At 31.9% G+C, this 72,089-nt stretch overlaps 4 protein-coding genes across 4 annotated transcripts; 1 reads left to right on the top strand and 3 right to left on the bottom strand.

Moving 5' to 3' along the window:
• Positions 1-20,147: 20,147 nt before the first annotated feature.
• Positions 20,148-20,468, bottom strand: LOTGIDRAFT_120508 (hypothetical protein; the record flags this gene model as incomplete). The annotated part of the gene is made up of 1 exon (XM_009058456.1): positions 20,148-20,468. A coding segment is annotated over one exon (321 nt), but the record flags the coding sequence as incomplete, so codon positions are not given.
• A 7,522-nt stretch (positions 20,469-27,990) lies between these two features.
• Positions 27,991-36,160, top strand: LOTGIDRAFT_93934 (hypothetical protein; the record flags this gene model as incomplete). Its single annotated transcript, XM_009058455.1, has 3 exons — positions 27,991-28,066; positions 31,314-31,497; positions 36,046-36,160. Coding segments are annotated over 3 exons (375 nt in total), but the record flags the coding sequence as incomplete, so codon positions are not given.
• An 816-nt stretch (positions 36,161-36,976) lies between these two features.
• Positions 36,977-39,299, bottom strand: LOTGIDRAFT_216644 (hypothetical protein; the record flags this gene model as incomplete). Its single annotated transcript, XM_009058454.1, has 3 exons — positions 36,977-38,133; positions 38,283-38,381; positions 38,688-39,299. 3 exons carry the CDS (start codon positions 39,297-39,299, stop codon positions 38,056-38,058), a joined length of 789 nt encoding a protein of 262 aa, XP_009056702.1. The 3' UTR covers positions 36,977-38,055.
• A 5,176-nt stretch (positions 39,300-44,475) lies between these two features.
• On the bottom strand, positions 44,476-51,709 carry LOTGIDRAFT_120413 (hypothetical protein; the record flags this gene model as incomplete). The annotated part of the gene is made up of 5 exons (XM_009058453.1): positions 44,476-44,864; positions 45,128-45,243; positions 46,516-46,672; positions 48,352-48,556; positions 51,533-51,709. The coding sequence occupies 5 exons, from the start codon at positions 51,707-51,709 to the stop codon at positions 44,476-44,478; spliced, it is 1,044 nt and encodes a 347-aa protein (XP_009056701.1).
• Between the last annotated feature and the right edge of the window lie 20,380 nt (positions 51,710-72,089).

Raw genomic sequence — 72,089 nt, 5'->3', positions numbered from 1 at the left:
AAAGTTACATGTTTTTGACAACAATTTAGCCGATTTAACAGGATGTTTATTTACTGATAATTTTAATTTCCATCGAGCCAGTCCCTTCTCCTATTAAAGACACCACATATAACACAAAATATTGTGGTAATTTCTCTTTTTCTCTTTGCACTCAGAAGAGTAAATTGTATTATATATTTTCAATTTAATCTTCATTACATTAATTGATAATATATATTACATTACATGTCATGTTCTCTACTTATGACCTTAGTCTGTGCATCAGTGCAGAATATTTGCTGTTACGCCAAATAGAAAATATTAAAAGAAATTTAATAAATTGTGTTTTGTAGTCTGATGACGACCATCCCGTCTCTGAAGCTGAATCTGAATTAAGTGGACATGCTGATGCCGGCGAATTAATAATTAAACCAGATAAACTTGATCCTGCTGATCGCCAACTTTACGAGAAATTAAAACAACAAGAACGAGAAGAAAGAGAAGAGATTGAGTTAGAATTACAGGCCCACGAGGAGGCTCTAGCCAGACATCAAGAGGAACTGAGAGTCAGAGAAAAAGAATTAAGACTCGCTCAGGAACGAATGCAACAAAGAAACAGTATCCAAAATGACTGCAATATGAAACATGTTAATGACTTTAGATCGAATTCACGTTCACATGATCACCCACATCCACTTCTTGGTCATTTATCTAACAGAGACTTAAATCCTGATATACATCCTTTAAGAATTGATCTTCAGAATAATCATAGTTCATATCCAGGTCAACCATCACCACCAGATAGATATTCACGTTCATCACATCTTCATCCTCTAAGTCTTCTGCCTTCACCAGATTCGGCGGGAAGCGATGGAAGAAATCATCATTGGACATTTGAGGAACAATTTAAACAGGTGAGAATTTTTTTTTTTTTATAAAATCATCAAAAATCACTACACAAAATATTGGAGTTATTATCAAAAACAATAAAACTCATAACACAGTTTATGATTAAATGAAAAATTACTACTATTACCCCAGTAATTGCCGTAAATATTCATTGCATGCCAAAATACTTATATAGTAATTGTTTCAAATATTCATTTAATGCCTTATACCAATAAATAGTAATTATTTCACATATCCATTACATGCCAAAATACATATATTTGTATTTAGTAATTGTTTCAAATATACATTGATTATATTCAGTCTTCTCATGATCATTGAATTTATACACATTTAGTAATTGCTTCAAATATACATTCAGTAGATATACATAAATGATACACAGCATTATTGTTATATGATGTACATGCAGTCACTGTTTCAAGTGTGCCTTGATTTTTATAAAGAAATTGTTGCTAGAATGGTTTAAGGCAAAAATACAGTAATCGTTGCGTACTATATAATTAGCTAACATTGCTTATAATATTGTCATTAAGTTTGTTCAACTGTTTCATTCATGCTTCCAAACTAATAAAAGATGCAAATGCAACAAAACGTTGAAAAGACCACCACCCCAGTCCCAGCTACCAATTATATATTTAAAGTCTCTATACTTTATAAGCTTTTAGATTTGACTCGTAATCCCCTTTCAAAATCAATCTAAATGATTCAAATAGGACATGTTGAAGGATCAAATAACGTGAAATGATGTATGAGGGAGGATGAGGTCTAATTCCCCCAGACTTAACCTCGCCCGACATTATACAGTATTTAATGTGTGGCCTAGAGTCAGTTTTATTTCATGGCTTAATACATATTACTCATGGTACATTTAATTTTTTAATTGATGCACGTGCAATTAAATCTATGACTTAATTAAAGAAGAACCATAAAATTATCAAGTATCGGATTGTACACGTCATTTACCGACCCCCTTCCGCCCAGCTACAGACGTTTCCATGTATTTTGCATGGTGCATTGACTGGTCGCTGTCAGTAATTAATTTAACTGTCTAATTAAAACTGGGTAGTTGTATATAACAAGTGAGATATGTAAGATATATCAGAATTAATGTATTCTACATGGTGGATTCATTTATATCTAATTTACAACATTAATAGTAAATATAATTCAATACATCTGGAATGAATATCAAGGAATTAGAAATAATCAGGGGTATTCTCAGACATTTCGAGACATTTTTATGGTCAAATCAAATTATGTCAGGTCTAGAGGAGATGGGTTTTATTAGCCATGTTTTGCCAGGTTAATGTATGGACGATCTAAACGTTCCACATGAGCATTTTCCTGAAAGTGGATATTTGGGATATATCCAATTAATGGTACCACCCACCAGTTCAGTTGAAAATCATAAGCGGAATACCTTTTTGATTAAAAATTCTTCATCCCAGCAAGTTGATATTGTATGAGTTTATAGAAGGAGTAATTAGTGACTGTAGCAGACCTCTCTAATTATTCTTCTATGAAATGATTCACCTTCCCTGACCTCTTGTTGTATCAAAATAGTTAATGATCGTCTTTTACTAATAATCTTATAATAATTAATGATGAGGGCGTAGTTTCTAGGGTATAGGGTTCCAAGAGGGGAATTTAATAACCTTTTTCTTGGCTTAAAGGACTTTATAGCAAAGTCTTCGTGGGTCTTTCGAATAAATTTGATATTTTGAAGGCTTCTGTTTGGATTTAAAGTTACATCCTTTTATATACAGACAGATTTAAACAATGAATCATATAAAAACCCTGCTGTTTTTTTATGTTCATTAATTACCATGTGAGGATGTCTGTGAAAAATTTACATTCTACAAAGGAAGTTGTAACGTACTACTTGGTTACGATTTTTACCGCCAGCAACGCCAATGCCATTGAAGTATGATTTCAGGCATATACTCTCCACCTAACCAGCCCAATACTAGAATCAAAACGGTGCCATATCCGCCTGACAATGTCTGAACAGATGTTAATGATAATTACAAGTTAGCTATAAACACCGACCTAATTAACGATGCGAATTAATGAAACTCACAATTTCTGTCCCAAAATAACTTCTTCATTTCTCACACATTCTTTTGGCAGTTTCTCCATTATTCATGTAGGTGTCGAATTATTTCACCTTCAGTCTGATTATTAATTCCTCCAACTGATTTATTATCAACATATTTTATTAGTAAATATTTCTCATTGTTTTCCTTCTATTTTTCTTAACTTTATTTATTACTTGGAGGTATTTCCAGTGATCAATGTTATCTAAAAAAATGAATTTTTGTGTTCTATATTGTGTAGGCCTCTATACGTTGATAACCGGATAAATATATGAATTATTATTCGGATGTTTAGAATTTATCAGAAAATGCATTTTTCAAAGTATTTATAAAACCTTTGTCTTACGTACTATTTTATCTAAACAGCAAATCAGCGTTTTTATTACAAAGAAGTATTTAAAAATATTATAAAAGAAGAAATCAATTCCTGATTCCATGCTACCACACTATCTTGTTACTTCTACAAGACATTCGATTTCAATAAAGTCATTATAACACTTCATAAAATCTATTAGCGTTTAGCTTGAAATGGATGGTTTGTGTAATTGGCTATCTATTCAGATCAAATTTCTATTAGATTAGATCAGGTCCCAAAGGATCAGCTTATTATTGCTTCCATATTTCATCCGCTCGGAAATCTCATTGTAAATTCATAGAAATTGAAAGTTTGATAAGAAGTAGTTAGGTGAGTGATAAAGAAGGTCTCCAGAATTATGATAGGTTAATTTATATAAATAAAGTAGATAAACTGGTAAAAGTAAAAATTTCATTCAAATATGATGGTTAAATAGTTTTGTTGAAGTTATATTGTTTGCAAGAGGCAAGATTTATTTAGTATTGCTTTATAAGTACAACTAAACTGTTATTTTGAACTAAAAATAAGTCAAACAGTTAAGTATTTTTTATCCTAAAACTCCCTCGATATGTAAACCTGTAACAATGTGGATATATTTTAGTGTATTGATCAGACATATGTGACATCCTCTACGTCTTGAGAGAACATTTGTTAAAAAATTGGTTATGAATAAGATAGTATTGTATCATCGTCACTGTGTTACTGTCACTATGAAACTATATATGAATAAAGAAAAGATATTGACTAAAGTTTGACTGGAGTACGGCATAGTAGAAGTTGGTGAACTTGTGATGTTATATTGTTTATACAGGATTAACTTTTACCACCATCACTACCTTATATCTTATACATTATACTTTGTCTTTATTACACCTTCTCTTGTATATTGACACTCTTACTCTTTATTCAAATCTCAAAAGTTCTGTATTCAAATCTCAAAGGTTCTTTAATCAATCTCAAAAGTTCTTTATTTAAATCTCAAAAGATCTCTATTTAAATCTCAAAAGTTCTTTTTTCAAATCTCAAAAGTTCGTTTTTCAAATCACAAAAGTTCGTTTTTCAAGTCACAAAAGTTCGTTTTTCAAGTCACAAAAGTTTTTAATTTAAATCTCAACAATTTTTCATTCAAATCTTAAAAGTTCTTTATTCAAATCTCAAAATATTGCCTTCATCGCAGAAGGATATTAACTTCTATGCAGCTGCACAAGTCTATCTGAAAACTATAAACTTGTTACAATAAAAAGTGAAATTTGAACAAAGACAAAAACTTAAATATGAATAGATCTACGAATATCTTAAGATAATCTAGGAATATTTTTATCACTATTTCTTACAATTTTGAAAAAAAAAATTGTATCAGGTTTGCTTAGGTCTATATTATCAATGAACTTATACTAATATGAATTTTTATTATTAAAGAAAAATGTTTCATTGCAATTAAAATATTTGTGTTTTTGTGAAATAAATTTATGGTTATTTTTAAATGAAAAAAATAAAACATTGTAACCACATCCGTTAGTGGTCTATTTTTCTTCTATTTTATTAAAGTTGATTTGAACAATTTGTTAAAGTGAAATAAAACTGACTTATCATTGGAATTCGATTCTTATCAGTTATCTAACAAGCTATTTTTTACTCGTAAAATTCCAATTGTCACAGCGACTGCCAGCTGTGAGTACACTCATTCAATTAACTACTGGAAATATTTCAGCTAAAATTCAACAAGTTTTGTGTAAGACATTAAGATATTGCATTCTTTTCAGATCAAATTCCTTCACACTTTTACTGATGTAGTCAATTTGTTAGTTTGAGAGATTGCCTTGTCTCGCTATCACCTGCAGCCGTGGATTAAAACCTTAAAACAGATGGGCAGAGATTTATGAAAGAATTATAATGATATCTGATTTTATTCTAAATTTATCATACAATTTGTGATATCTGGGAAATTATTTTAGATAAGTTATCATAATATCGTGCAAAACACTTGATTGGGCATTTTAATTCTTAAATAAAAGTTCTAAAAATCCAATCGCTCTCATTCGAAAAGGATAAATAGTATTATATCAGAGCGACATGGTTATAAAAGCGGTAATAGAATTGGAAACAGTAAAAAAAATGATTAATTAATGTTAATTTCGATCAAAGAATTCCCGAATTCACGTGTATTAATACTAGAATGACTAAAGGTTGAAAGTTCAAAGAGAAATTTTGATTATAAACATCTGTAAATATCAAAACTTCATCTCAATCTCATTAGGATTTTTTCTCCAAATTATTTTCCCCTCTTCATAAAAAATTAAGGCTATTAAAGTCTTAATTGAGATCAAAATGAAGTCAAATCATAAATCTAAAAAATGTTGATGAAATATGTTTTTAATTTAATCTGAAGAGCTGCGAAGGGGGTTAAAAGATGGTGTCTATAAGTTGGAAAGAGAGTTGAAAAAAAGAAATCGTTTAAAGTAAACGGAATATATAAGGAAAGGAAGCGCTTGATGTAACTTTGAATCCCTTCAGTCATCAAAATCAAATTTATGGGTTATCAATGTCTAAATTCCCCCAAAAATATACTCAAAATCACCAACACCAAATTATATCATAAAACAATAACTTTCAAGATTGTAATATGTCTTGGCTAATCAGATTGGTGAAGCAAATCTTCAAATCCACAAATTTTAAAAATGCATGTTAGATATTCATTGCTCTCTTATCTTCAAGAATCACCTCAGCCAACAATAAACTTAATTCTGAATATTCAGTCAAAACAAAGATCCCCTGAGAATAACCCAAGACATTAGAGCAATTTAACTTTCTCGAACTATCATTTAAAGTCATTAAAGCAAAAGTTTTTGCTAAAATTATAAAGTATCTTATGCAAGGCAAGGAATTAAAAATTCTTTTTGATACGAGAATAGTTTAAACTTGACTGATCATTTGAAGAATATTAATGAATATACCAGTAATGTAAAATGGTGTATCAATTATACTTGTTTATAATTCATTGAATATTAAATTTTTCTTTTTGATATCAACTTATTGCTCTTAATATTTTTCGTCATGGTTAATGGCTCGAGTCAAATTTGCTTAATTGTTAAGAATAAGAATAAATGAAGTTAAAAAGTTAAGAACAATGAAAGGTTTCTTAGTGATATTCATTATTAATATTATTTATACTTAATGAAATAGGAATGTGGTCGTCAATCAAATCAAAATGTTATATCTCTTTGGTCTTTTGATATAATGAAACTTGTTTCTTTGACGCACATGTAAATTGATGTGCTACATGTGTTTCTCTGACACATTAACACTGCTGTGCTAGACGTGTTTTTCTGACGCACATGAACACTGCTGTGCTACATGTGTTTCTCTGACGCACACGTAAATTGCTGTGCTACATGTATTTCTCTGAAGCACATGAACACTGCTGTGCTACATGTGTTTCTCTGGCGCACATGAAAATTGCTGTGATACACGTGTTTCTCATACGCACATAAAATCGCTGTGCTACATGCGTTTATCTGACGAAATATGCTATGATTTATTTGTTTCACAGACGCACATGAAAATTGCTGTGCTACACATCTGGAGCACATGAAAATTGCTGTGCTACACATGTTTCTCAGACGCACATGGATATTGCTGTGCTGCATGGTATTCGAAACAAATAACATATATTTCTGTGTGACGTAACCAGTGCTTTTATAAGAAAATCTGTATTGAAACTCATTTTGATTGCAAGAATCATCTATCATGATTTGTTTTCTGATATTTGTTGAAATCAGTTTTAATCAGAATTTAACGATGATCGAATCTGAGTAATTCAAGAAGTCACATTAGCTAATATGATAACAGCACGTTTCACTAAACACATTACTGTTCTAATCAGTGTTTCTATTGTAGTTATCAGTACTTTAATATTCATGACTATTGGAACTTATTCTCAACAAGACATTCTGCATTTAAGTCATTAGGCAGTTTAAGAAAGGCATTTTAATGATTTTCTTTCATGCTCGTTTCTGTTCTAATATTAAAACCTTATAAATATTATTATTGGCAATGAGTAGAATAAACCTTAATAAGTACAAGATATTAATATTAATTGCCTATCAAAGAAAGAGAACTTTCATCGTTTTTACAACAAAAACCCACAAATTCTTCTAGATCATATTCCGTAATTCATTAATCAAAAATGGCGTCATAAAACTGGAAAGTGGTGAAATAGAAGATATTTCTAAATAATTTAACACATTTTCTAATTTATAATAATAATAATAGTTGTAAAATAGACGAGAAAAGAAAAAAAAAACCTTCTATTATTTGTACGCTACATCAATCTTATTAAGAATTTCCACCAATATAAATATTTTTCTGGCAGCCTTGTTTCCTCTCTCTGTTTTATTTTGACATATTTGTGTGAATCTAGGCTGATATATAATTCGAAATAATTCTCAAATACAAGTCAAGGAAGAACTTTGTTGGCTTTATTTCATTTCTGTGTTAGACCAATGTAATTTCCACAGGTCATTTTTTGAACACAATCACAGAAACAAAAAGCTTAATCTCTGTTCAAGTGAACATGCTGGCTTCGACAAGTTACAGTCCGCATATTCTCATGCTTAAGTGTTAACAATTTTAAAGAACTTCATTTGTTAAAGCAAAGATTAAAAGTTTCCACAAACTTTGATGAAATTTTTTTGAAAAAACCTATATTTGACAAACTTTAATTTAACCACAAACAACACCAGTCAACTGTAGACATAAGCTTTGCAATACCTTGACTAGTAGCATGATTTGATTATTGATGAAGAAAGGTTAGTATTGAATATCACCAAGTCTTATTATCACTATGATACTGTTATATACCAGAAACTATACATACCATATTTATTTATATACCTCCTGCTTCTTCTACTATAGACATGATATTTATTTATAATAGAAAAAGAAATTCCTGTTAATTTCTCATTAGGCTGATTAATAGAAGTACAATTCTACAAGTTCGTATCAATAAGGCCACTAAATGATTTGCCATATTATACTTGATCTCAAAATATCGTCATGAATCTTTTGTGTTGAAGGCATGAATATCATATAGCCTTTTCCCCTTCAAGTTTCTACTTCTAGTAATATGCCTTAATCCTTGATTTCAAACTATTGTAAAAAAAAAAAAAACAAAAAAACTCCGATATATATGATTGTGTATTTCAATTGTCTTTCAGAGATTTGAGATAATCGAAATATATTTGTTTAAAATTTGTCCAGGAAATTGCCAAACCCCAAAAAGTTTTTATTACACTACTACACTACATTTACTCTTGATTTTGTCATGCTTTCAACGAGATTTTGATTTACGGAATTGTCTTGCTTGTACGGATTGTTTATTTCATCAGCAATCTCCAAATTTAAAAAAATGACATCTTTTGATTGGTCAGTATTAATAAGACGATTGACGTAAATAAAGCAGGAAAGTAAGGAATTAAAAGATAGAAACACGACAATTTGCATGTTTAATAATTTGTAGATAATAATAATGATATAAGTATAGTATATATTATATATATTTCTAGAGTAAAACGTGTAGAAAAGTATTTTATCATAGGTAAACATTATTGTTACTTAATTTGTAAATTTTACCTCTAACACGTCTATATTACCTCATAATTCTTTAACTAGGGCGAGGTAAAACATCTTTCAAGGAAATTAACACAAAAATTAACATTTCTTTGACTTTTTATACCTTAAAAATTAGTAGGTAGTTTTTTGATTGTTAAAACACAAATTATTGAGGTTTCTGGTACTAAAAAAAAAAATTTTAACACGATGAATTTTGGCATATAGCCTAATCAGAGCCACAGTGAGGCATATAATTTATCTATATTCTTTGGTCATTGTTGTATTTTGGTGCGGTTGTCTGCTCCCTCTACTAATTTACTTTTTGGACGATTTCAGTTCAAATGCATATATTTCTTTGTATTCTTTGGTCATTGTTGAATTTGGTTGCGGTTTTCTGCTCAATTCTGTTCTAACGACATTTTCAGATGATTTCAGTTCAAAAGTAAATATATTTGTGGTTGACTGGTATCAAGTCAATATTGTAAAAGTTCTAATTGGTGAGGTGTTGACACCAAGAAAGGCAAGACGGATTGAAAATCAACAAATTTCAATGTTAGTGAAACGAATAGAAAATGTTATCTAATAACCACCAATTAAACTAAAATAGTTGACATAGAACCGTGATAGAATACACCATACGTTGACTAAACGTGTCTATTTATTTTAAAACTCAATCATTATTTATCGTTTCCACAATGTCAAGATTGAAACTGGCCAATAAATAGAGATAAAGTGAAGAAAAAGTCGCGTTGTTCTTAAAATTCTCGATTTGTCGTCCCTCATCTCTTGTGAGACACGTCCGAGTCGCGGGGTAAACACGCGGCCACTTTTCGGTGATGCCTCGTGCCAGTTTGACACTAGTCCAAAACACCGACTTTCCGTCGTATTTTGATTTGATCGTGTCCGATCACTTGTTTGTCTCTACAATCATTTGTTGATTTCTCACATTTTAAACGTAGATAGAAAAGGTGTGAGATTGTGATCAATTTGCCTCTAAATCCAAATGAATTTAATTCGTACGACAAAATAGCCGCGTACAGGAGGTAAAGTTCACGTTGAATTGTTTGCTTGAAATGAAAATAAAACGGTTCCTACGAGATAAAAGTTGACTCAATATTTGGTTTATACTGAATTATTTACGCTCATCAAACGTAAAATCAACAACCAAATAAAGCTAACATGTCCAGTTATTTTGATGTACCGTGAAAAGAGGAAGTGACTTTTGAGGGGTGTTTTGATGGATCTATGTTGATCACCTAAAATATTTGTCATTATCGTTCCCATTACGAAATTATCAAAATTTAGATTCGAATCAGAAACTCTTATTTGCTCTACTATACATCTGAAAAATCAACAAAGCTGGTTAAATGATTGCTTTAAGACTCATCGAGTCATGCATGGTAGGCGCACCTCTGCCTCAGTTAGGCATATTTAGAAGTATGGTAGCTCCTATGACTTGACATTACACAGTGTTTTAGTATATAAATTAATTAAGTTTACTTCTGTAGTTTTGTCAAAGCTCACTTAAACATTTTAATCAGAAATGGTGGACCATCTCTAAGTTCTTGAGCATCATTTGTTTTCATCGAGGCTCTTTGAGTACAACACTACCCATCACCTTACTCTAAATTACCTACTTTAAAATCTAGACATAAAATGTAAAACAATATAATTTGATTCATAACAAATTCTAGTTTTCTTTTAGTATTTTTCTTTGTTCTTTGATGAAACCATTTATAATATTTTGATGGATAACTGTAGCGCCTATTTTGGCAAATAAACCAGTTTCAGATTACACATCCTTAATATCAAACCGGTTTTAGGTTACTGGCATGTATAGAAGCTTAGACTAGATTTCTATATACACGTCTAAACATTGATAAACCGGAATGTTTTATTGGAATAACAAATTCATAATGTATACCATTTTAATGCTTTTAACATTCCATGAGAATATATTAAAGGGTTTCAGCTTCACGATTGATTATTGTTTTACAAATGACCATACAGATTGCCATAAAGGTATCATCGACGTGTCAGATGAAACAACTGTTACTTTTCAAAATTTCATGACAATAATTTTGTTCACGGGCAGCGACGAAAGACATTGCGAATGGTCAAAATGTATAAAAGACATTCATCTGTTCTATAACATACAATAATTACAAACGTTCTTCCAAACCCCCTTACACATAACCGCCTCCACAATAACCATAAAGCACTTCAGAGGAATTATGTGAGCAAATTATACCAAAGTCATCAAAGGATGTACAGTGCTATTAGAAGCAAAAACATCATTTCATCATTCAACAATAGCATCATGATATCAGACTTTTATTCCTATCAGGAATGTGGCATTAGCCATTTGAAATAAGATTCCTGTTATTTCTGTTGGTGCCATTAACAGACATTTTGGGCCCATTAATATCCTTGATATAAAAACAAATAAATAATTCAGACTATGTATTAAACATAAAATTCCACATTACTGCGAATTGATTTGTCTTATATTACACATAAAATAGTGCACCAGTATCAATTTGTAGGTACTAGTTAATCCTGGTATTATCATTAACGTGTCTGGAGGGTCGAGGTCAAAGGTCGATCCATTAATTTCGTGTCAGATTGAAGCTGAATTCAATTGAACATGAATGGACGAAGTGTGGAACATGACAATAAAATTGAGACCTATTTTAATGACGTATGTAATGATCGCTTCAGTATTAATGACGTGGAACGACGGGTATCAATGTTCTTATATCTCTTTATATCTAACTCGATCTCCTATCGGCAACGTTTGTTGACTCTAACAACTATTCGTTATCTGAATCCTTCAACACATCATCAGAATATGATTTTCTTGCAAAATCCACCAACCGGCTATAACATTTTGTATCTCGATACCACGATTATTTGGGATTCTGCTATGCTGAACATCTGAGTTCAGGGACATCGTACCATGAAATGACCATATCAGCTTTTGATCAAGCAACTCTTAGAACACAATAGAAGTTCAGGCTGTATAAAGACAGCTGAAAACAGTTTGGCTGAGTGCAATTAAACAATAAAAAATAGTAGAGTAAACCGAACCATGAAATCTATTTTCAATTAGACACAATATTGCTACTGTACATTTCTGATCTGGCTTTTACATTTTCAATTTCTTAATCATGGAGAAGATCGCATTAAATGTCTCCTAATTGCAGCATCTGGTTTTAATAGCAATGAAGGGTGGAATGAACATAGTTGATTGATGTACGATAAGGGAAACGAACACAACTTTCGATAACTGATCTTTCTTTTCTACATATGTATTTATCATTGCCACTAATGAAAAGATTCCTTAAATTTCACTCCGAGTATTACTTATAATTAAATAGGATTTCATCTTTTCGTGTTACTTTACTTGATCAAATTCACTCTTTGTTCACAATCTGATTTTCAAATACTACAAAATATCGTCCATCTTGTATTCTTGTAGCTCTGTTGTTGTCCAATGTTTTTTTTAAGCAGACTTGATACGAAACGAATTTATTCAATGTAAATTATTCAGGTAATTTGTCCGGTCTAACTTTACCTTCTTCCTGTAACCTATAATCAAATGCAAAATTGCCAAATGAAGGTACAGGTCCACGTCACATGACGTATTTTCCTCCGAATGACGATTTTTTGTACAGATATTTGATGGTATAGTCGTTTGATTCATGTCTTTCTATTTATTGGTGCATTTTACGCTTTGATAATTTCACATTTAATTGATGAAGGCTGCAAGTCACAGAGGAGTTTTCTTTCATCAAAGCAGTTAATATTTTTCTGGGACAACACTACTGTTTTCTAAGGACAACTCTGTTACAAATTTTATGCTACAAAAAACATCAAATGTAATTGTAATTACAGTATGACAGGCAAATTTTTTTTCTAGAATATATTTTGTGAATTTATTTACGTCATCTAGTGATGATGTTCTTGATAAAAGATTTGCTCGTATATTTTCTAATATCTTTCCAATATGTGAACCTTAATGTATTTCTTCGTCTGAATTATGCCATATAAAATTGTATTCATTACAAAGCGACATTCGCAGTAAAGATAGTACATATAGCAGATTAAAGATACCGGAAGTTGAATATAGAATATACCTTTGACCATATAGAATATTAAAGATATAAATTAAACCTGTGACCAGATAGAAGATTAAAGATACTGAATGTGGAGAATGGGTAGATATTTATAATAATCCAAATTGCTAGATTTTCTAACTATTGTCTGATTAGGTTTGATCATTGGAATACTAATTTAAAGTCATCTATCGTACTTTTGTAAAAGTCTTCAAGTTTACATGTGACGCAATTCAGTCTTATCTATATGTATCTGAATGAATATTATGTATTAAGTTCAATACTATCTATTCTCCATTGTCATGGCATGTACCTCAACATACAACCTCTTTAAATTTGAATAAAGCTTCACTTGATGTTGATAGAAATAGACTTTTTCTGATTCATTTTTTAGTGATTCAGTGCCAGAAAATTAATGTAGCTTAAAGCAAGTGAGAGAAAGGGGATTTATCATAATGATATATTAATGTAAAATTTATTATTTGATATAGACTGTGAAATTTCTAGTCAAATGTAGAATTAATGAGAAATAAACAGCATACGCTGTTGATTTATTGTTCTAAGCTAAAATAAAACAAACAATTTTATACTTGAAATACCAGAGGTAGAATCATTATGTATATATATCAGTAATATTCGAGCTAAAACAAGGCTACCTATAATATTACATAATTAATGATTTCTATCATAATGTCTATGATATTTTGGCTAGAAACGACAATAATGACGAAATGGAAATCAAGTTATACTAAATTATTATGATTATTATTTTCTTTCTTCATTCTTTTGTTGTTGAAAATATATCTTATTAAATCATGAATAAGATCATCATTTTCCCAAAACTTATCAAAACAAAACAATTACAATATGCATACAAAATCCCATGAAAGAGAACAGCACAGCATTCAAAGCAACGGTATCACTACCAAACCAAAAAAGGCACCCAAACCTAAACTGGCAAGGATATCTCGACACGAGTTTCGGGTATACGAGGGTTACGAGGGTTATGTTTGGAGTATACTGATTCAATGTTTATATGAGCAATTGACCCACCAACAGCACAGCAAGGGGAGTAACAATCCAGCTTTGTAGAAGACACAAGATTATTTCACAGAAAAGTTAGTTTTAAAAGTAAGATAATAAGATAATTGAAATGGACAGTAGAGGTAACATGAATTGATAGAGAATGACAGAAAGATTGGATATTAAAAATAAGTCAGAATTGTAGGTGATAATAACATTGAAACTATTTTAACACTTTTAATAATTCCCTTCTATTCTACATTTTATATATTTCTTATTTCACCAACTATTGCGTGCAGTTCTATTATTTCTTTCTATCTTAAACTCTTATTTTTTAATTCCCATTGTCTTAAATTGAATTGAAAGGAAAGCTGTTAGATTGAAGTCGATTATAACTGGGTCTATGTAGAATTGTTTTCAATTGTCTTCAATAATTAACTTTGAATGGGTAATAAACGTTAGTTTTCCAACAGTTAGCCAATCTAAGTCTCCAGCTAATTCAGTTTAATGTGATGAGGTGTAAATAAGACTAGGCAATTGAAAACTAATCTAAAGATCAAATCTAACTCTCAGGACCATTATAGAACCTGAATTATTACCAACTGTTAAGCTTAAGGGATCCAGTTCTGAAGCTTATGCTATATAAAATATGCATCAGTTGTCTCCTTGTTATCGTGTTTGCGGAAAAGAATCATTAAGGAACAATATATAACTCTATAGAATAGTTAACCACGAAATTAATAATCAAATTAAATAATTAGTCCAATATTATTCTCATAGATTTAAATTACACAGAGTTAAAAAATGAAATAAATTCTGTTTATTTTGAAACTAAAGTGTGATTAATTTGCGAAGGTGACAAGCGTCATTAATAAGTAAGCTAAAGAAGATAGATTTGGTAAATGAATACATTGGAAGTTTTTTTCAACAAAGTTAAAATGAAATACAAGTCATTGCATTGTGTCAAATTAGAGACAGAAATAGGCAAGGGGCAATTTGTGCTTTATTGATAATCCGAAGACCTCGAGTGGACATCTCACATTTCGAGCAGGGCATTCTATCTGAAAATTTCTGTTCCCAGTCAGTCTTCGAGAATAGTGGCATAATATCATTAACTTTCAGGAAGAGTGTACCCCTGATGCTTTTTTTCACAGATGGTTGAAAACTCTTGAACTCCTTATGCATTTAAAATGTGTATGGTATAACTCGTTACTGATCAATAAAGCTTCTTTAAACTTTGAAGGCTGACTATCTCGGATTATTGCTGCTACAGTTGTTAATGTTCATTATCTAAACCTATGATTAGGTTGTACATCATTACGCCATATTGTGTGCAATTAGAACAATGCATTCCATTCTTGATATTTTTAATTATGGAAAGTGAAAAACTCGAATTACTTTTAATTATATATTTCAAATTATGCATTCACTAGCAATATTCAACTAATCTCCGCCATCGAGAGTTGTGACTTTTCAAATGTCAGAAAATACATTAATCGTTTTAAATACGAAACTATGCCTAGGTGTGTCTTTGGATACGAAACAATGTCTAAAATTAAAGGTTATTCTGAAATCGAAAAGGATCTGTTGGTTTTGTTTGATTTTATTTTGACAAGATCATCCTGATAGCAAAGCTAATCTTTAATATTGGAGGTAGAGAAGTGGGTGTTAAAAATCACGTTATCTTAATACAGATATAGTCATTACTTTTCTTGCTTACATAATTTAAAGTCACAAACTACAAGAGACACTGGGATGATTATCAGATCATTTAAGGATAACAAGAATCGTGTTAGAGGTTGGCAAAGGTTGACAAGAGTCATTTGTGAAAAGTTTGAAGAGTGATATAGGTAAAGGATACCTAGAATCGTGTTTTGATTTAAAGGATACCAAGAGTCATTTTGTGGTAAACGAAAGCAAATTTCGTATTGGAAAAAAAAGGGGGGGGGCAGGGCCAAGAGTAGTAGCCTTAAAGGAGACCAATTTAAAAATGCTTGTTTAAAATCTTTGTTTATAATCTTTCACCTCTTTCTGTTTGTCCAGTTTGGACAATATGTGAAGGATTCATTTGCATATCTTAAAAGTTTATACTTATTTCTATTCAGCAATGTCTTGACTAACTTCTAAATGAAATAGGTTTTATAAAAGTGCTTGATATATTTTTTCTCAAATGACGTACCTGAACAAATGGGTGAGATGAGACTAACAGGCATAAAAAAATAATATAATAAAAATTAAATAATTTAATCGTAAGATGTACTGTATCTGTTTGCGATGGGTTAAATGATGAATAATCGTTAATCTATATAAAATATGATAACAACATAGGGTAGACAGGAAAGGATCACAGTTAGCACTTCGTAAATTCATGTTTTCAAATTCACACAAATGTAACAGATTTAATGCATTATAAAAATTAATAAAACTTTATCATTGTTTTGTCCATTCAACACATGATCAAGAACGGTTCCTTATTATCCTGTATACATATATATATATGTAACGAACGTGCAACAAAAGATCTGAAGCACAAAAGATTCTTACCACGTGCAAAATTGTCAACTACTGAGTATATATTGATGATATTTCCTCGTCCATTTGACAGATTTGCTCGTAATATCGAGCTATATATTAATGAAATGAAGATTGATACTGGCTTATAGAACAATTATTGATCCAACTCTACACATAATACAATTTTCACGCCTTCTATTGGCTTTTTGCTGTGGAAGGTGTTATCTGATTTTTAGCCAATAGCGGACCAGATCTTTGAATTGACATTTTCTGGAATTTGGCTGAGCATAATTGTATTTTGAAGATTATTTAAAGAATATATTTTTGATGATTAATTGATGAAATTACTTTTGATAAATTTATTGTTGTTTTTGATGAATTTACTTTGGATGAATTTACTTTGTTTGAATTTGGATGAATTTACTTTGTTTGAATTTGGATGAATTTACTTTGTTTGAATTTGGATGAATTTACTTTGTTTGAATTTTGATGAAATTACTTTGAAAAATTTATACCTATTCGAAAGTATATCCAAATTATGTCTGACACACAAACATTGTGACGATATCTGAGACTACATATCTTCCCTTCTTTTTTTACAAATCTAAGTGTGAAAATTGTAAAAAGTGACACCTCTACATATAGCCTATTTTTCTGGGTTAATAATGAGTGATTTTTATTGAAAGAATCAATATTGACAATCACTGAAGTTATTCTTTAATTAAACTAAATAATGAAACATGTAGTTATTCCATTTTCACAAACTTTTCAATCATCTTTATATTTCTCTTCTCTCTGTTTTCTTATTTTCTCATTATTTATATGTTTGTTTCCAATTCACACTTTTGGTCGTTTTGTTGACTTTTATTCTTTTCTTTGTTGAAATTGTTTTCTAGTATTTACTTGTTGATTTTTCTCAACTTCATTCATTCTTGGTCGTTTAGTAATCGACCTTAGCCTACATTTTATTGTCAAGGTAGTTTCATAACAATAACGAAAAGCCTCTTGAATATTGTTTCACTGTATTCAAAATTGAAATGTACTATGTTCATTTCAATCAAAACATTGGGTATGTTCAGTATCTCGCTTAAAACCATATCAGATGATAAGAATTGTATGAGGATAACAAAAACGATGTGGTCAAATCTTTTTAGGCGCAAAAATTTTAAATTCGTGGAATGTTTTTAAAATTCTTGTTTAGGGGTTTAGAGAAGAGATCTTGAAACTTCAAAGTTGTTTGTTTAATGTTGGTCACTTGAAGGATTCGAGGAATTTTCATCAGTAAATTTAAACCCTGATTCCGTCCTGATAAATCAAGAATAATTTTAAAACCCCCTTTGACCTGAAAGAGTTAAGGAATTTAAAAACAGGGTCAGTTGATAACGACAATGATAAATCACTTCTTAAATTGCTTATCAAAATATCAAAGAAAATATTTAGAAGTATGATTTATTTTTTGCAAAAACAACATTTTAAAATCTGTTTTACATGAGAGATAACGTGCAACAATATATCATAACAAATGTTTTTTCTCTAAATATCATTCATAAGGAAGCTTTTTCTGATTTTTATGAGCCCATTCAAGTTTAGATCCAGAGTTGAGCACTTCAAATACAATCAGAATGTACGCTCATAACCTTGTAATTGGGTATGTTCCTTCGGATTCTCTTAGCTAGAATACATGTCAATAAATAAAGGAATCAAATAAGACCTGGGACTATGCATGTTAAGTTTCCAAGCAGAAGAGAAGGTTTACCTGGAAAAAGTTCCCTCATCCCGAAACCCTTCCTTGTTTGCTAGGATTTTAAAAATTGCTGAAAGACTTCCACATTCTCACATTAAAACTGGCATTTAATTGTCTATAAATTATGTGTCGTTTTCGTGAATAGAAAATCATAATAAATTTAATATAAAAGAAAGTTTTTAAATAAAGATTGTAGATATTTGTTTTTATATTATATATCTATATCATAATCTACATGGGAACTGACATTTAGTTTGATATGGTCTCTTTTATCAAATAACTCAACTTTTAAAACACTACATGATCGCGTCTTTATCCTTGTTCTTTTTCACTCACCCATCAAATTAATGTTAAAATATCTATTGAAATGTAATAAAGGATTTTGATACTAGGCAATGATGTTTAGACAGGAAGAGAACATCTATTAAAGATGTAATATGAGCTCAATAAAAATAGAAAGCCACAAGTTTCAAATGACTTCTTCTGTAAAAATCAGATCTTGCTGATGAATTCAACAGACGGGATTTCGACCATTTCAATTCACATGGTATATTAATATGATTGTTCTCAGACCTCGTTTCCCCCAGTTCATGTTTGTTGAAATATTTTCACTATTTAATTTCCTATTTTATCGTTTTGTGTTTCACTGAACCTCAAACTTATTAACTTGTTTTTGTTTTAATAAATATTTTATTTTCTTTATTTCTTCAGACAATTTTCACAACAGTATCTTAACACTGTGAATGACTTGGTTTGTTTTAAAGTCTTGGTTGGAACAAGGCATCAAACATGCCACGTTTCCATATCTGAGATTTGATTATGTTTGAGAAGGTTACCAAACTACAGTTAAGAAATTACTAACAATTAAAAAGAAATGATTCAACCGGACTGTAGATTCCAGGACAAAAAATACTTTGAAATGGTGCATAAGCATCTAAAACATGTTTCATTGGACGGGAAATCATGATGAACAAGTCCTGGATCTTCATGACCTTTAAGGCTATCTGTTGCTACAGGATATCGTTAAATCGTGACATCAGAAAAAAGGTGAATGCCAATACAATTTACCAATCTAACTTATTTTAAATAGCTACGATGTTGCTGACAACGATTGTTTTGGTGTGAATTTTCATATTACATTAACCAACGATTGCAAGTTTTTTTTTATAACGAAGAACGTGTCTTGTCTCATCTTACCACAACAAAACTAATGTCAGATAATTTAAAAACATTGAAAAACTTGCAAAAATCTCAAAAATAAATAATTGAGGTTAAATTTGAAATAAATTGAAGCGTTATTCAGTTTATTTTATTAGTGTTTTTTATTTGTTAGTTTACACTAAATTGAAATGTCTTATTTCGATTGAAAACAAACCCTACAGACGAGATATGTTGAATTTAAAAGCATTTTAGAAAGAAGATACTTTGAAACATGTTATATAAGAAAAAAGTTACATACAAGGTTTTATTTTAAACATATTTTACATTATATATTGCCACCAATATCGTGTATGTTTTCTTTTATAATGAAGCCATATTTCCAAAATTGAAGGTTTTGTAAAATTCTGTTTTTAGTCTGAAAATATTTGTTCATTAAAGAGTGTTCTTATTAATGCAAATAATTCAGTCTTACAATTGAACATTTTCTATTAGAGCTGACAAAGTCGAATGTGACATGTGTAATATTGTATTTTATGAACGCGACAATAAAGTTGTATTTTATGAACGCGACAATGAAGTTGTATTTATTAACCCAACAATAAAGTTGTATTTTATGAACACGACAATGAAGTATTTTATGAACACGACATGAAGTATTTTATGAACACGACAATGAAGTTGTATTTTATGAACAAGACAATAAAGTTGTATTTTATGAACACGACAATAAAGTTGTATTTTATGAACGCGACAATAAAGTTGTATTTTATGAACACGACAATGAAGTTGTATCTTATGAACACGACAATGAAGTTGTATTTTATGAACACGACAATGAAGTTGTATCTTATGAACACGACAATGAAGTTGTATTTTATGAACGCGACAATGGAGTTGTATTTTATGAACACGACAATAAAGTTGTATTTTATGAACACGACATGAAGTTGTATTTTATGAACATGACAATAAAGTTGTATTTTATGAACACGACAATGAAGTTGTATTTTATTAACACGACAATGAAGTTGTATTTTATGAACAAGACAATGAAGTTGTATTTTATGAACACGACAATAAAGTTGTATTTTATGAATACGACAATGAAGTTGTATTTTATGAACTATCAACTGAGCCTTCACTGCTTTACTGGATTAAAAAGATATGCTTTTCAAGCAACTGCTACACTATTTAAACCGAGGTATTAAGACGAGTAATTAGAGCTACAGTAAATTGCTATCTAGGAGAATATACCTTGATGAGAGTAGATACTAATTAATGTAAAAGAAATTGAAGGGAGTGGGGTCAATAAGAGGTTAAGTAGTAATAATTAGAGGTAGAAGGTAAGATGCTAACATATGTACTCTAGGTATAACATTACAATAATATACTGATAAATACATATACAACTATCACTTCTAATACTCATTTCAATATCAAAATATCGTTACCGTATCACCACTGGCATTCCACGATTTCTGGTCAAATTACTACAGGTCAATGTTCAATCTGACCACAGAAAACAGCCATTGTGCTTGATGATTTCGTTAAAGACAATTTCAGTTCAATTACTCAAGTAGATGGGGATGCTCAGAAATTTAACTCCTTGAACACGTTATTCTGCTACATAAAACTTATCATCCCCCATGGAAAGCTATATTACATGTTCAATCTAATAATTTATTATTCTTAAACGTTCTTAATAATGATATCGAAGTCTCGCTTATTTCTGAATATTCGTTATAATTCTTTGATTGTATTTTAAACTCAGAAAGTGTCACTAACAGTATTTTTTGGTACAATTCATTGTGTATATATAAAAATTTGTCTCTTTGTATTTGGCTATCTTATTTTACCCCATTTGTCAACACTATGCAGAATAGTAAAGCACAAATTCTAAAAGCAATTTTATATAACAGAACGTGTTACACATTCAAGAAAAAAATTATTTACTGGTTGATTTATATACACAAATAAAAAGAAATGTTTAAAGATTTGTTAATCAGAGATGTAAAATGAAAGGTTTAGTAATTTTAGTTGATCATTAAACACGTGTCATTCTACACCATCAGTTGGCGTTGATGATAGAAACTTTCTTGACTTGAAACTTTCATCTCAGACAGCGTCAGACTTTCAACATTTACTAACACATTTTACACATAGTTCGTGTCTTCAGATAAAACTTCTTTACTAATCATATCAACTCATTATCGAGATGATCCAAGTTTTAAATGGTTTTTTAAAATTATATTTCCATATCGACACCTTCGATTGTACATGTATCTAAATCCATTCGGGCAATATAACTAGAGATCTTGGCAAATACATCACTCAGTGGGTTTCAGTAGGATTCAGAAATGATAAACAATAAAAACTGTTCAGACGAAGGTTTGTTAATTTAGACTATTGTTATCAATTCTATTTTAGATATACCATCCCAAGTACCTGGCGCTCGTTGCAATCTAGCTTAAGTATTTTTAGCAAACGTTTGATGTGCTTTATTCATGTATCTGATAAAGACTGTCATCTCTTTCTGTTTGCAAAAAGGAACCGCAGTGTTGTTGGTAATGTAGAAAGGTATTCGATCAAGATGGCAATCTTGTACAAGTGAGAGATTGTCAGAGTCTGTGTGTGGTACATTAAATATCATCATAGATATGTTCAACAAAATATTTTTCCATAACGTCTTGATTGACACGAATTTAATCTAACGAACAGTCATTATTTATTGAAGCACTAGATATATTTCTCCATCTAGAGGCTAAACTCCATTTCATGTCAATTGAAAAAGCAAATTTAAGAGACATTATCTCTAATACATTTCATGTTAAACTCCATTTCAATTTAAGAGGGAATATATCTAATACAAACGAATTATTTCCTTTTAAAAGGCTGACAACTGTTCAACGAGTCGTTAACAATTTTATTGATGAGTTGATTAATTAGGCGTTCAGTCGAAAAGTATAAGTTGCGATCATGTTACTGAATCCTGCTGATCTTGATGTAATGCGTGACGACACGTCTTGTGTAGTGTTAATGATTGTGTAGTGTTAATGATTCAATTTGTGACAAAAGTTAAATCAGTCAAAGATATTGTAACCTCTAAATGATAATAAAAATCATATTCATTCATTTCTGATCTTTCTATATCGTAAGTGTTTTAAATATTCAATAGTGTCATTGTATATGTAACATGTAAGCCACCGCTCTGAGCTGCTTAAAGATGGTCTCATCTTGTATTATCTCCCTTGAATTCTGACACAATAATTGATATATGTTATTAATTAATGCTATAACCATATATTAACTCTTATCTCAACATCGTAAACGTTCAGGACTCACTCCCAGTTTAGAAAGCCTTTAATGATACACCTTGGTAATTAGGAAGAGAAAGCTGTCACTTGAAGACTTGTATCTACTGAATATTAAGTGCAACAAAATAAGTCTACGATGAGTATTGATTGTGCAAAATGAGTTCGACCTTACTCAGCAGTTGTAAAATAGTAAACACAGTGAAACGTATTAAACAATCTTGTCTTACAACACACTTTTAAGTCTCCTTAACCTAATCTAGGCCAGAAATATAGTTTAATATAATTAAATTTGATAGTTTCCATCAAGAAAAATAAAAAAGATTCCTGCTGTTTTAATGGTTAATTCACATCTTGAATTACTTAAATGATGAAATTTTTCACATCGAATTCAGTCATTTTCTTCTTACAAACATTTCTAGATATATAATTAATATTCACAGACAATTTCAGAATGATTGCCATCATAAGGCTTAAATTACTCTCTCACAATTTTCATTTCCGTTTAATAGAAATATTTCATTTGCCTTAGTTTAATTATTGAAATAAATTGTATGTTCCATGTGTAATATTAAGTAAATGAACATTTATTATTTCAAGAAAATTAAAGAATAATTCTCTACAACTGTTGAATTATTAATGGGAGTTTTAGATTGAAAGAGCAAAAACCGCCCTTGAATTAAATGACATTTTAAAGTGGAACACACAACTTCTAGTTTTACCTTTTTCAAATTTGTTTAATGGTATTGTATTATTTTTAAAATTTAACAACAGCAAAAACAGTTTGTAAATTGAGACAGGGGATCCAAACTGACAAATTCTTTAAGGCTTCATCACTGTTAACTACTAACTTCTTAAACAACACTATTGTAGCATTGTCTGGTAGTACCAATGAATTGAGAGATAGTTTTACTGAAAGAAGGTCATTATCAATCTATTCTAGATACATCAACTTCCACGTCGGTTCAGAATTTTTTCTCACTGATTTAGGATTACCTATATCACCATACCCTTGACCTCCAATGTCTTAAGTGATTTGTAAGAAAGTTTGAGACGTTAATCTGTAGATTAAAATGTTGGAACAAGTCAAACTGGGCTCAAAGATAAAATTGACTGATTCGCGTGTCGTTTGTACTCTTGCCCAAATCAATTTTAGAACCCTTCAAAAATTAGACAAATAAGCTTTTCTGATATACATCTAAATACACATTTCTAATTACATGTATGTGAATAAGTGAAAATAAGAGAAAATATAACCACCAGTTTGAAAAGGAAATGGTATTTATCCTATTCATTACCAGAAAGATGGCGATCTATGTAGATTGTTTGAAATTGTTTCAGACATCAAATAATGTTACATCACATTAAACAGGCCATGTTGATTCCCAGATTAAACATCGAGAAATTGTATTGATTCATCTCATCTCATTCACTTTCATTCGTAGGGTATTTTAATCCATCATGAAGATATAGGATTATAAAATGAAACTAAATCTAACTAAATAAATTTCAAAAATTTTCCTTGATCATTATGACAAAAACCAGCCAATTTAAAAAAAAGTTCATGTGATTTGTGTGATATTAAGATGACAATTTGGCTTGATTTTATTTGGCATGATATTGACCTCGGATCATTTCATCTTCCAAACAATGTTATCATTCTTCTTCACAACTATCATAGACAATTTACTCTCTTTAATTTGGCCATGTTCAAATCCTTTTATGAGAGATAAAGAGGTCGAAGTTGGTGGAGATCAATAGGGAAATGTTCGTTTTATACAGTCATATTCAGGTGTGGTAAATACATAGATCAAAATACCGAGGAATCTTCCAGTAGTAGCTAATCTCAGACTGGATGAGTTATCCTCAAGATGAAAGAGATGAAGATTAGCTCACTCCTCTATCTAATACAAGGCTTCCATATATTGTAAAGTCGACAGCTTTGAATGGAATGTTAGTGATTTAAACCTATGTCAATATAAATGTCGTCTAAGAAGTCGTTATGACGAGGTCTCTATGTCGTTCTATTAAAACGTTACAGCTATGTTAGATATAAAATTGTTTTTCTGAACTTTCTTGTGATATTCCAGTATTTGACCTCTGTCTTTTGTTGAACCTGGGAGTTTATAACCTTTACAAAATATACCATTTTATTATTTGCAGTCAGCAATTGCGGCTTTAAGGACCTTTAGGCGAGCCTTAGATCCAGGACGTTTGAGGACAAAACACACTATTCCCTGTTTTCCTGTTTTTATTCCATGCTTTATTATGGTGTTCAAATGCTCCATCAAGGACTATCATAGTTAATAAAACCGTTAAGTTTTAATATTCGACCTGATAATAGAAAAGGTATCTAGAAAGCTGTTTTTATTTCATTTGTGAAAACGATAAAAAAGAAAAAGAGGAAAATTAAGAAAAAAAGTTAAAAACATGTGTAATGATATAAACTGCGATGAATTTAAAGAAAATGACTGTTTAAATATATTAAATCATTTAACAGTAAAACATTAACTGAATTTCAAAGCTTTACCATTTAACAGTTTATACATTATAAATCTGCTATTTTCATCACATTAAATTAATCTTAGTAAAAAAACTTCTCTCTTGCACAATTTGTATTGGAAATAAATCACGATTATTACTCGTCTATCTGGTACTAAGTCTAGAAAAACGTCAGAAGAGAAAAAAAAGTTAGAATTAAAAGTCAATTTAGTGAGGGGAATCGAGATATTTACTGTTAATGACACATTAATTGATTCTAGTTAATGTCTTTTACTAATTCTATTTCATCTAATGAAAAGAAATTATATTAAAGTGCCAACCTCGGTAATTGAAATTCTTACAGAACAGTTTAAGAAGAGTACAGATTACTTTTATAAATAGTGAATATCATTATGTAATAGGTCCAATATTGTTTTCTGTTGAAATTACTTTTTAGCAGTTTATTCACATTAAGTTTGAGAGTTATGGCATAGTAATAGTTATATATCTTTCGAATTATATAAGGTTGTTGAAATAAAAGTGCATTGCAATAAAAAGCAATAAGTGGGCGTGGTCGAGTAACATTATAATACCATTAACACTAATAATTTCCATAATAATTTTATAGCCGTTATAGTTGGTTCAGATTTTATAGTTGTTATTTGATAATGTTTTATCGATTTAAGATGGATCCATATGACATGATGTTAATTAAGCGAATAATTTAATTACCTTGATATCTAACATGTGCGGTAAAATTAAACTCACGATATACAGTAACAGGAAAAAAGATTCGCTCTTTAGTGTGTTGGCTATAATAATTATACGTAACATAATATATTTGCAACATACCATACAATGTACATGAAAAACTGTGTGTTTTATTTATTGGTTTTATACCCTTGTTTCGGTCATCGTTTTCAAGTTACTTCCAAAGATCTCCCAGCTTCGAGATGTAGTGTGTGTATTTTCCAGTAAATTCCTTTTATGTAAACCTCGTTTCCACCGAGAATTGTAAAGTGAAATAAGTTAAAGCCGGCTTTAAGCTAGCTTAACCAGTGGAAACGCAAAATGCCAGCTTTATCTCGTTCGGCAATAGGGGCATACTGGTCTTTCCGGTCTATTGCATTTTTACTGGTCTTAACATTAGTCTTGTAAATCACGAGTTGTCAATAATGTGCGAATTCATTAACGAGGCTTAAGTCGTTCGTGAACCAATTAAATTCAGTGTAAACGCAAGATAGCTTAGATCTAGCTTTACTTTATAATTTTCAGTGGAAAAACAGTTATAGTGAGGTTAATTTCGTTGTTCAGATTTTGAACAATATGCGACAGCACAGCAGTTAATCCAAATTGTATGGTGGCTGAAATTGTTGCTGTTCGTAGGGACTATTAACATCTGTTCTGGATTCTTATCCAGGGCAAAATAATTAATTGCCAATTATGAAGAAGTAAATCCATTTCATCCATTGGCATTTACAGGTATTTAAGGATAGGCTGTTAGTCAATGGCAAAATCTTATGGCCCCTTACTATGATAAATTCCATTGTTGCTTATGAGACTCGATGAACTTAAGTGTCTGAGATTGACTTTAAGTGGGTAAATTAGATTTAAAATGAGCAAGAAAGTGAAATGCAAGGCATGACACGTTTAATTATACCAGATTAATGGAAATCTAAGAATCGTATGAGTTTAACAGAACATAGTAATTATCAGATTTGATTCCAAATTCTACTAAGAATTAGAAATAATTTAAAGATTCCCCAGGAGGAAGATTTAATTAATGTTGTAAATCATAGCCATCAACATATAATTTTTAATAGAGTTTTACATTAATATCATCTGATAATGCTACATATTTTACCTTTCTGGTTCCATTAAAGATGGAAGTAGACCTCCTCCCGAGTAAAACTTCCATCATATTATTTGTAATCCTTAAGCTAAATTTAGGGTAGAGGTCACATCGAATAATTTTTTTTTAATCTTTATTTTCACCTGATGATGACAATGTAAATTATTGAAACGTTGTTTTCAATAAATCCCCAGAGTAAAATAATTTTTTTTTGCATCTTCTGATCCGTTGTTATTTTACTATTACCGATTGGACATCGATAAAACGGTGCTATTTTCTGTATTTCCTTGATGGTCAGAGAGATGTTCCTTGTGTCAAGCTGAAAGTTGTGGAAATCTTAAAAGCAGTTAAATAAGCACCAGAGACATATCCCCATACTATAAGATTCAAAAAGAGAGATTTTGTAGAGTGTGTTTCTTTAAGTAAATAAGTTCTGGGAGGTAATATGAACTGTATATAAACATGTGTAGAGGTTAACAAAGTTTTATCAACAAAACTCATCAGATTACAATCAATGTTAATACTGAAATATCGCGCCAAATCCATCGTGTTTTTTAATTAATTTACATTTAATACCTTGATTCGACTAATTCCTTTTACTCAACACACCTGGTACATTATAAAGACTGACTTACATTGTTTTCATTATTTCACATACTTTTGACCCATATATTACTTACAGCAACGTTAATACGGGAATGAGATCGGGTGGTGTGGGCGTGGTTGAATATGATCTGAAATCCTTAATGTATAAAAGAAATAGCAAAGATATCAATTTTATTTCAGTTAAATCTATCAAAAATCTTTTATATTAAATGTTATTTCTTTTTATTTCAGCTTTATGAACTCAGTGAGGACCCAAAACGACGAGAATTTCTCGATGATTTATTCAGCTTTATGCAGAAAAGAGGTAAGCCATTTAATTTAGTAAAAGAAATCGTGCTTTCAAACCATGGCACACTCAAATAAATTTCTATTATACTAAGAAAATGGCAGATAAATTTCATTAGATGTGGTGACTAAAAACGATCAAATCATGCTGAACGTTGGAAAAGGCCGATGAGCGCCGAAGCGCCTTGCTAATGGTTCGCGTATCCTTCTGTGAAATATCGAGGGTTGCTGCATGTGAACAGTACTAATGTGCCAAGTACCTGGGAAAATACAATTGGTGTAGAGTATTAAACTTAATGTTGTTAACAGAATGTTGAATGAGTGGATATCGTCTGATTGATAAGTCACATACGATGCTTTGCAATCAATAACTTCAGTTAAAACATAATTACTACTATGTAGATTGATCTATACCGCCAATGATATATCCTTTCTGAACGGACTTGATAGATCATTCTTAAAAGTGACTTTCACTCAATCTGAATTGATATCATTACAACCTTTTGTTTAATTTTATTGTATCAAATCATACAAGAAGCACGCTCATTTTAGCTTCATTGACATGGAGATCAGACGAGATGTCCAGGAAATATTGACCTCAATGCATACTGCGCTGCGACAGGTAATAAATTTTGTAAAGTTCATGGACGTGAAAAGCAAGTGTCCTTTACGGTGCTCCTTCCGGAACAATAGTCCCACTGTTTTTTCTGTTTCCAGCTTCTGAACTTCTCATTTTGATGTGAGAACTCGAAATGGTAAAAGTCAAAACTTTAATAACATGGTAGGAAATTCAGGCTAAACGGTCATTTAAAAAATTAGCTTAAATATAACGAAATAATTTATAGAATTATTTCACGCATATTCAAATAAAAAGAAAACAAACTAAAAGTATTGAAAAATGATCAATGACCCAAACCTGCTTTTTTACCTGAGAATAGTTTAATTTATTTTATTGTATAACAATTTATTCTCATTAGTGCCAGTCTATATATAATATATAAAGCTTGGTTGTCAGGTAAATTATAGTCCTTGTACCAACTTTAATACAACTCCATGATCAAATAATTATAGTGGTAAACTCAATTCAGCTTAATCGTTCTTCATTCTACCCTTTACACCTGGTTTTAACCCCCATTCTCATGTATCAACCAGACCTAGCTACTATAACTTGTAATACAGGTGGATGAGGAAATGATTTAATCTTATTCTTGACTTGACAGAGGTTAGCCCTTAACTCACATTGCCCGATTTTGTCCTTTTGGTTTTGTAAAAGTTTGTCTTTAGGATATGATTGGTTTATTCCGTAAATATTGTAATCGTGAACAATTTTACTCATTAGCTTTATTTGATTTAGATTACGAAAATAGAAAATTGTAGATTTAACTATACCTTTTGAAATTTTTTTTAAGAAACACAAACTACACCCCAATATCAAAATTTTAAAAAGTCATAAAACTAGGAATACGGATTCAACTAAATTCCTAATTCCAAAAAAAGCAATCATGCAAATAAAAGGCTAGAAGTGAGTCAGTCGAATTTACAGAAACAGTTTTGTTTTTGAATTAAAGAATTTGAAATTAACTGAAATAAACAAAACTAATATTTGTAATGTAAAAAAGAAAACCATATGAAAACAGACACATACTTAGGTTTATTTTCATGTTATTTAGAATTCGTTATGTTATAATTCAAAATAGAATAGTATTTTTTCTATTTCTTAATGTATTTTTAATTATAAATCTGAAGAGGTTCATAATAAAATCTCAGTCATAATTTTGATTTATGTAATAAACAGATTGAAAACATCTCACTACCTTTTGATTCAATTATCTTGATAGAGAAATATTTATATACAGAAGATTTTAGATCTGAAATAGATTAAGTATTCCAGAATGATATATACCCCTGAGTGAGATGGTTTGGGCTGCTCTTTTAGGGAGGGCTTCACGGAAAACCAGAGACCTCATTGTTCACTTCAAACCTACAAATAGCCATCTGAGTGAATATTAGAAAAATTGGTGCTGCGAGAGAAGTCGTACCATATCGATATAATTGCAGATTAGCAACGGTTTAATTCATTTAGTTGATATCATTATTATAGTGGAAGTATTGCTGTTAATTGGTAAAGAACAATATCCATTTGATCTTACTTTTTTTGTCATGATAATCATGAAAATCATGAATATTTAATATGAATATCATTCAAGTAGAATCTGTAATGATGACTTTCTAAGATCATATTAAATCTCTAGACCAGAAACATTTGGTAATCATGCATATAATATTGTTAAAAAAAGAACAATCATTCATATTGCATATTTCCAGCAAATAATAACCTAGCTTCTGCTAGTTTCCGCTGGTGCAGAGGAACTTGTTTATGAAAGTACAGATTAGGTTGTTTTAAAACCATTTTGTAATTTGAATGAGTTTAAATGAAATTATCACTCTTCACTCTATCAAACGCCTTACTGAAATCTTCGAAACAACTACAACATGGACAATCAAAAAATGACTCCATTTCTCTTGCCTGCATAACACCTCTTTTTAAAAATCGACTCCCATGTAAACTGCTGTTCTAACTCGTATCGGGATTAATTCTAAGATATATTTCATTGGTCCTGCCTTACAGTTATCAGTAATGTAAATCAAATGATATGAATGTGAAGACAAATCAATTACTACTATAATATACATGTACTATTATTGTATGCTGTATTCAAATGACCCCAGGGTTTAGTTTATGATCTTGTTCAATAATTGTTTTTCCACTTTCCACCAACTAGAATTCCACATGGCACTATTTATGCTGAAATAATCGTATATCTACTTCTCTAAAACTCTACTAATTGTTATGATTCGTATAGGAAGAAATATCAAATAGATTTGTGATCATCCGAGTGCAGTAGTCTACATAATTAGATTGACTGATCCAAGCAAAAATTAACTTCAATTCACCAGCTCAATGCATTTCTACATAGGAACAAAAGTTTGATTTTCAATTCCTTTTGAGTCCCAGCACGGTTTTGTTTATAATTATTTCGCCAAGTGTAAGATGCATACACTTATCATTGTATCCATGCAAGCGAAATGATATATTTCAACTTTAATTGACAAGCTTAATGCACTTCAGTACAGAAGAACGAAATTTTGATATCCAATTCCCTTCTGAGTTCTAGAAAGGTTTTGATTTTGTATATTGCGCTAATTGTAAAAACACATTTAACTGTATTCTGCAATATCTAATTCAATTAAATTTTCCATTTCAGGAACACCCGTGAACAGAATACCAATCATGGCGAAACAAACTTTAGATATATATGAATTATTTAGACTGGTTGTATCTAAAGGTGGTCTTGTAGAAGTTATTAATAAGAAATTATGGAGAGAAATAACGAAAGGTTTAAATTTACCATCATCTATCACAAGTGCTGCATTTACATTAAGAACACAGTAAGTATCTAAGTCTTATACTTTGTGATTAATTCCAAACAGAGCTTCCATACACAATCATCAAACGCTATGACCCCTTTTATTTTGTCTGTAATATTAATGATAATGGTCATGTTTCTATGATTTACAAAATTTAAAATTTATCAACATGATCTGCGAATTGAATAAAAAGAATTTTTCACGAGAATACCCTTTAAAAATCTATAATAGACGTGGAAAGATTACGGAAGCCTTGTTACATCAAATCTAGCCATCATCCGAATAGATAAGTCTAAACAGATTGTGACGATCCTCCTGAACGACCTACTTGAAGTGCTGAAAGTAAAATGTCCAAATCAATTATGGCGTCCTACTACTTTAAGATCTGAAGTTTTAAAAGAAAGCTAACCCAAACCGCCGAAATCATTCTCTTCACATAAACAAGACAATTAAAATCAAATACAATCTAAGAGAATAAGTTATTATCAGATCAACTTGATTCAGTTCTCTCTTGAGACCTCAACATTATTGTACATTGATTCTCTTGTACACGAAAACCTTCTCTTATTACCATTAAATGATGTGAGAAATAATATCGAGCTTACATTATCCATAATTTGTCAGTCTAATAGAATATTAATTCATATAGCTACTGATACCGCCCCAGTTTTTATGTGTTAATAGAAAAGGGAGTGAACAGAAAAAAAGAAATAAGTATATTTTGCAAGGATAACAACTAAACATCTGAGTTTACGATTTTATCAAAATATTTCGATTATAACGTCAAGCTTAAGGAACACGATGGAGATAGATCAAGAACCAAATTTTGCATCTGTGTTATACTCATGATTTTCTGACCCCGAGCAAAATAGCCACTTTTGGCATTTGTCTTAATTTAGAATACTTTAATTTAGCTTAAATTTGGATAGTTTCTAGTTACTAGGTCCTCGTATAAAATAATTACTAAGTCAGTGGTATAATCACGATCGTATCTTATGAAGACGTAATTACAATGAAAAAAGTTTCTCTTGACTTAATAGCTTCGCATCCCATTACTCGACACCAAATTGTTTCACACCTTTACTTCTCCCTCAGCAGCTGAGACTCGCTCAAATATCATTACAGTTGTTCAAAGTGTTTAGGTTTTCATGCAAAGCTCTGGTGCTTGGAGACTGGTTCAACTTAATGATAAATATCCTTCCTATAATTCACTCATCATTCTTCGTCTTCAGGGACTTAAAAACATTTATATTTCATTTACTCTATCATCCTTATTGTATAATTTCATTATACACAGAACATTTAATTAGCTTGGTGGCTTTATTAATACCATTATTAAAATGTAATAGAAGAAACACGCTATAAAAACATTGAGTTATTCACTTAGAATTAAAGATCGCATAAACTAATCGAGAATGTCTGTATGACCTTTCTTTTGTGTCAGTTACATTTGACTTCTCATCTTCTTTTCTTTCGGATTCGGACTTTTGAAACCATTTCAATAGATCTTAGTCAATGTTTGAAGACAGTCACTTACAACGATCGTGGACGCTTAACGCGTTGAACTATCAACAACCACGTACCATGACTGGAAAACAAGGGGAGGCATACCCATCTCTGATCATTTTGTCACAGTCACGCTTTCATATAATATTTATTGGATCTGTTGATGATAGATGTCTAAAATGTCTCCATATACTGTTCTGCTCTTTGTCAAGTGTTTCAAGCTGCATCGAATTTTTCGAGAACACCAAGGGTTACGGATAATGATCACCCCAAGAAAACAAATGGACAAGTGATAAATTATTTATGTCTAATTTCATTCAAGTGAAATAGATCTTTGTATCAATTAAAGTTGGTTTTATTCTAAAAGGAATTTGATGAGTTAATAATTAATTGACAAGAAAAAAGAAGTGCTTAATTTTCTTTGTGCGTTTTTAAAATAAAATTAACAGGCGTGACTGATACTATTTCACTTATTGACTTCATTTGTTGCCATTTCTACATCAATGTCTTTAAATCGATAGTTTTAATTGTGATAATAGAAAATTCATTCTTTGATACTAGCAATCAAATTTTAACTTTTAATGAGGGTAGAAATTTTGAAAAGGTTATGGACTATATCTTTATGAATCTCGGTTATAAGTGCTTTATTCACTGGTAAGTTTAACTGCTACACAGTGGGAATATTTTAGGATACTGTTTTTTGAGGGGTGAAAATTTAAAAGAACGTATTAAGTTCAGTACACTATTAAAAAAAACGAATGCTTTACGTCTAAATTGTATATGACACAGGTCACACTACAAACATAAAGTTGCATATGTAATGATAGTTGTGACCACTCGCTCAAATAAAATCGACAAGTCTGATTCCCAATCAGCATTCAGTGGTGGTCCAACATTCTATTGAAGGGCGATTATGTGGTCTTCATACAACACTGTATTTATGTGAAGTGTCAGGTACAATAGTTATAAATATTAAGCTGGTGTTTATGAGATCAGAGATGAAGAATAATGAGAAATTGTCTAGAAATAAAGGAGGAACTAATTCAATTAATCCAACTATATAATGTCATTTGGTAAAGATTATAACAAATTAAAGGCACACATTAGAAATTATTAGGTGTCAGTTAGAGCAGAAAATGATACTGGGAAATTACGCGAGACCTTGTTAATTTGATCAAATTACACCTTGAACGAATTAAATGTGGTCTTACACTATCAAATATTAATAGTATTGAATTAGACTTGATTACAATACTTGTTCTTCATCGAACCAACACTCTCGTGCGATTAAAGTAACCATACAATTCATTCTTAGCCAAGGTCATAAATTGATCCATTTCGGTTTCAGGATTCGCTATGAGAAAACATAGCTAGACCCGTACGTTCAGTGTCAGTTAACTAACGATATTCAGACAAAGTTTTCGAGAAATATGCCCCTGATCAAAAATCAGAGAATATGGGTACAGAACAATCGTCTAACATCTCTTTAAAATTTACAAAGCAATATTAAGTAAAATCAGATGAAATTTGAAACGTATTTTGGGGAGTATTATTGAATGAAGTTTGTCTTGATCAAAGAGCATAATGTAAGTGGTCCTGCAACTTTAAATTGTCCATAACACTCAAAGAATAGAAAAGTTATTGATTCTAGTTCAACTTTACAATTTAAACAAATTTATCTTTTTGCAAGGAAAAAGTCGAGTGAATTAATTGAAAGTGACATAATACAATTGAAATTCAACATGATAGATCTAATTATGCCAAACAGAGGTGACTGTTTTTGTCTTGATTAAACTAGTCCAAATTTAACGAGACAACGATCCACACTTCTGGTTTTACTATTCTCTGCAGGACCAATCTTGGATCATTTGTGACCTTTACCCTCATGGGAGAATGTCTTTTTACGATATAATTTGCCCCTAGAAACATGGTTCGGACCCCAATTATTGTGCCCCGACTTCATTTCTAACAAATGAAATTAAATGTATGAATATAAATGTATAAAATTCACAATGTGTCAGAATGCATCCAATCAATTCGATTTTTAAAACTTTTCTTGTGGGAGAACCCTTTTAGATGCCACATACATAGGAGGTTTGCGCCTTTCCGCTTTCACGTAGCTGCTGCAATTTGAGTTCAACCTTGAAAATTGTGCCCACATTAAGCCAGTGCTGCTACTGGAAGTACAGACCTTTATGCATCTTTCGACATTTAAATTATGTTCTTCTTGCATGCAAATAAACCGAACCTTGTACGTATTCTTTTCTTTTAATATTATAACATAGGACTTAAGTCAACCAGACTCTATACCCATCCTTAACAACACAGTACGTATCATATCTCATCTCTCAAAAGGTTTAGTCAGATTGTACGACATTTCTCTTAATCCATAAAGGCATAGATAAAATAATAGCAAATACAAGAACAAAGATTGTAACAGTCTCATATTAATTACATTTCAAATGGCCTTTTAAATAGTAAATAGTTTCACCTTCTTCACTATACAATATAAAGATCACATCTCCTTCAACATCTTTCATTTAAATCAACTTAAATTCTTTTGTATTTCTAAATGACTAGGAATGTAAATTAGATAATGCCATTGGAAAAGAGTCAGCTATTAAAGGTCATGGGTAGAGAAATATGATTTAGGACAATACGACTGTCTTGACAAACAGTTTTTACACGTTCAGTGTCAATAAGACTATGTCCTTCTCTAAAATTGGTTACCATAATTGTGATATTGCGAACTGTTAAACGTCGAGAAGTCTCATTTACGACTATTTCCCTACAATCACAAAATAAATGAAATACATACATAATACGACACTAATCAGTGATCGTGAGAAAATAGTTAAAATGCACCCTATTCAAAATATACTACTTTCATATAGCTTTGTAAACGTTGTTTTGTCGTTAATGGTGTTGCCATTCAGACAATGTTTCCCTTCAAGAAACATAATAATCTGTTCTATTCAGGAAAGGTGTCAATATTAATTGGCTAATAAAATAAACAGGGCTATTTTTCTAATTTCTCAACCTATATCCATTTATCCATTTCAGATATATGAAGTATTTATATCCATATGAGTGCGAAAAGTTAAAGCTAAGTTCACCAACAGAATTGCAAGCTGCTATTGATGGGAACAGACGAGAAGGTAGAAGATCACATTATGGTTATGAAATGTCACCTAGTCCTAATCTAGTCCCACCTACTCATCTTAATGGTAGTCTCTTAAATGGGAAACATCGTTTGGGAACACCACGTAAGTTCCACGATTTGTGCTCCGACCAGCCAGTTCAAAATCAACATAAGAATCAACTCATTGCCAGAATCCATTTCATAAATCCATAACGTTTTTTAAAGAATAATCTAAATATGACAACAAATCCTTTTCATTTCAGCTACTGAAGACAGTCTACCTTCAACTCCCCATAATCTATCAACTAGAGTTCTTACAGAACGCGATGCACTTGCCATGGAGGCAGCTTCGAGAGCAGTGGAAGAAGCTTCTAGGAAAATGGAAGCTGCCTCAAGAACTGCTATGGAAGAACCAAGTCCTAGTAAGAGGATGTTGTCTGAAGAGGAGAGGATGCTTCTACATGCTGGTTTCCCTAGTGCTCACTTTAAAATCACCTCACGAAGTAAGTTGAATCACAATCCATTAAAACTTGATTATAGTTCAGGGGGTATCTTTGTCAGGATAGTAGCAGCATTATCCTACTCTTTTTAGATAACCTGGGGTTCTTTAACGAGCATATCGTGTGGTATGCTGGTTTATTGTCCCATCTGCACGACTGTTGTTTTTTCGATGGCTGCTATAAAACAGATCCATAATACCCAGTGTTTTGAAACTTCGATATTCAACAGCAAATAAGATTGGTGGAAATTGGATCGACAAGAGTCAAAGTTGGATAAGTATGCTGAATATATATATCTTTGAATTGCTTTAGAGATACAGGGTTTGTAATATTCTTTCTAATCTCTTTACAGATGATGGTCGATCAGAAATAGATAGCTCATTAGTCATTACAATGGAAATCAACGGTATCATGTACCAAGGGGTACTGTTTGCTCAACATCATCATAGAAGAAGTTAGATTGTGTACATAAATAGCATGTAATATACATTTACGCTGACGTTTCATTGGTTGTTTTCAAAATTGTATGGATCTTGATATTGTTCAAGAGTATGTTTCTGATTTTTAACAATAAGAAAGAAAGAAGTGCTATAGACAGCTAGAACCTTTGTGTGAAAATGATAAAGGATTGTGTTTATGAACCAGAATTGTGAGTCGCACAATGGTGGCACCAGCCTCCCGAAACTAGGTGTATATATGAGGGGCAGACTGACATAATGGGGGACAACTGTCGAGGTGAAGATGAAGAATTTGGCGACTGCGAGGAAGTACATAGACGAATTAAGGTTCTCCATCGAAGAATTTCTGAAAATAGATTTGATTTGGTGGGTTCTGAAACATAATTCGGGCTATAAAATCATATTTTGATTTCTTAGGAAATGAAGTTGGGCTACAATTGAGAGTATGAACCACCCTTTGTACCCCTACAAGCGCCGCTGCAAGTAACTTATGCAATAAGGCGCTTTGTACAGAAATGTCAGTGACTATCAACTGACACACACAGCCATTAAGCTTTCCCAGATTATCATTGTGAACCTGGTTGGATATGAAGAGGCGTTTTTATTATTGTATTGTGTATATAATTATTATAAGATGAACTTTTTGTCTCATACAAGTTCACTGTTGTCATTATACCACTGATTTATCGTAAATAAATAATCTTTACATTGAATACAATTTATTTTAAACATCTGCACAGTCAAAGGAATGATCCACTACCTGTACAACTTCTTGTTCTCTGCGTAGACATTATCAAATTTCTGAATTCCTCCCATTGACCAACGAATATGGCATTTAAGTATTCACTTAGACCAAAGTCATGTTACCAAACCCTCGTATTGGCAAAACCTGTATTGAGTCCTATATTTCTCTCTGACCATAGTTATCTCAGAATTGAGTTTTCAACAGAATGTAATCACATTCTGTACCATGCTATGATAATATTTTATCAAACACAAAACCATTAGCTTTATCAACAGCCGCTGAAACTGACTCTATACTTTCTTTCTTCTGTAATATAAAGAAAGAATTTCATGATACAATCTAAATGCGAATGTGGATATAAACTCATTAATGACTTTTTAGATGTGGTCTGATATTTTTTCAACCTTCAATTCAGTTATATCCCTTACATTACTCTTACAATAAACATCTCTTACCTGCAGATTCAATGGTAGAAATGAAACTAAACCATAACCTTCAATAACATCTATTAAACTCTGATTTAACTTTTTATATTTCTTAAATACAGGATCATCCTGCAAGGCATTAACACGATTAATTCATAATTATTTGTATCTGTGTTTTCATCATCATTTCAAGGTGACCAACACACAAAAGTCAATCTGTATTTAAGCATATTTGCTGATAGGTCCACACAATAGGTATCCCAACCAATGTATTTGAAATGGTACCAAAACAGTGGCATAAAAATTTTCAATTTATTGAAAAATGAAATGAATTACTGATACATGTTTTTCTAAAAAAATATAAGATATATATAATAATATGTTGGTTGTTGGGCTAGTGGCATGAAAAGATTATACTTTAACTTTTTAACCTACCTGCAAGTGATCCAATAGAAAATTCAAATCTAATACATCAGTATAGAATTCTTCATTATAAACTACAGTTTTATACTTCTTAAATAAATCAAACTTTGATAATATATTAATATGAGGAAGTTCTAGTTGTAACATGGTATTTAATGATATTATCAATGCAGATATATATTTCCCAGGTTCATTACAACAGAATGAATCAATCAAATTCACACAAGTTAATCTATAGTCAGCTTTTAGTAAAAGATTTACTAAATTCTTCACAGATTGATGATGGGTGAAGAGTTCCACTTGTCCAGGGAAATCAAACAGAACATAACTATCTTTGATTTTAGAGAGTTCTTCTAATAACCAGTCAACGTTTTTCTCTAGATATTCCATACAATACACTAAAGCGCCATTAGGTCCAAGTTTTAAATTTTCCATCACATCTGAGAGTTGTATAAGATCTGCAATATCTATGGCTGGTTTGTAGGGTAAAATGTCATTAGCTGGATCTAAATTCACCACTGCTACCTTTCTCTCTTTCTTGATCAAATGTGAAGCCATGGCACAACAGTAGGTAGTTTTTCCAGTAGCTGGTGGGCCAATCACTATTTGTCCAAATGATGGCATTTTGAATCTAGTATGCTAGTTTAACTGAGCAAAATAGGCACTAAAATGAATTTAATTTAAAAAATGGCTATCATACCCGAATGCTAATTGCTAAAGCTATGAAACATGATTGTCCTGAAATCCTAAATTTAATATACATTTAGAAAAAAAAAACATAACGTTTCATGTAATGTATATATAACAGCGACGAATTTATTTTAAAATTTATTGTGCTAATTTTTTTACACGCTTTTGAATATATTGTGCTTTACACGAATCTACGTTTAAAGCCAGCTGGATAGTGTTTGGCAGTATTTGATCTTATTCGGTAGTTTAAAGTCATAAGCGACAGAAACACATTCATATTCATATACGACGTTTTGAGGTAATCAAACTATGACAAATGGAAACACCAATAACGAATGTTTCTGTGAAGCCTTACGTAAAAGAAAAAACTAAAGTTTTAACTCATGAACTAAACGACTAATAAAGAAGAGAACATATTTAACATGATTACCGTTTGTTTTGAATTTCAACAACCAGTTCAAGGGAGACAACTACATCAAAGTGCCAGTTCGTTATTTCAAATTAGGTTTACATGGCCTCCAGCACTATCGCCAACTATAACTTTTCTTAATACATCAACGTGTTGCTGACTAGTTGTTAAATTACCTAGCAAGCTATCTTTTCTTATGTTTTAGAAATTTATCGATTAACAAATATGGATTAGCATCGTGTAGGTTATCACCGTTATCTTGCCCTAAAAAGTAAGAATTGAACCTGTTATCTCCCTTGAACCATAAATTTACCATATCCATATTTTTATTCAAACACTTTGATTTGGTTTGACCAAGAATGTTCCCTGTAAAAATGACCTAATAATATTTTGAGCCAGGAACCATTAGGCCTACTATAAATGAAACTCAAGGTTGCTCAGATATTTGGAACTGGTGTCTGAGTGTGGCTAATGCCTTGACGTGGATTCGTAGGCATTGCGAAAGATCTTTGGACTAGGTAGGCCTACTTTATTTCATTTGCGTAGATTTAGGCATATTAAAATCTAAAGGGTCCTTCACACCATAACGTTCTGGACATCGTTCTAATCGTTCAATTTTCGAGCGTTTTAGGGTGGACACATCTGGCGTGTGATTAACGTGTGACTAACGCATGAGGAGCGTGTAACAGCGACCAAGTAAGATAGGCCTACCCATGAAAACCATTAGCGTGTGCTGACGTGTCACTGGCGTGTGACTAACGTGTGAATAACGACAGAATAGCGTTTTGCTGGCGTGTGGGTTTTATAGTCGAACGGATATAAAACGATGAAAAATCGTAGTGGATTCAGTTGTTCTTCTGAGATTGAACAGTGAACATCGTGCCGCCAAGACGAAAAAAGCAAACGATTAATACCAACCAACGCGTACAAGGTTCGGCGAACGTTAGTAAAGAGTTCCATGATCGTTCTTCGGCGTTCTCTAGCGTTTAAAATTAAACGTTGAAAAACACTACCTGCGGCGCTTCCGGCGCTTTCCCAGCGACCATGGACGATAACCGTTTCCTCAAACGTTGTAGAACGCTGACCAGAACGTCATGGCGTGACGGTCCCACAACCTTGTTAAAGAAAATTGAAAATAAAATCACTGTGCAAAACATCATAATACTATCGAGAACGATGATTATGCACGAAGTACCTCTGATAAAGCACAACAAAAATATGTGTAAACGAAATGATTTATTTGCAACGATTTAATCTTTGGCTGACATAATAATAATAATAATAATAATAATAATATAATCATTCTAAACTACCATACTATTTACACAATAATAATAACAGATTATGAACAGGTTTATATATTTAAATTATTTAAAAAAAAACATTGATATTACTTCGTCTAAATTGGTCCTTCATTTAAATAAAAGTAAAGAATTTCATCGACATACATGTCGAAGTCATTGAAAACTTTCAGAAACGAGATGATTGTCCTTAAATTACAGGATAGCACAAAGAGTACAGATTGTAAGGTCATTCAAAAAAGACGCTTTGCTATATTTTTGAAAGAAAAACATTTATGTAAGGTTTTTTTTAAATACTAATATTATATGCTGTTTAAACAAGGATTGAATTATTATTATCTCCCTTGATGATTATAAATTGGAAAAATTCCCAATCTGATTATTTATTGAAATACTTTGGATTATTCCAAGGCTGTTCCAGCGTTAATGATGTTCCAATCGTTAAAATACGTTATTCTAGCCTAAATATGATATGATATAATTTATATACAAAATTATACAGTGAGTATATGAATAATTATAATAATAAATAATGTGAATATCAGTAATATCAGTGGGTAACATTATCTATGGAAATTTTTTCTGCAGCAAATAGAACAATACGAACATGTGAAAATGACTAAAACCTTCTCCTTTGCCTCTGACTCGAATGGGCGAAACTTAAAAAAGGTTAAGAATGAATCTCGTGGTAAATGGCTTCAACGGGCTATTGAAGTGATCTTGTATACATACTAAAATTAAGCAGATAAAACACACAACGTATACAACATATTACACTAGTAGAAGTGAACATATTATTGCACATATTTCACTTTATATAAAAAAAAAAACATATACTAGGGTATGGCCTCTAGTATTTCTTATGGGGCGGACACACGAACACACGCACACGCTTTTTGTAGCCTACTCGAATTTCACGCGTGCCATGACTCCCATGGCAAGATTATCGCGTTGCCAGGATTTACATCAGACCAGCTTGATATTTGTCTCCTCGTGTACCCGCAACCGGTCTGTGAAACTCTTGACAAGACTTTAGTCGTCGACAAAAAACGGTGACCAAGATTGTTCGTGTGCCCACAGCCTTTGAGAAGTCAATATCAAGTCGATCGCATATATATGCTACTTTAGTCTCAACAATCACCATTCATTGTCACCGGTACAATAGACCAGGAATGTAGTGAAAATTCTACATAACTTTCTTTTCTCATATGTGAGGAATTTATTATAATATTCCTTTTAACTGTTGTTTTTGTATCATTCATTCTTTTCCACACTAGCAGTAGCGATTGCTTCAACTTTGTTGGTGATTGTGATGTATTTCGTGCACCTCAATTATAAAATGTTGTATTTACAAGTTTTTACATATCACAATACTGCGATCAACACATATCTTAAAGCAATATTGATTATAATGATTGATACCGTTATTCCTTATATAGCACATGAAATGATTCCTCTAATGCGATCCATTTTACATACCAAATTTTGTGTCCCATTTAAAATTTGATGTCATTTTAAAACAAATTAGAAGGTTTAAGATGTTCTATCACACAGAATTCAGTTCGTGTGTATTAAAAACTGAGTTAGAATTTTTCCAGAAAGATTTTAGAAAGATAAGAGTTGGTGTCAGTGAAACATATCTCGTAGAATTTGGTGAAAGAACACAAAACTTATTGCTATGACGTATGTGGAGGGCGTGGTTAAACAACAATTGTCAATCATAGTCGATTCTAAAGTTTTCGCCGCTGAACCTGAAATGCAAAAGATAGAAGTTTGAAGATATAACACGAATGAGTATTTCTTTTCATTTCGAAATTCCCTCAAAATATGTATAACTTTCGAAAAGTAATGCAATTTTGTTTGCTCCTTAGGTAAACTATTCCTGTGACAAAAACATACTCAGCAATGGATTGAAAATCAGTATCAGTATATTCCAAATCATAATAGTTCATACACGACGGTGAGTTTTGAAAAGAAGTGTAACATCATGTGCATTACTGTGAAGAATGAAACATTTTGTCGAAGAAAATGGATACCTTTAATTAATATTTTTAACAATATATAAGCCTGTCGACTACAGCCAATTGAAACGAATTGTCTCAATATATTTTTGTTCAACTTGTTTCAAAATCAAGATAATGTGATAATGCTATATTATTTCGAGAAAAAGGGAAACAATGCGACCCCAATTCTACAGTATCCATTTTCTGCAACAATTGAAACTGGCAAAGAACGTACATAATGGCATGAGATTGCCGATACACAGCTTATGATTGGTCGATTTGGAGGCAGAAAAACTTTTACCGGCGTGTACAGGTCGACTGGGGTATGGTGTTCCTCGGGGTCGTTGGGTAATATAATCCATATCTGTATTCTCGTATTTATCGTAATTATTAGGGTGAATATACGGTGGTTTAAGTGGACCCATAGTCGCATGCGGGTATAATGTTACTATTTTGGTGCTGACTGTAGTTGGAATAGGAACAGGGGTAGTAGCAGGTGTCGTTGATCTGTGGGCAGTATAATCTGAAAAGATATATTAATGAATTATCAAAAGTTTAATTTGTCGTGGTTTTGGTGTTTTGAAAATGAACGGTAGGATATTTTGGTTAAAAACTTTCAAACAGGCTTAGGGTCACATTTTTCTAGGTTTTGGTCTAAAGTTTTCATGAGCACCTTACTTTTCCATCCTAAAATCAGACTTCCCCTTTAATTGTACATGTACAACTTTAACAAACAAGTTCGCAAAATCTATGCTTTAAAATTGGAATCTACCCAATAAAGTTCAGGCTAACAGTTTTAATTAAGTAATTTTTTAAAACTGCCATGAGTCAAGAGAACTTCTTACACAAACGAATAAATAAACATTTACAATAGCTTAATATTCATACATCATTATTGTTTTTCTTACTCTTCTCCCTACAGCGATTGAAGCCCAACATAACGAAAATTGTCTAGAAATAATACCTTAAAATCATGCTGTAGACAGAGTAAATTATACTGTGCTTTGATTAGCTTTAAAATTAGTTATTATATCATATAACTATCCTGATCATAATGCGATAATAAAAATACGGTATAAAATAACTGTTAATATTTATATTAGATTGATTGGAGACAATATTCCACTTTCTTTTTATTATCAGTAATTAAAGTGTTAACATTTGATCCTAGTAATTATAGTGATAATATATGATCCAGTACAGCATCAAAAACCTGCCAATTCATCTCGTTTCACACTTAAAGTTGCCATCCCAGATAACATTCAAATATGTGAAATGAACTGGCCTTTGATTGTTTAAACAATGTTCAAAATATCAAGAGATATTGAACAGATTTGCATCAAATTGAGAAGCAACTTATTAAAATCTCTCTCAAAAATTGGGGGTTGTATCAAAAACTAGACCGTTACGACTTCTAGATCTAAACACAAATTAACTGAAAAGCACTTGCGCTTCCAAAGCTTTATTTGGAATACTGTAAACAACTTAAAGTACATACCATATAGCACCATTTCCTCTTTATCTGTTCCTAATGGATTGGAAGCCATACAACTATACCGTCCGAAGTCTGAATAATCTAAAGTTCGTATTCGTAAACTTAAAGTTATGGTATGTTCACCTTCATCATATATTTCTATACGATATTTCCGACCATTACTGAGTTCCATACCCTCCCATAACCACACACTAACTGCTTGTGGATAAGCTGTAATAACACATTCTAATATTGTCTCTTTACCAACTATCTGTCCAATTCGTTTATTAGGCAGTCGAACTTCTGGTGGAACTGCAAAATATAACAAAACTAATGAATTTAGCATTAGTAAAAATGACTTTTTCTCCAACCTTAGCACAAATAAATTCCAAAGGTGAATTTACTGAATTCGGACGAATATTATAAGCATTAAAGCAAAATTTTGGGCATCTAATCTACAATTAAAGATAATATCTCTATTTTGGCAAACCATTTAGACATAAGTTTAATTTTCAATAAGTTCCACTAAACTACAAATTATACACAAGATTTTGTTTTACGTTTCTTGTACTCACATTCAACACCGACTTTAATCTTTTTACTGACAGCTGGAGGAACACCATTAAAAGCAACACATTCATAAGTATCTCCACAATATCTACTCACATTGTGTATTATCAGCACCTCACCACTGATTCCTATTCCTAAAATAGAAGGGACGAGGCATAAAGGCTTTCAGCTTTCTGACAGCAGATGTAGCCAATCGTAAATGTATTATTTAAGTCGAATACAATTTTTCTAGTTTCTGTTTAATAACCAAGATGGAGACAATCAGGAAATATTTTTAATCATTTTTATTATGTTGAAAATTGGAAAGCAAGACTAAAAACTTGTCTAATCTACAAAGTTAAAAAATGTGATGAGATTTGTTTGACTCTTTCTAACATTCAAAAGGGTGATGGAAAGTTCATCTTAGAAGATTAAATTTGTTCAGTTTAAGAAGAAGGTCGTGCGTTTTATTGGTGGTGATGAAAAGTTGTTAGTAATCGGGAAGAGTTAGTTGAAGTTAGGATAATGCTAAATATGGTTATATGGGGTGATTGGTATGACGGTATGAGATTTTGAAGGGTTGCATGAAAGATCTCTGAACATAAAAAGCCTTAAACTTGTGCATCCCAGCATATTCCGAGGGCGCCCCACACATTTCAAACAAACGCTAATGAGTTTCTCTGAAAAGACCCAATTTCATAATTTTGTTTCAATAACCTTTAAAAGTGTCATTTTTATTTGTAATCGAGTTTGTGAGTTACAATTTGGACATGTTTCCGTAAAACGAAGTATTTACTATAATAATTGTTTGCGAGATATGAAACATGCAAACCTGGATGAGAATTGTTAGTAAAATTGTGTTAGTAGTAACTAGATTATTAAGCATGCAACAAATCAAGAAATGTTTCTAAAAAGTATTTTTTGCTACCAGATCATACAAAATAAGGAATCTTAAAAAAGTTCAAGCTTTTAAAATATTTTGCTGGTATGAGTTTATATTTTATGATGGAAATTGCGAGTCAATTAAAATGAATTTGTTTTGTAAATAGGTCAGGCAAATGGATTTTTTGACAAAGTTGAAATACATGATAAAAAGGTAAAATGTTAAAAATCCAAGAGTATGTTCAGGACTAACTTACCACCAAATACATTAGCAACTTAAATATTGAAATTCGTAGTTAGGGTAGAATTGACAATTAATCTTATCAATAGAAATATAAAATGCACGTGCATATTTCAAGAATAGATACTGTAGCCTGTCTTTATATTTGTTCACGAAACCTGTAAGGCGGTGGATTTTCATACAATTTGGTGTCAAACTCTGGGTCTGGAATTTAGGGATTTCTTTTTTCTTTTTTTAGCATGCAGAAATGCACCAACACAAAATATCTTACTATTAGTGCCAGGGCAGAACTCACTCTCTTTCTCGAACCCCTTATCACTGGATTTATGTCTATACCACGTGACAGAAGGGGCGGGAATACCCGTGACATTACATGTCAAGGTCACAGTGTCGCCCTCTCTCGCCGTCTGATCCTCCGATGATAAATGGTGAATGATAGTGGCTGGAACTGAAAGAAGAAAACAGACATATGTCTACTGATTAAACATGTATAAAAAAAATTGTTACGTGATTATCAGGGTGGATGATGGACTCGGGAATAGTTCTTTACTTAGTGAATTCTTTTACTTTTTTAATTGAATAGACCTGAAAGGCTTCAAAATACATATTCATTCTCATATTTGATAAAGACAATTTCTTGAAATTCGTACACGTTAAAGATGGCATATGTGAACACATCGAGATCAACCACTTGGTATGACAATTAAAAAACATTTCTGAAAGCTCATTAATTTCTGGATCCAAGTAGTATATTATCCAATTTTTTTCCTAAAAACAAAGCCCAATATATTGCAAAATAGTAGTGTATGGAGTAAATTAAGTCACTTTGCAATACTATTCTGCTGAAATAAACGTACAAAAAGGTGAAAAAGGTTAATAAGAATCTAAATAATCTGGTATTCAGTGAACACAGACTAAAGAATATAAGAGAGACAAGGTGCGTAATAAAATAATCTAGTTTATGTTGAAAATAAACGGTTTAGCCTCTAAACTGCCACCCTTAAACACTTGATCTGATCGTATAAAACTAATAAAAGTTCTTCTCTATAAAGCCAATTGAGTCAGCGAGAAAATACAATTACATGTTACTGGGTGAAAGCTGAATAAAAATTGTTTCATTTCTGACTTGTAAAGAAATGGTAAATTGGTGACAATCTATATCTAGTTAATTACAGTTGGTGAAAACAGACTCGTTCACTTCCGCTCCTTTACAATACAAGTTCATTTCTTCTAATTAGCATTGAATAAATATTCGGTTAAATTATTGCGCACGAAGAAATAGTCCAAATAAGTTATTCTTTGTTCCGTTGAATTCGTTGACAGGCCATGATTTTTATATTCAAAAACTTTAAAATGTTATGTCCAATGTTAAAATATATGTTAAAAATGCCCATTTTTAATGCATTTCCACTACCACAACATTAATTTCCATGGAAGTCATGAAGTGGAGAAAGGTCAAATCACTCCATTGATATTGTTCAAGGTTTTTTAACAAGTGTTAGTGGTATTGGAAACTGAAGTAGTGTTATTCGTTTACCAAGGAAATTGGTACCTTTGGCAATCGACAATAGAAAAGTGGTCGTATCGAATTATTGAATCCGGAAAGAAAGAAGAAAAATAAACAAAGTAGAATGAGGATGAAGTGATTTCGCTAATTAATTTCTAGAAAAATAAATAACTAATTCCGTCACCATGTTAATTTTATTGAAGTTGCCACAAGAAATTGTCGATCAATACCGGAAGTAGAATTAAGGCTTGTTATCTTGATGATGTTACTTTGAATTAATAACCAGATTTAATTCTAAACAAATGTTTTGTATTCTAAATCAATTTCTTTCGTGTTATGACAATTATGTAAGTCAAGGGTAATGAAGCGTGATACACATTTCCCCTTCGACATCACTGATTTACTTCAGTCTTTGGTCACCAATGCATTTCGCACCGTCTTGACGAATGTTTCCCCTTGTCCCACTTTGAATTATCAATTGTTCATTATCCATAGTTCTTGAAAATCAACTCTTTTCTTGCTTAATATAGAAATGAAAAAATTAATGGAGTTTTACGTCTTACTTTTCTGCACCAATAATTGTCCTAAATTGTAAGGATAAAAATTTAAAATATACTTACCCTGTACTTTTAAATTAACTGTTTTTATTTTGACAGGACTTGTGTTAATTTGACAGTTATAAATTCCCTGATCACCATATTTAACATGGCGGATATGTAGATTCCAATCTTTGGTAAAGGGTCTTTCTACGCTAATTCTTTCGTCATCTATTATTCTTCTATCTTCAAATGTTAACAATGTAGACCATTGATCTGTCCATATTACCTGAAACATGAACATTTCTTCGTATCATATACGAAATATATCATAAATAATATAACCTTAATTTAACATCAGTCTCATTGCATTCGGTGCATTTAATGTCTAATGCTTCTCGGAATACACCTTTTGTTCATGTCACAAAATCCTAGCGTTGGAGATTTCAGGAACTTGGCTTGCGGTATCATCAAATGGAAGAAAGTGCAATGCGGCGCCCTTAAACCTGAACTGAAGTGGTAAAATTAAAAATAAAAGCTAATAAAAAACGGAAAGAAGTTTGGTTTTATTTTAATTAATCTGATATAATATGTGAATTCTCCAAGATGGATTCTGATTTGACATTTCAATAACCAGTTTGATCACCACATCAGTGACCTGCCAACAACATCTTAATCATATCAGGTAAACCCACGCAAATACAAAAAACGCATCTAAATTGGTTATAATTTTACTCAGATCTGAAACAAGCCATTGTTTTAAAACATAAACAAATGTAATGTTAAATAAGAAAGACTGTAAAGTTATTGAAGTATAAGTAAGTATTTAATTGAAAATATTTCTAGTGTTCATGATATATTTAGTATTAGCAATGTACTTTATTTGTTTTCTGACTCACCCTAGTCTAAAGCGAACCACTAACGACATTCAGGCGTAAACATCAACAGAGATAAGAATGGTTTGTTTCATTTAATGGGTAGAATTTTAGAGTAACAATGGAAGGTGTCATTAGGAATGTAACTTGGGTGTTTGGTGAATGTAAAAGAAGAACATACAGCCTTGGAGGTAAACATTGAAATAGTAAAAGTAATCGAAGGTGACAGACTGCAAGAATAATCCATTTCTATTCTGAAAAACAAATTTCTTGCCAGAGAAGATCTAGCAAGTTTCAATCAAGACGGCATGTGAAGAAAAACAGAATGAGTAAATATATTCGAGTTCAATTTTTAAGTGTAAACATTTGTTTGTCATAACATCTTGTAAACGCAGATTGGTTCGTTGAATAGATCATATTCTAATTATCTCCCTTGGTTATTAATTTTAAAATTAATGCAGTTGTAGACGATTTGTATTAAATCTCAAGCACACCAATCGACCACGGGGGTAGGTTAGAATAATTATAGGCCCCAACCAACCAAACGGAAGTACATTGTGCAAACGTTTGAAGTGCTAGTAATATGGGTAACCCAATGTAAAACAATGGTAACTTTGCGTTTTGGGTGTGTTCCAGCTTAACTCCAAGACCAATAGTTCCTTTTAGTTTAGTTTTATGTTTTAATACGAATCGATCTGAACGATTAGACTCTGTTAATTCATCTCTTCCCAAAATCTCATTCGTATCGTGAACACACTTGATAAATGGTTGTGTCAGAGTAATAATACCCTGTTGTATCATACCAAACTCTGTCCTTGTTAATCAAGAACACACATTGTTCCAGGCTTCGCTGTTAATGGATTACGCATGGTTTTAAAGGTTGGTTAGGAAGGAACTTGCACGTGCCTTAGATGTCAATGCTTTATGTTCTCTCTGAAATTTCCATCTCAATAAAGGATTATGATTTCCTTTAAAGCGAGCGAAGTTTGAAAAACTTTAATAATATCTAATTAGGCGATATATTTTACGAGGTAGACAATCTTAACACTTACTGTTACTAAAACACAGTTTGGAATTTTATTGGGATTATATTTGGTTTAATACAAGATGTTTTAAAGGAAACATATAATTAGAGTGGCTATAGCCGGGGGATGTCAGACGAGCACGAAACAGATCTAAATGTTATTCTGAGATTTATTTTTCAAAGGTTTGATTTCTGTGACATTAGGTTGTCTTTGTCGCATTCTGAAATTGCATTTCGTTCTTTCAGCTCTGATTGCTTGTTATGACCTTCAGTCAGTTCAAGTCCTTTGCGCCATTTTATGTCTGAATCGTGCCATTTACTCAAACATGTGGCATTTAAGTTCATATTTAGATCGTAAACATCTCTTCAATTACAAATACAACATTCAACGCCTAATTTATATTCCTAGCCATGGAAAAAGTAACAGGAGAGCTGAATTTTAATGATTTGTAGGAGGGATGTCTTTAAACTAAGGAATTACTATAATAAGTTAACCATCTGGTATCATCTTAAGTGCCAATGTGGATTTTCCAGTCGATAGTTTCCAGTTGCAATTGGCATCAGGTGTCCTTGAAAGGTGAGTATGACTTTCCTAACTAACAACACACCAAGCAGTTTGGAGCAAAGTGCTAATTGCATTTATTTTAACCGTTGATCCGAAGTAAGGTGTTTTATGCTTCTTTATAATATATTGTAATTTTTTGTACAAGACAAAATTAATTAAATAAAAAAATACTCCACCATCTTTGTCAGCCGAGTTGAAAATATGCATTATATTAAAAAATATCATGAAATATTGGAAAGCTATACATTCTGTTTCTATACCAGGGGTCCTGCTTGTATTAACAATACGTCTAATTAGAATAGTTTTGTGTATTGATCGATGATATCATGAACCCAATCATATCTGACAGTTAAATTTCCACCGAGAAGAAAAACACATCAAATATGTCCAAATATAAAAAGGCTCTCAATTCATATGACGGATAATGTTAGGACTTCACAGGAAAAAATTGAAATGGTTGTAGGTTAAGGCGATGAAATTAAAGATAGTGAAAGCCTAAAGGAATGAAGAAATATTTGAAAACAAAATTTTGATCGTATCGAACAAGACTGTCGTAATACTTTTAATCCGTTCTATCATAAAAGTGTGACATATAATCCATAATACAATACTGTTTTTACAATCCTCACATCAAACCCGATTTATATCAAAAAATTAATATTAGTACATATATCACTACAGTAACAGTACGAACTGTGAAATGACTTGGTAATTTTTGGGTCAACTCAACCCCAAAGCACTTAACTTACCCACTGTAAATAAATATAGATTTTGTCTACAAAAAAAGAAAGAAACAGTTACCTGATGTTTCCCTAGAAATTTAACTGAACATGGTAAAATCGCCGTCGTTCCCTCTTTAACTGTAACATTTACCATTGGTACATCAAAACTTGGTTCCAACGTTATACCACCTGTAATAGATAATAGCAAATTGTTAAAAATTGGGCTGCCTTCAATGATAATTATGTCCAAACCCATAATCTGAAAATAATGTCCATTATACTACCATTCCATCATAGTCGTCTGCTTATAGAATTCACCTATGACCTAGTATAATTAAAACATAAAATATGAAATAACTAGGTTCTATTAGATCGGTCTGGGTTATTAGAGTGAATTTAAAGGGGCGACAGGGGTATATATATATCCTCAACTAAATTGCTTAATCTATATAAGAAATAAATCAAAACGCAATCTCTTTTAAAGCATGAAACATTAGCTGTAAGCATTATGTTATTATGTTTGTTTTTTTGCTGAACAATGCTCTATAATTTTTAAATTTTAACATATCATAGTCCATTGTGAGTAAAGAAATTGTGGTCTGTATGTATAGTAGGTAAGAAATATTATATTTGCTTATTACACATCTGACATTTTTATGACATAATATATATCTAGCACTTGCTATGAAATATAAACCTGTTAGAAAGAGTTGAAATAATTCTATCACACTTAATCATCATTACAGACAGACAAAACCCATTCCCTTTTCAAATAAACATTAAATAAAACTGTAATCAGAGCTAGGATTTCATCAATTGCTGTTTAACTCATCTTACGATGTTCGTTTTATGCTGATTTTCTACGGATGAATCACTAGGGTTTGATTAAAGAGAAATACTACACCCATTGGGACCGAGGTGATTGGAATAGTATAAAGAGACAAAGATCAGTAACACATAAAAAAATCTCAATACGACTGTGTGGCGGATTGATGTCGGTCGTGAAACTGAACTAATCAGCTTTTAGCAAGGACAAGATTACGTCTTGTCATAAATAGACACATTCATATTATTCTATTGTAGAACTTCTCGCCGTGTTTACCATTCAAACAACTTTCAATGAATCTGAATAAATGCCTTTACATGTTCAGTTCAAGCCTTTCGATCTCCAAACAAACAGTGTCAATAACAGGCCAGTAAGAATTGCCTTGGTCTGGAATTTTCTATATATCACAGTTGCCATTGTAAACTCCTTGTCGAAGATTTAAAGATTGAAAATTTCTGTTTTGAAATTCATCCTCATCTCTACAGAAGCTTTTTGTCTGTGCCATGTGTAATCAAAGACTCCATGGATACCAGAGTAATCTGACTATTTTTTTTAAAAAATGCCATCAAGCAAGGGTTCATAAGAGTTCCAATGACTGCTGCTGCATATACGATTGGATCAATGGGCGCCGACGTCCTTAAGAGAACGATCACCAGTGTCTTGTAATGGAAACCAATTATATGAATCCGAAATGCTTTCAAAAAATCAGTATTCCCTGTCTAACAGGTGCATTTCCGATTACAATATGATGACAAGGGGGAATCATGTAAATGGTAATTCATGAATAATGATAATATTTGATCCGAACTTATAAATTGCTTTCGCCATGGTCAAAGGTTTACGTGGATGCCATTATCAAGGTCAAGATGATTCCACTGCCAACGGTTAAGATTAAAGGAATTGTCGACAGTCTAAGAAGAGACAGATAATAAGATAATAGTATTAGAATAAGCATATTAACATCACGTTGAAGACTGGCGGAATAAATTAGATTTTCTTTTAAGTCACTGCTTTTATCAGACGAATCAAGGTGTATCTAATTATTTGAAAGAGTCTCACATTATTCCGTAAAGCAAAACTCCGTTTGGATTTCATACGACAATACAATATCAAATCTATAATATATCCATCAAATGTACTATGAAACCTCGATACATAAGTACAGAACGAAGACAAAGTACTTCCCCATCCGAGGCTCTGGTTAACTGACTTCAAAGATACTGTCTTAGATAATGTTGTTTTTGGTCATAATCCCTTTATTGGTTGGTTTATTCAAATGAACTGTCAGTAACTGTTTTCCTTGAATGATGTCTTTGAGCTTAAAATAAACAACATAAATGCAACACCAATATCTATGTATTCTTAGCTGTCTTGTGTTCGTGTTTTTTACACTGCTCAAGGTGGCATCTGCCCACTTTAAAGGCCCTTTGCAATTCGTTTAAGCACACCTGTGACAGAGGAAAAATATATTAGAAAAGAATACGAAGCGAGGCTGCTATTTATGAATCACGAAAACATGTAAATAACGTTGAAAATTCTTAAACATTCATGTAACAAAATGTATATTTCATCTAATATGACTAGACAGTTCTTGCTTCAATCTTAAGACGTTCAGGAAACTTTAACTCTTAACCGCCACTTAGAGGATTTGAGTTCAAAATGATCTTCCACAAGGGAGATAGAATACGACCCAAACAAGATGTAAGGTTGATCTCGGTGGTCTCTCATTCCACATCAATTCAGTATGACAAGATAATGAGGAAGAAAAGATAGAATGAAGGTCCTAATAGGATAACAATCAATACGGCTTGCTAGTAAAATACCACAACTAGAACAAAGAGATTAAACATACGTTAACTATCAGATCTACTTTAGATAAGCAATGAATGGCATTTTTTTTATCAGATATTGCACATTATATACAGGTCTTTCAGACACAAGGTTATCCATAAAGTTTGGATTATTTACGTTACATTTAAGCTGATTCAAAACTATAGTAGCCGATACCTCTATAGAAATGAAATAAAGGGGGTTTTACGTCTTACTTTTCTGCACAAAGTGGACTAATGGATACGGTATACCAGTATAGAGCAGCCGCATGCGTTCCCTAGAATTTTTACATGTCCATAATAAAGTCTTCACAAATGAAATGTTTATGATATGAAGATAATATCTTCTTTATTAGTAATACCATACATACAACAAATCATGTAACCGAACTCTAAGATTTGTCAACCTTCAAATGTGAATATTATCTTAAACAGCGCAATATATCATAATTCTGTTGTAACAAAAACTATATCTTATCTCGGAAGAATCAGCCAAACAATCTATAATATATGGACAAACTGTATACATTCAGATAAGGAAGTTTACTGCTCTTAACCTGTCAGAATACACTTTCAGATGACATTACACAGATCTTCCACAATCGATAAACAATACAACACAAAATACCCAAGAAAAATCTGAAATTGTTGCAGATAACCCATCAGACTTTTTTACGCCACACAAAAAACTCTGTAAGTGCCTGATGTTATTCATAAGATTTTCCAGGGAATTAGATTTAATCCTGTCTAAATAGCCGTTAAAACGCCAAAAGCTCAACCAACCATTAGAACAAATGGTATGGACAAGTGTTAAATCTGTAATTACTCTTCTAGTACTTCAACTGTAATCAGCCTTGTCTTACACATACTATTTTTGCCTCATGAACAAAACACTAGAATCCTAGACATATAAGACGCAATGTACTCGGAGGCAACCGATATAGTGATCATAATTTGAATTTGAAAATAATGATGGAACATCTTGAGAACAGTTTACGACTTTAGTCCAGTCCACCCCTCTCCCGTTCGAATTGGACCATTTGCCAAGGTCCATTTGTGCTACACTGTGCCTTTGACCTTCAAAGAGGGATACCCAAATTGTCCAACTGCACACCATATCGCGTATCTTGTCCTCATTAACCAATAGTGGAACACAAGAGCTGAGCATTTTATTTTGTGTCATATAAGTATTTTATATGGATGGTTTTGGAATAAAATGTAGGCCATACATAATTGAAGTTTGTTATTGAAGGTATTTTCCTGCAAACATTTGAATTAACGGATTTTGTGTCATAGGGTATTAAAAATAGATATTAATATGTGAAAACAACCGAAGAATTATAAAGTAGAATAATTATATTATACATTTTATAGAATACAATCTAATATGATCAAATCCCCTCGAAACTTCTCATTGCCTTTCAAATCGTGTCGTAGAAGATGTAACTCAACATGTGATAACTAAATCAAAAACCTCTAGAAACTATCTCAACCAAGTCTACTTAAAATAAAGTTATGTACGCTCAGGCAACCTGTCGGAACCAATTTACTTCAATTTGCATCACTGAGGTAATATGGAGCGGGTCTTATTCACTTATTCTGTTACTAGTCATTTGACAGAAGTTGAAGTTGGCTTGTAATATTGATCGTCTATCGTCTTACACAGACAATACGTTCAAACATACCCGACCAATTTCTCTGGTATTGACACACAACATTGTGATCACATTCACTTTATTTGGTCTTTTCACCTAAAGTGGCTCATCTGTGAGGCTACTTGTGTCAGTTTGTTAATAAATGTGATCCAATTAATTAATTCAATCTGATTTGGTGAATGAATAAATAGTATGAAAGGGTAAAAGTCAGCTATTGTGAACGTCTAGAAGTTGTAGTAAATTAGTTTATAGTATTATTAGTACTTGTACTGCTCGAGTTAATCATCGTACTAATTAAATACATTTATTTGACTTTATATCATCTCTGACCCAGATTCCAACGACTACATTGTTGCTGACCAAAACAGTAGCCCGCGTTTTTCGTTAATTGCATAACTCGCCCTTTGATATATTTTTGAGTATACTAGTTCATTAACCTTATAACTGAAGTAAAACCAGACGGTTTTGTTGTAAATGGTTCTTGATAGCCAAAGCGACAATGATGGTAAGAATATAAACATCACGAACTATAATCTGGATACCACCAACGTCGAAAATTGGTAGGTAGCATCAGATACTGTCTTATCTATTCCAAAAGTCCCATTTATTATATAATGACCTCATTATTAACAAACATATACGAAAAGGACGAACTATATCTGTAGATGGGGTTGTTTGAGGTGCATGTCTCTGGTAGATGTTACATCTGAAAATTACAAGGGCAATGCATTAGGGTTTGTCGAATTGGGAACACCCCTCTTCCATGATGGTAAAATTTCGTTGTTATATTTTGTGTTTGCACACATCATATCCTATAGCAAAATTACCCTTGCACACTGTTTTGTTAGCATTTCTGAGAGATTGGTGTGTTAGGATATCTTTGAACAGGTTTGCGTCAAATGCTATAATACCATAGTTAAGAACACATAACAAACTGATAAGAATCCGTACAAGCAAGACAATTCCGTTATTCAATATATCGTCCAAAGTATAGCAAAATACAGAGTAAAAGTTGTGTAATGATGGACTCCGTTGAAGAGAAATACCATCAGTTGTTTCGAAAATAGTAAACATGGTTTGTGTCGACTGATAAAGTGAAACTGTTATTGTCATTGAACTAATACCATTTCATTTCTATAAGCTGATAAAAAAAAATTAGATTTGTTTTTTGAACAGAATCACCTCTTGCAGATTCTGGAAACAAACGGTCTGAAATGAAACCTACTCAATGAACCACAAAGAATTAAATTGGTATTTAACATTAACTGTTTCCGCTAACAAAGATTAAAGCTAGTTTCACTATGAAATTCGAACATGCTGTTTTATGTCTGTATGTTGTTAGCACTTGTTGGTAATTGGGCTTCATTTGTGTCGATTCATTGCTGGGTATTGTTATCTAATGAGTATTTACTCCGAGGACTTTTATTCCAAGGGAATCCACACTTGTTTCTATAGAATATGGGCTGATCAATAGGGTTAATGGTTGAGAAATGACCTAACTTGCTATTAGACCAATTGTCGTCTACCCAGAAACTTTCTCTAGAAGTGTTATATTGACTATAATTATACTAGTAATCACCGTGTTTTCCATTTTAGTGGTTCAGAAAACCCTTGACGATCCTTCTGACTTTAAATGGATACAATCCTCTAAAGTATTTATGTTAAAAGTGGTTGAATTTCTAAGTTTGTATGAATAACATTAAGATTAGGCAGAGTGGTTGTAGTCGATTGTTGCATATTTATTTGAAGATAGAGAACGAAACTGTCTCGAAACTTGAGATCAGCCTCCACAATTGTTACTTAAATAGATTATAATAGTTCGTTATCCAGTCGTATGAGGTTTTTTATGCGTATCTAGTTTACGGATTACACTTGATTGTGGCATTTTCAAAAATTTCATTTCTATTCTAAATGTGAATGCATGTGAATACAAAAAAATATTATATAAAATAGAGAAATCTCAAACTTCACAGTATGTCGTTTAATTTTACCATTCCAATACTTATTAGAAGAAACAAATTAAAAATGCGCTTGCGGCAAGCGACATCGACAAACAAATTATAAGTGATTAAACGTAGTTATTTCTAGTTTGAACTGCACGCAAATAAAAAATCAAGATGCTTATTTTCACAGTACTCACTCTGCCAACTGTAAGTAACATCGATTTCTTAGAATTCAAAGTAATCTATTCGAAATTGAAATGGAATATGAAAACTCTTTGCATTGCAAATGATTCTATTTAATGGGATCTATCAAATTTTATTTTATGACAATAGATGTTTATAGATGTTTCTTTCTCTTCAGATTATTCTCAAAAATACTTGTATTACAAAGTTTATCAAACTGAACGAATGAACAATAAAATAGATTATATAGAAATACCAAAATGGTACGAATTTTCAATTTGATTGTAAAATCCGAAAAGTAAGATATGACCATTCCTTTTGAGTTTCATTTCTGTTGTATGTAACATAAGGAATCGGTACACAGCCAGATCACCTGTATGCAAATGATCTTGTTTTCCCCATTAAACCCCCACACCATCGTGTTTCAGTACTCATATGTCAAAAATTCTTCTTATGGGTATATCTAATTAGAGTTGATTATGGCAATAGGATCGTTCAAGGTTATGTCGATTAACCTTTCCAATTCCCATACCATATTATAGTAATCCTACAGTGACTTGGTACTGGTCATGTCTTGACTCATTCACGTCCCTTCGTGTACGACGATTAGCTTCCGTGAACTTCTTCAAGTCAGGCAAGTAATTCAATTAATCTCTCTACTTAAATAACACCTAACATCGCCTCTGACGTGTATTACAACCTTAATAACATTGGAAGGAACTCTTCTTCCATTTAAGGTAATACTATTACTGGTTGAAATCCCAAGAGAGAAATGAAGTATCTCCTATTCTCCACTCTTATTTCTTAATCAAATGTTTTATTCGTGTTTTCATACCTTGTATAAATGAGGAAATTATACAGGAGACATTTGTATGATTTTCTGATCTACATTCATCGTTTTCCATTTCGATTTTATGTATTTTGAATGTCAAGGAATTTGGTATTTCCCTTTCAATTTTTAATCTTTCAGAGGAAACTAATTCACCTTATAATGAGAAAAGTGAGAACATCTTTGAGTTTTAGAATATTACCACCATTTCAGTGTAATATATATAAAATACAAAACTTAAGTCTTTCCTCGAATCAGACATTTCTGAAGAACAGGTTCACGAGGTGCTGGGGAAACTGGGGTTGACTCATTTAGAATTTAAAATGCAATTGACATAATACATATAATATTAATACATAATATTGAAATATATAATTCAAGACTTCGATAGATCTATTTTCTCGTTTTTGAAGAATAGCTTCACGAGGTTCAAGATAGAAACTTGGGTTGACTCATCGGGTATTTAAAATGCAATTGATGTTGCAGTGGTTACGTTCATTAACAGTGAAGGAATAAATAGTGACAACTTCAAGAGGCCGACAGATTTGAAGCCAAGACGTATTAAGACAATTTTTACAAAGAACAATGTTGAAAGCAGCTGAATGGTTCAAATAGCATTAGTCTCTAGATAGTTGACTATGAAAGAAAAGTAGTAACTTATTATTCCGAATGGTCTCCCCTATTCAACTACTTAACGAATCATTCTGTCAGTTTGAGTTACTAACATCACTCATCTGATGCTACTACAATATATAAGTACTATCGTGACCTCCAGTACCAAAATAACCATCATCTATCCTCAACATATAAAGTAAGGAATTTGACAGAATAGACTTCAAAATCAACATTCCTAATCCAGATAAAACTGATATCCTCCGACATTATCCATGCGTTGTTTCAATGATAGTTTTCTTTACAAAAAAGGGTTTCGTAAGTATTCACAGTCAATGCTTTTCAAAAATGATATGCGCATATGGGGAATTCACTCATTCTAAAAGGGCATCATAATAGAAGTCATAACTAATTTATGTATTGTTGTGACTGCTTCATTATCACTCCGAGTTGCCTGAATTTTAGTTCATGCCCCTCAACCAATTAATTTTAGTTACATGGTTAAAAGTCAATAGTAATTAGTATGCAGATCAGATAATGAGTAAAATGGTCCCTCAATCCAACAGAGGTTCAATAGCTGTTAATCTTAATCATCAGCCCACAGACTGACAGAGTGTGTCTTCTAGGTGCCACAACATCCATCTTCCCTCACATTAACAACAGTAAAATCTATTTAACATACTGAAACTTTGATTTATAGAGTGTTTCAACGCCGCCGACAGTTCCATGCACCTTTATCTAAGAAAACAAAAATTAACTCTCTGGAGGATTTCAAGGTAATATTTTAGTTGTCACACAGAATGGATTCTTGAAATACACATTCAAGGTTCTTTCAATTGACATTTATATCATTAACGTCAATTTACGTGGCTTACTTTTTCTTACTTCTCGTGGGAGAACGCTTTTCAAATTTGTCAGAAGGGTATAAGTTTATTTATCTAATGCACTGAATTACAGAAAAATATATATTTTATATTCAGAATATTCTTAGAATTAATCGCAATAAAATTTCCATATTTGAGCCTTATCAATGATGCGGTATAAATAAATGTATCTGGACAATTGTAAAACCAGATGCCAGTCTTTGAATTTGTTTATAATAGGTTATTAAGCCAGGCTTTATATTTAGATGACATTTTCAGCCTTTACAGTCGAGTTAGATTAGATTAAAGAACGGGTCATGGATTGAAAAGATTTATATAGCTAAATCTAATTTACTGTTTCTAATTTGTATGACCAGATGAGTTCATATATTACATCGATACTGATGCCGGTACTACATCTCTGAAAGTACAAGTGTGATATCAACCAGAGATAGTCAGACCGACTCTTGCAATGCTTCCTTGGAGCAGATTTTGTACTTTACGTTGGCTCGATACTGGGAAATTCGGAAAGAGTGTCCTGACAAAGTTTCCTTCAATGGCGTAGCCCGTCTTCTTTGGCCCAAACAATTTGCAGTGCAGTAACATTGCACACCCATTATGATTATTTTGTGTTGATTATGAAACAGCCATTCAATTAATTTGATTGTCAAAATTCTTCGAAACTGATACTGAAAAGCATTTCTAAGACAAATTGCGACATTCCGAGATGTGTACGCCTCTTAAGAATGATATATAGTTAAGGACAGAATAGGTTTGATTAGATTAGCCTTACTACGCGCTACAATGTTACGATTCACTGATTTATAAAGAGATGTGGCCGCAACTTTCTCTGTTTAATATAAGAAATATTACGCGCTAATCAATCAGAAGGAAAAAGCAAGACATTCCCTTGAGATGAAATGTCACCACATCACATCGAATATTTGATAAATTTTGATGTCTGTAATTTGCTAAAGGTCAAAGAACAGAGCCAATCCGATGAATAGAATGCGACTAGTAAGGAATAACCATAAGATTTAAGTTTTAAGTTCTTGGTAATGGATTTTTAATGTGACTTTAATTCAAATTCCAAGTTATTGAGTGTAAACACTACCACTATTATTGGTACTAATTCACTCCAAAGACAACTTGTATTGACTACCTACATTGAGAAGTTGAAAGGTTCATAAATGGCCATGGTCACTGCCTTCCCCGAGAACAACCAAAAGATCGGTAATGCTTCAACAAGATTAAAAGAGTCAAAGCTCCAAACAGAAGGCTCATCAAAGTTAAAATCAATTCAGCGAAATCAAATTGTGCTAAACTAAAGTTCCTCTTTTTTTAGATACTTTTGGCATTTAAAACTACATTTCAAATCTTTCAGTTCGTAATTATAGATGCCATACCCCCATAAGAGCCTTATTTAGGAAAATAACCTTCTTAGTTCCCAGCTTAGCTGTGGTTGCACAGTTCCTAATAATCTAGGTGCACCTTCGTAAATTTTCAACATTTTTATCATATAATTTGTAATATTTTTTTTTTGATAATTTGGTACCTAATTTCTTAGTTCAAGACCAGGCTGTGGTTCCACGATTCCTACTCTAAGTAACTGATGGGATAAACAGGATGTACTCGTGTATTGCATCTGAATTTGTAATACTTTTTTCTGATCACTAACGTCATGGTAAGTTACAACCACGCATCACTTTTAAGGTAATTTAAGATTTTAAGAGTGATTAAAATAACTGGAACCACCTGAGCACATTATCAGCCTTCGCGTTGAATTATGACAATATATTTAAAATTTCAATTAAATGAGGCAAGTCTATCGCAGATGTGATTATTGGGTCGTCGACATTGTTGGCCACTAATATCGAGGTCGTATGATCTAAACACCAGTAACATTAGCAGAAAAATTAAACCTATACCTAGTAATTGTTGAATCCAAGACGTAAAACTTAAAGTGATCCGGGCTTCAATGTAATTGCTACAGTAGTGCTCTCTATGGAGACTGCTGCCTCTGGTATACTTAGGATACTATTTAAAGTGTCAGCATGGATAATGATTTTTGTTCTTGTCATCAATTAGAATTAATGCTACATGTAACATAATGAAAATGTAATCGTATAATTTTTTCTTCACCAGGATTTAGCAGGCAACCATTTGGTAAAAGACAAGATCAACCAGGAGCAGACATCATTAACATTGATACAAATAGATTAAACACATTAATCAGTTGATCTGTTCTTTATAGTTGACATTATTATTTTGATTCTGGTCTATATACATTGTAGCTGTAAATATCGTAAGATGCAGTCAGCATTGGGTTGGTCAAGTGACGTACTTTCAACTATTAATGCTACGTATTTGTTCCCCAGACTTTATTTTCCAAATGTTATCAATTTTAGAATTATATCAATTCATTACATTCAATTTAAGTATTATATGTATATATTGTGTATTGTTGTATGACTCATTTAACACCCATATCTAGTATGTATATTGATCTATATGCACTCTTTTGGTTCTTAGCAATACACTATATATCATTAATACAAACTGTAGATGTTATAAGTTTTAAATCATTAATTCAATTTGAGTATGTATATGGACGTAAATGCTTCCCTTTTGGTGCGTAGCAATACACTACATAATCTCATTGCTACAAACTGTAGACGTTATCAATTTTAGAATGGTAGAAAAGGGGATGATGAACTAGAATGTCAAGATGGAAAACATTTGTCAATATTGGTAGTATTCCAAGTTAAAAATCATCTGGAGATGTATCTTCACAGTGTTATTTTAAATCAACATGTCGTTAGTTTCAATCATCTTGTACGTGATACTACATAACAAAAACTTCTTATACATTAATATCTTCATCATCCCATCTTCACTTCATATTTTTACAGATTTTTATTGATATTAAATAAGACGAGATGTGATTCTACCATCGAAACCAGTGTAACTTCCCGGCAATGGAGAAGTAAAGTGGTTTCTTGTTATGAATTGAAAGATCAATCTCACTCAACGCTATGCACTATATTTGATCATCAGTCAGCTATCTTTGCGTTTAGCAAGGGGGCGGTGTACTAATTTATGCAACCGCATCAAAAGAGGACGTCAAACAGACGAAAATGACGTAGTGGAGAATATTTCAGTCGATATCGGCCACTTTAGACTATTTTCAGACTGAGGCATAGTCGGCAGTGCACTGTCTCCACCCAGACAGTGGCTTTCTTATACTTTAAAAAAAGAGTCTTCCTTCACTCATGGCTAAATTCCTCAAATAGAATTATTGTTAGAGAGCATTAAAAAATCGGAATCTAATGAGATCTAGAATTAGAAGGTATTGAGCAATCAAGAAATCAACAAATGATAATTATTGCTTTTCTCTGGTCGAAATTTGTTGGGCAAAGCTTTGAACGTTGGTCATACTAATTAAGAGATTAGGGGACTAATACTAATACCTTTGAAAAACGTTTTATTTTATTTTCCTCTAAATATCATTTTGAACATTAAACACTGTTCGATGTTGAACTATATTTAATTTTGTAAAGACATCAAAAAGAAACGTTTCAATTTGTATACGACTTAATAAATAAGATCAATCGCCTACAGCGACTTCTCCGTTAAAAGGCTTAAATATAAGAAGGTTGATGTTGGAATTGACAATATTGTTGAAATGAAGAATTTTTAAAGAAAAACTGCCACAAATTAGGTTGTAGTCCGTATTACATTCTTGAACTACGAATTACAAATAAATTACGAAACAGTCATGTGGAATAGTCTTTTGAAAACCTAAAATTAATTTAAGTAAACGATACATTACGCAATATGGAGAGAATTCGACAAGACATTGCTAGATATTAGGAGGTGAGAGCCAACACCGGATTGACACTCGAAAGCACTGGCCCAGAATTTTTCTTATTTCTTACCTTGAGGAGGTATTTCATCATAAGAGCAGACGGAATCTGGGATACACCTGGAGATATTTATTACATAATTATATTAACCAAGGCATGGAATTAGAATTATTTGAATGGTGTTTATATTATAATTTTCAGATCATGTAACAGTATTTAATAAAAGAGCGTATCGGGCTTCAAGGAAGAAAATCACAAAAGTGGCTCAACCAAAACTATTATCTAACGCTGAATCAAAAGTAAGGTGTAGCCAATTTTCCTACATTAGAATATTCTATGAAGGAAAAAACCGAGTGAATACCGCACATGAAAGATGTCGTGCTTCCTTATGTAAATGAATAAAAGAATTCAACTGAAGTCTCACAAGCCAATCAAAGTAATCTACTTAAGCAAATGTATCAAATTTTCCTGACCATAAATTTGGCGACGGAAGCGAAATCAATATGATTGCAGATAGAATGTGATGTTGAGATCACAGATAAAACAGAAGAGTTTAATATGGTGTTATGCTATTAAGCAGTCGGGTCAAACTTGGACATTAATGGGCTGCAAAGATCATATTAAAAATGGCAATACGGGCTGCAAAAATTATATTAATGAAGGCAATACAGGTTGCAAAGATCATATTAAAGATGGTAATACGTCAGTATAATTCAAACTCGTATTGCAACTCATGTATCAAAACCCGGAAAGAGGGAAAGATATAGTGGAAGCAAAACTATAAATAGAAAAAGATATAATAATTGATAGAATATCAAGCAATGTATTGAGATTTTAAAGAGCCGGATCTAACTTTTGACAATTGAAAATTGAACGATGTCAAAGAGAGTTTGCAATATATACCTATTAGCAGTTTTACTATCATAAGGATCTTTGGCAGAACGGCAACCATTACCATGCATAATAATAATAATAAACTCTTTATTTTACATGGGTCAGAATTAGGCCCAATACACAAGGACATGGTCCTGTCTAACATTCAGCCCATGGGGACAACATAATGAAAGATTAAAAAGAAACAAAAAAGAAGAAATATCGCTGTTTTTTTTTCTTGTTTATTATTTACTCGAGGTAAATAACACATAAATATTATTGAACTATAGTTATTATTGATATTATTAGTGAAGCCAAATACGTAATTCAAAGAATTAGGTTTAAGTCTGTTTTTCTGACTTTTCCGATCAAACAGTTTGACTTTTAAATTGAATTAATCTGCAATGTTGGCCCAGTGGTTATTCTGTACAAAGGAAGGTCACAATTTCTATTCAAATATTCTAATTCTGGGAATTGCGCCAAGAAAAAGGCAAGAATCAAGTTTCGGGGGATCAATAAGATGTTCTCGGTCTTGTTAAAAGAAATGGTATTATTTTACCCTAACTAATTTAAATTCACACCAAGGGAAATATAATCTAAGATGACTAAATATTCTTCATGTTTGAATTAATAAAAATAACTGTTTTAATGTTTATATTATCTTGCATTGTTTCAGATTTTTTAACAGTATAATTTATACTAATAGACATTACGGAAGCATGTGTTTCCTCAATATATTGGCGAATAAAATTATGACATTTATGTGTTTTTGTCTGTTATCTTTTGTTTGAAAAGCTGTGATATCGAACTGTGAAGCAGCAGTCGAACAGACGCGGTTTTATGTTTCCGTCAAATAAATTGTAATTCTGTTCTTCAAAGGGCGAGGATTTCCATTCAATGAAAAACTCTGTATTCTAAATAAAAGTTATAGCTTTAGAACGTAAATAGATAATTGTTTATGAAATTTGTAATTCGACAATCACCGTTTTACTAAATTCGCCGTGTTATAAATTTCTGGACGCGTTATCTGATCAACTTTGCAGTTTTACCATATTGGCCGAACAACCGTTATTGCCAATTATCACTTTGAAAATAGTAATCAAACAGTAGGATTTCATGCTCAGCCATTTTGAAAGACAAGGGATTTTTGCTTATCGAGATCCAATTCAACCATCACAACGTGAGAAGGATTCAGCAATTAAGCCTATAAGGTTTTAGCAGTTAAACTGTAATTTTCCTGTGAAATGGATTAATTGCCCAATTTACAACCTGACTCATATCACAGAGCAAACAACCAAATTCAAAGGTACTTTGAATCTAGTCTACAGACTAGAGGTGTCAAAATTGTCTTGTTTTTATTCATGAAATTTGTAATTTGGTAGCGATCAATGTCTAATCAAATTGGCTGAGAGGATGACGAGCACCAGATGTAGTCCAATATGACAATAATTCAACTCTAGACTGTAACAAACCACTCAGTCGAATAACTGCCTTATTATATTATCATTATTTCAAGAATTTAAGTACAAAAATACCAGTCTTGAAATTCTGGACTATCTTATCACTAGCAGCTGATTTAGCTTTAAACATCAGGTCGTAAGATTGTCCATGACACAGGTACAAATCCAAATACAATTATTATAATCAGTTTCTACGTTTCTTACCTTGTCATGTGGATAATTGGACCATTGATTGACAGAAAGATATTAAAATGAAGTCTCTAAGATGGTCTTCAGATCTGTGAAAAAGCCTCTTAGTCATCAAATTATACTATTATATTCCTATTACTTGGCGACTCAAAGGGCAGAAGATGATTGTCACGGTGACCCAGACCAAGTTGAGACAGAATGTAGAAAGGATTTAGTGGTTTTCACCTGTAAGTTACTAGGCCCTACTTGGTCAAATGACATATTTTAGTCGAAAGAAATCGTGAATTTTAGTAAGCATACAAATCGTGACATTTTTCTGTGTTTGTGTAGCCTTACCTGTGTTGGTAATTCGTTCCAGTATAATATTTCTGTAAACTACAAACACATCTGAAGCTAAAGCTAAAATGACCACCACAAAGTTAAAAATTGGTTGTAGACTTTGGACTGTGTAATGTAGGGTAATATGAGGTGAATTTGATTTTTAATGGTTTATTTTCGAAAAGAACGAGTAGTAATTCAACTCAAAAATGACACTAAATGTCACCGATGGTTGTTAAATAAATATTATTAAATACAGGTAAAGGTGATATCACATCAGCCAATATAAAACAATACGCTGTAAGATGAGATAATAAGAAAGCAGAAAAAGCTTATCAAGAAGTAATCTATCTTAAATTACCGTTATAAAGTTTTATATTACATCCTTCTGTTCAGATTCCCACACTTTTAATGTCAAGAGTTACACCTGAACTTTATAAAAACAAATCATTCGTGTTCAAACAATAGGCCGTCACAGACAAACACTGTATTCCTCTGCCTTTCTATATTAAAGCGATATGACCGATCAATTAGAACAAAACAAAATAAAAGGACAACGTTGTCCAGTTGGCGGTAGATCCTCATAATACAAACCCAAAATTTTAGACTGTGTAGTAACATTAAAAATTTGTAATTATTTTTAAAGTAATTGGGAGAAGGGTTATAAAGGCGGAAGCCTGATCCCAAATCCTTTTCGTTGTTTGAAAGCATCAATATTATCTTAGTTCATGGAATAAGCACTCTTTTGAAATAACATCAAGCACTAAGTGTGCTTATTCCGTAATATTGTCTAGTGTGTATGATATGTACTTCTAAATGTCGTTCAAGTCAAAATTATAGAGTTCTTGGAAAATGGAAATTCGCATAACATAATTAACAGTAATCTTGGCATCCATATACTCCTTCCCGTCTCGTTACAATATATTGGTTCTATACTGGTAATACTGAATGAAACTAATTAAGGTATGAAGTAATCACCTGACTAATTACTGACATACATTTACCATCATAAACATACACTGGACTAGTATAATTGAAATAATTTGGATGAATTCTGAAATCGATCTGGAGCAGATGAGGTTATCAGACTAAGAGTCTAAATAAGGATGACAAGTTGATACACCTAATTTCATAAGTAGCTTTGTTCCTTTGTTTTTATCATTTCAATGATCATGATGAAGCGAGCAAACCTCTTATGATAGTTTCTAGATTTCATTTTTCTTTATCTCGTTTATCATTCTTGTCATAATCCATTTAGTTTTAAATATAAACTCGTTTCCCAAGATGACGAGTGCTTCAAATATGCTACTTTCATTCTAAGATAACTGCCCGATTCCATACTACCTAATCGATATGCTGATTGCAATTCAGATATATTGCAATTCAGATATATAATCTGACAAAATTTGAAACTAAGACCTTATAATAAGCTGGGCAGTTGGACCTTTTGGACATTGTATGTGTATGTGTAATAAAGACAGATATATATCACTGATAGGTTGCAGACGACCCAGCTGTAATGGGTACGGATAATCCGGGAAAGAATAATGCCAAGAGTTTTGGCCAAGGACCAGCTGGTAGAAAGGATCCTTAACTGTAAAACTAATTTGTTACTCATGTAAAATATAGTTGTTTCTTTCTTTTCGTTTCATTTGGTAAAGGGGTAATACACCAGAAGAACATTTAATAAGATTCAAAAAATATATAATTATTCTTATGTGGCGTCAAAAAAGTAAATGTATCGTTTCAAACGAATATACATTTAAGTTAATATATTTGAAAGCATTGACATTAAATTTAAACACAATCCATCACAAACTAACAAAATGATCACACTGCTGAATCGATTCCACAAGGAGTGTACTTTTATACTGTGTTGCCTGTCATTTTACTTATAACCTTCAAACTATGTAGGCCTACGTCGTTTACTTCCGTAAATGGTTTGAAGATATGAAATATGGCATGTATTAGTGTAGAGAACCATGAACTTGACCGAGGAGGAAATATGAGTTAATCATTGCTCATAAATCTGGAAGTTTTGTATTTACAACCGGTAATCACGAGATGTGATTGAAACAGTTAATAATATTGATCACCTATCAGTCCTGTTATGTAGGTCTACTGATTAATCGGCGCTACTGTGAATATTATTATTTACTTTCTGTTATTATAAGTTTATTATATTTATTTTCTACTATTGATATAATCTCAGGGTCGTTTTATTCATTTGTAATCTCAGCATCAGTTTGTCCTAGCAGAACTAACATATTTCAAAATGGAATTTGTTTTATGCTTTCAAATGAATAAAAAACCTACATTTTTTGGATAAATAAATGGACTAAATTTTTGTAGATGCATTGTATATTTACTGCATAGTATTGTATTTACAGCTTCCGGAGCAGAAGACTGATAGAAGACTCACATTGTTACGTGGTACCAACACACAGAAACACATTGTAATAGAGATGTTTGCTCGGTAGCTTGTGCGTTCGTCTACGACAAATTCTTAGTCGACCAGTGAATGTGTTTTTCCTATATACAATTGTGATTCACCAACACCAAACCATCTCTATAATAGAATCATTGGTTTTATAAAGAATCTGTCATTCGATTGATATAGGTCTGTCACACAACTTCTACTGGACACCTGCCGAGTTACTGAAACCTCTATTTAACACTTGAATGACGAAGGTCTTGAATTGACAGTTCTAAAATGGATTTCTCAAACCAAAAACAGATACGAAGGTCTTAGATATTGGTAAAAATAGTTTGATATCATTATATTGGAAACTTGAAGGAAGACTCAATCTGTCTAGATGGGAATCTGAAATCATGGCCGCTTTCCATTTATGCTATTTTGGGCAGATCACATGTGGAGGTTCGCTCAGTGCACATAAAAATAATTACATTCCAGAATAATTTGTGATAACGACAGTAATGTCAATACTTATATATTCTGCTTCCTTTGCCCCAGCATTATTTTGTTTTCCTTGGGATGGAAAAGTGACATTTCTTTCTGCTTTAATTTTAATATTGACTACAATTCAGTCTTGACCATGAGCAATTGTTTATTATTTTATGGTCGTAAATCCTACATCAGACAATAAGGTGGCAAAATCATTATTAAACAAACACGATCTTTGAGGTTATATTTTGAATCATTAGTTTTGAAATACAAGCTATAGATATAAAACTATATTACCATGCATACAAAACCTGTTCCAACACTCCATTTTGAATGATTTTTTCCGATTTTATAATATCTGAACTTTATAGTTTTTGTTGGTGTGAATAAGGGCATTGTTTGATGTTTACCTGAAATAATCACATTCGTCATCTGAATTGAAATGGTGTGGAAACCAATCTTATATCTTATTGGTAGAACCTTTGAGTCGTTCTTAAAAGCTGATTAATTGTCCGTAAGCCATCAACTATTAATAACAAAATATTCGGTTTTCACTTGACCAATAAATTAATTCCAAAAATAATTCTACCTCTTGGAATGGTTGAAGACGAAAGGTTCCTGTCTAGAAAAGACTAGTCTGTAATGTTATGATACCATGCTGACGTCGTTAAAAAGAAGGTGATTATGTTAAATGTGCATGAATATTGAAGTGTATTGTGTAACACTTTACTTATATAGCAAGTCAGATGGGATTAAATGAATCATCAGCGTCTCAAGGAGTCAAGACACAGGTGGTAGCTAACGCGAATTTACAATAAGTTTTCACTTGAGTGCCTCAAACACTAACGTAATTTCCTTCACGAGGTTCGCTTGTCTCACTTACTCTAACTTCATATTAGTTTTCTGGCAATCGACTCACAAATTAATATAATTGAAGAAGTGTGTAGACCTTAAACGAGTGCTTAATCTGCTTTGCGCATTAAATATGCATAGACCTAATTTGTTCTCTTCAGTTTTTCTCCATTATTTACACCTTGCTATCAATGTAGTTTCACGTTTATTCAATAATAACCAGTCGTTTGGTCAATACACTAATATAAGTTTTAACCTTTCCTATTAAAGGTGTTACAATTACCAATCAAGCGTTTTCTTCTAAAATTATGATGAAGAGTTCAATTCACCAGAATAATCGCTCGCATTGAAAGAGAAATTGTCTGTTAGAAGAATATTGACGTTTCTCTTTAATTATTAATATATCTAACGTCAAAATGTCTCGAAACGTTTTTTTTTTTTACTTTTCTCTAATTAAGTTTAAATAACATTGTCTATAATATTTATCAGCACTGAGCATGGAGGCGTTCTCGATTCTTCCCTTATTTTATTCCATTTTCAACTCCAGACGACAACTTGACAATATTAGACCAATGACAAAAGCCAGAAACAAATTTTAAATATTTGAAATACGTTTAAGACACAACAGTTTTAAATTGGACTTAATTTCGACATTAATTGGATATTTCAATTGTCATGAAAGTATCAGAATTTAATGCTACACAGGTATCTATGTGACATTGTCAATTATAAACTGTTATTTTATCTATGTTACATCTCAATTTCTAAATTTCGTAAAAGAAAAGTCATTATATTGCCAGGAAAGTATTTTTAGTATTGAATATGCTGTGACATATTACAGTTCCAATAATTGCCTAAGTTACCGTCAAGATCAAAATGGCGTCACTTCCGATTGTTTCCCAACTGTAAGCAATAAAAATTGACGAACCATTCCTGGAGGTCATCTAGATAATAATTAACTTCCGGTGTAATCAATCCTGTTACACTGAAACGTTAATCAATAAAATTAAGCCTATTTGTTAATGCAGATAATAATCAAAGAAAATTGAACTCGCCAAGTAGGTGAAAATCTTTTCAAGGTTCTGAAATCTTAGCTTTGTGTCAATCAAAGATCACGATAGTCACTTGTGGTCTTCTTTAGATGTTAAATCCCACAAGTAGCCACGAGTATAAGTAGAGAGATCTCTCTTGATGTGTGTTTACGTTAAATTCTCTTTAACAGAATAATTGCCACTGCTCATACGGTGTTGAATATTTATAACGCATTGGCTATTTCAAACCCTGGAGTATGCATTCATTTCTTAATCACACAACTATTAGACCTTGCCGGAGTCTAGGGATTCAAGGCTAATGATATACACACTGTGTATGTCTAATGTGTTATTATTCACTTTATCCCATTGTATCCCTGATGTATTTCCTGGTTGCATTCT

Source organism: Lottia gigantea (assembly GCF_000327385.1).
Source record: "Lottia gigantea unplaced genomic scaffold LOTGIsca_34, whole genome shotgun sequence".
Taxonomy (NCBI): Eukaryota; Metazoa; Mollusca; class Gastropoda; family Lottiidae; genus Lottia; species Lottia gigantea.
This window is presented reverse-complemented; position numbering and strand designations above follow the sequence as displayed.